The 72,089-nt window shown below is 39.9% G+C and overlaps 1 protein-coding gene and 1 non-coding gene across 2 annotated transcripts; one reads left to right on the top strand and one right to left on the bottom strand.

The window, feature by feature from the left end:
- Nucleotides 1–10,377: 10,377 nt before the first annotated feature.
- LOC127581358 (WSC domain-containing protein 1-like) lies at nt 10,378–55,055 on the top strand. Its single transcript, XM_052035717.1, has 8 exons — nt 10,378–11,060; nt 20,882–20,996; nt 21,439–21,623; nt 35,657–35,778; nt 46,602–46,776; nt 50,704–50,868; nt 52,429–52,629; nt 54,010–55,055. The coding sequence occupies exons 1-8, from the start codon at nt 10,631–10,633 to the stop codon at nt 54,360–54,362; spliced, it is 1,746 nt and encodes a 581-aa protein (XP_051891677.1). The 5' UTR covers nt 10,378–10,630; the 3' UTR covers nt 54,363–55,055.
- On the bottom strand, nt 22,486–22,558 carry trnak-cuu (transfer RNA lysine (anticodon CUU)). Its single transcript has one exon. It is a non-coding gene; the product is annotated as a tRNA-Lys (tRNA).
- Nucleotides 55,056–72,089: the final 17,034 nt, after the last annotated feature.

The following is a 72,089-nucleotide window of genomic DNA, read 5'->3' on the forward strand; positions in this document are numbered from 1 at the left end:
TTAAGAATAGATACATGGGATTGTGATTATAGCTGTTACAGAAACATGGCTGAGGGAAGGGCAGGACTGGCAGTTCAATGTTCCACGGTACAGATGCTGTAGGCATGAAAGAGGTGGAGGTAAGAGAGGAAGGGGAGACATGTTTCTGATTAGGGAGAACATCATATCAGTACTTGGGGGGGGGGGGGGGCAGAAGCATCCAGTGAGGCTATATGGGTGGAACTCAGAAATAAGAATGTGGTGATCACTTTGTTGGGATTGTACTATAGGCCAATAGTGAGCAGGATTTAAAGGAGCAAATATATAGGAAAATTGTAGATAGCTATAAGAATAATGGGGTTGTAATAATAGGTGACTATACTAAAGTAGGTGATAGTGACCGAGACTGTATAGTGCTAAGGGCTTGGATGGGGTGGAATTTGTTAAATGTATCCAGGAAAGTTTTCAAAAGCAATGTGTATTTGGCCCTACTAGAGAGGGGCAACACTTAACTTCCCATTAGGAATTGAGATGGGGCAAGTGACTGAAATGTCAGCGGGGGAGCAGTTTGTGACTAGTGACCATATAGTTACGGAAAATGATAGGACTGGTCCACAAGCTTAAGTCCTAAATTGGGGCAGGGTTAATTTTGATGGCATGCGATGGGAACTTGCAAGAGTTGATTGGGAGAGGCTGTTTGCAGGTAAAACAACATCTGGCAAGTGGGAGGCTCTTAAAAGTGAGATAGGGAGAGTTAAGGGCCAGCATTTTCCTGTTAGCGTGAAAGGCAAGGCTGGCAGGATTAGGGAATCCTGGTTGACAAGGGATATTGAGGATCTGGTCTGGAGAAAGGGGGCATCTGTCAGGTATAGGCAGCTGGGATCAAGCAAATCCCTTGAGGAGTATAAGGGATGTAGGTGTACACTTAGGAGGGAAATCAGGAAGGCAAAAAGAGGACATGAGATGGCTTTGACAGATAAAGGTCCTAAGAAATATTAAGTATATTAAGAGGTTAACTAGGGAGACAATAGGGCCCCTTAAGGATGTAGCTGGTCATCTATGTGTGGAGCCACGAGGAATGGTTGATGTCTTAAATGAATTTTTCTGGTTTGTATTTACTGTGGAGAAGGTCATGAAAGCTAGAGAACTAAGGCAAGAGAATAGTGATGGCTTGAAACACAACCACACTACAGAAGAGGAGGTGCTGGTGGTCCTAAAGCATATAAAGGTGGATAAATTCTTGGGGCCTAACCAAGTGTATCCTAGGACATTGTGGGAAGTCAGGGAAGCAATTGCTGGCACACTGTCAGAGATATTTGTATCATTGTTAGCCAATGGTAAGGTACAGATTGGAGGGTGGCTAATGTTGTCTTTATTTAAGAAGAGCTGCAAGGACAAGCCAGGGAACTATAGGTTGGTGAGCCTGACATCAGTGGTGGAAAAGTTACTGTAGGGGATTCTGAGAGACAGGATCTACCTACATATGGAAAGGCAAGGACTGATTAGGGATAGTCAGCGTGGTTTTGTGCATGGGAAATCGTGTCTCACGGATTTGATTGCAATTTTTGAAGAGGTGACCAAGAAGATTGAGGGGGGGCAGGATGATAGATGTTGTCTTTGAGGTCCCAGGTGGTAGGCTGATCCTGAAGGTTAGATCACGTGGGATCCAGAATGAGCTAGCCAATTGCAAAAAAAGATTGGCTTGATGGTAGTACTGAAATGGTGGAAGCATAGGGTTGTTTTTCAGGTTGGAGCCTGTGACCAGCGGTGTGTCATGGGGATCAGAGCTGGGTTCACTGTTTATAATCTATATTAACAATTCAGAAGAGAATATAATTGGCATGGTCTATAAATTTGCAGATTAGTGGTATAGTGGACAGTGAAGAAGGATATTTTGGATTACAGCAGGATCTCAAACAATTGAGAAAGTGGGCCAAGGAATGGCGGATGGAATTTAACTCTGACGTGCGGTGTTGCATTTTGGCAAGTTAAACCAGGAAGGACCTGCACATGAAATGGCAAGGCTTTGGAGAGTGTTACAGAACAGAGACCTAAGGGTACAAGTACATAAGTTCCCTGAAAGTAATGACACAGATGGACAGGGTGGTGAAAAAAGGTATTTGGTACAGCCCTGTCCATCACTGGCACAGCACTGCTCACCATTGCCAGCATCTACAGGAGGTGCTCCCTCAAGAAGGCAGCATCTATCATCATGGATCCCCACCATCTGGGTCATGCCCTCTTCTCACTGCTACTGTCAGGCAGGAGGTAGAGAATCCTGAAGTCCCACACCACCAGGTTCAGGAAATACTACTTTCCTACAATCAGCAGGTTCCTGAACTGACCTGCACAACCCTAATCCTACCTCCGTAATGGAACACTATGAATCTCTCTCTCTCTCTCTCTCTCTCTCTCTCTCTCTCTCTCTCTCTCTCTCTCTCTCTTTTCACTGTCTTGTACAAGTTATGTATAATTTATATTCTGTATGTTGTCTGTAACTATGTGCCAGTGATGCTGCTGCAAGCAAGTTTTTCATTGTACCTGTACCTCACTGTACTTGTGCATGTGATAAACTCGACTTGACTTTACTTGATTTCTTCAGGGCATTTACTACAAGAGCTGGGATGTCATGTTCCAACTGTACAAGGCACTGGTGAGACCACACCTGGAGTATTGTGTGCATTTCTGGTCACTGAGCTATAAAAAGGATGTCATTAAGCTGGGAATGATGCAGAAAAGATTCGCAAGGATGTTACCAGTCTGGAGAGACTGGATAGGCTGGGGCTTTTCCCCCTGCAGCATAGGAGGCTGAGGGGTGATCTTGTGGACGTATATAAAATCATGAGGGGCAGAGATAGGGTAAATGGTCACAGTCTTTTTCCCAAGGTAGGGGAGTCTAAAACTAGAGGGCATAGGTTAAATACGAGAGGGGAGAAATTTAAAGGGAATATGAGGGGCAACTTTTTCATAGAGGATGGTGGGTATATGGAATGAGCTGCCAGAGGAAGTGGTAGAGGCCAGTACAATTACAACATTTGAAAGGCATTTAGACAGGTACATGAATACGAAAGCTTTAGAGGGATTATAGGCAAGATGCAAGCAAAGGGGACTAGCTCAGATAGGCAACTTGGTTGGGATGGACAAGATGGGCTGAAGGGCCAGTTTCCGTGCTGCATAACTCTGATTCTACAAGCTCCAATAACGGGGAGCACTACATATACAGTGAACTGTTGGAATCTGGACGGCATTGCCTGGAAGTGTGGTGGAAGCAGATTTGACAGTAGTATTCACATGAGAAGTGGATAAGTAGTGGAAAGGAAACAGCAATGCATGGTTCTGGCGAGAGAGCAAGAGAAGGTGTTTAAGTGGATTGAGAGCTCCGACAAAGAGCTGTTACGTGTAAAATGGGCTGAAAGGCCTCTGTCTATCTCTGTTTTAGAAATATTTAGTTATTGCAAACTCTTGTAATTTTAGCCCTTTATATTTGTGATTAATTATATAAATTCACTGCTGAGGATGATGGAAAGGCTTTTTTTATTGCCACTCATGAGATACTGGGCATGCTCAGAACTGTATAACGTCCTTAAAAAGAAAATTAAGAAGTGTTCTTTAAATGGGAAATTCAATAGTGTAGCAGAACAAAACCTAACAACAGCATAATTAATTAAGTGTAACTGGAGACTATTCAATTCACATATAAGAAAACAAAAATCATGAAAAATGTGAGGACAAACCAATCTGGAGCTGATGGAGGATATTCCAGGGGGAAAAAGTTGATATCTGGGGAAGTGGTGCTTTGCTTTGGTCTTTTTGATAAGGTTTCAGAAGGATAATTTGTAACCACTACTCCCATCCAAGCCCTTAAATTCCAGCCCCACTTGTACCATTGGGCACTCTGCTGTCTGTCAGTGATGATGCACTTATTATGTCATGTACACCTTCAGAGATTTCAGCTTCAAAGTTGTTGTCTTCCTGGATGCAGAGGGAGCACTGGCATCCACCCACAAATTAAATGGATAGAATTAATTTCCTTACCTGTGGGGAAATCTGGTGAAGGGTCATAACTCCATCTGGACAGCTGCCAGACTTAATTTTAGCAACACAGTCAATGTTGAATGGGAGTTTGAGAAGAATCTCTGTGGCACTGGAAATTCAGTTCAATTTGAGAGGCAGCTGTGGACTTTTTTTAGTTATTGACCTTGTATTTGATCTCTTCTTGTGATTATGGTGCACAATCCTCATGCCTAAATAGGAAACAGATAATACTTTATAGGTTTTGTTTGCAGAGAGACCTAGGGTTTGCGTGCTAAAGCCACAAAGACTCAGGACAAACCAATAAGGCCATTTGCTTTGAATAAACATCCAAGATTCTTGGCTTCATAGATTAGGGCATAGAGTATAAAAGGTGGGTTGTTTATCCTCTGCACCATTGTGCCTCCCTGTTCAGCCTTCAGCTTGGCCACAGTGACCACTTCTCAAAGGACATCAAAGTCTTGGAGCAATTGTAAGGGAGAGTTGCTAGAATGGGACCATGGAAGAGGGACTTCAGCAATAGGGAGAGACCAGGAAGGTTGGGAGAGAAGCTGTGGATGTGATCAGAAGTGTGAAGCAGTTTTGATAGCGTTGTAAAAGAAAATCTGTTGCTCTGCTGCCTGCTCTTTTCTCTCCAAAACTTTCATAATAACGGAGGTTGGGTTCATGGTTGGAGCTTGTTAGAGGCGATTGGGCTAGACGTACTTGGAATTGCCGTCCTCCTGACCCTGCACTTATCTGGTCCAGAGGTGAAGAGCCAACCTCACTGGCCCTTTGCACCCTGGAGTCAGACAGCAACTGGACCTCAGGTGGTATAGTGGTGAGGCCCTGCCCCAGAAACCATCTCTGACTGGTATTGGCAGGAGGCTTAACTGGGGTGGGCTTTGTTTTCTCTCATTGAAGCTATCAATTTTTCCGATGACTCTGACATTCAATAACATTTAAAAACTTTTGAAATAATGCAAATAATTGAAGTAATTCAATAAGAATATAATAGGAACAAGAAAAAGCCATTGCTAATCAAATTTTTGGTTTCAGCTCCACTTTCCTACCTGTGTACCATAATCCTTGATTCAGTAGATCAAAAATTTGCTATTTGTCTGTCTATTCAATAATTCTACTCTACAACTCTCTGGGTGGAGAATTCCAAAGATTACCACCCTCAGAGAGAAGGAATTCTCCCTCATCTCCGTCTTACTGAAAACGCCTAAACCACCCAAGAAACAACCTAAACATTAAAATGAAATCATTCAGAAGGAAGCTTGGTTTCCTCTTTCGTTCCTAATCTGCGGGCCAAGAATTCTCAGTGAAATCATTTGGACTTCAGATCCCCACACCAGCCCCTGATACTGGATCCAAGTGTTGGGAGATTTTACTGTGGGAGTCCATGGGGAGCTTAGTAACAGGATGTTGCCGCCCCCCCCCCCCCCCCTCCCCCCCCCCCCCCCCCCCCCCCCCCCCCCCCCCCCCCCTCCAAACCTACCAGCAAGTCTGGACTTGTAGAGCATGCATAACTCCAGGACTTGCCTCCGTCTGAATGGCTGCACGCAAGCACTTTCCAAACAGCATGATTCAAACCTGATTTTCTATAGAAAACACAGTCATAAGTCAGAGCTTATTGACCTGAAACACACTTTCCCTTGTCAAGATTGTAGCCTGACCTGCTAAGTATTTTCAGCAGTCTCTGTTATCTTGGTGTCTCTGCATCTGTAGTTATTACTGGAAACCATGTATGGATTATTGTTGGAGTAACCAGAGGTGAAGTGAAGACCTCTCAGCAATGTCAGAATATATAAGTGTTTCCACAAATGCTGTCCAGTCCCAATATGTAGCCCTTTATGGTGTTCAAGGAAAAATTAAACAAAGTTGAATGAATGACTTTATTTCTGTTCTGAATGCTAACCTTTAGGTCAACACTTTTATGGAGGCCAAATTCTTTTCAAATAGAAACATTATTTTATACACTGGTAATGTTGGAGCCACTTGTTTTAATGACAGGTAATGACTCGTGGCTTTGCGGCTGGTGTGTCTGGCTGGTTGTGGCTGGCTGGCTGTGTGACCAGCTGTGCATTTTGGAATTCCAGCTTGCACACTGTTGGCATAGGTCAGATAGGCACTCTTTCCCCCAGATCCCCCCATTGGGTCCAGGAGTGTTTCATCAGTTGCTGAGCTGGGGGGAGGTGAATACGCTTCATATCTGGCCCCTCAGCTTCACAGGCCAATTAAGTCGGTCACGTGCATCTAGCGTGACCCCATTCATTTGAATGGAGTCACTGACCTTTTGAAGATTAGGAGGGTCAAAGAGTCAAACAACCTGGAAACAGGCCCTTCGATTCAACTTGTCCATGCTAGCCAAGGTGTCCATCTAAGCTAGTTCTATTTGCCTGCTTTTGACCCATATCCCTCTAAACCTTCCCTATCTATGTTCCTGTCTAAATGTCTTTTAGATGTTGTTATTGTACCTGCCTCAACCACTTCTTTTGGCAGCTCGTTCCATACAATTACCATCCTGTGTGTGTGGAAAAAAATTGCCCCTCAGGTTCCTATTAAATCTCTCCCCCCTCACCTTAAAACTAAGCCCTCTAGTTCTTGATTCCCCAACCCTGAAGAAAAAGACTGTGTATGCATTCACCTTTTCTATGCCCCTCATGATTTTTATACACAACTTTAAGATTCACCCTCAGTCTCCTACACTCCAAAGAATAAAGTCCTAGCCAGCCCAACCTCTCCCTATAAACCAGTCTTTCATGTCCTGGCAATATCGTCAGATCTTTTTCTGTACTCTTTCTAGCTTAATGCCATCTTTCCTACAGCAGGGTGACTGAAACTGTACACAATATTCTGTGTGGCCTCACCAGCATCTGGAATATAACATCCCAACTTCTATACTCAGTGTCCTAACCGATGAAGGCTGACATGCCTAAAGCTGCCTTCACCACCTTTCTCTATCTAGCAAGGTTTTTCTTTTGCTCTCTGTGTTTTTAAATTAACTATCAATATTTTTTATGTATAAATAATATTTAATTAATCTTTTAAATTGTTTCAAATACTTGCAAATTGCTCTGACCATCAGAAGCCTTTGGAAAGCAGTGAAAAGACCCCCTTCCAATACTATTCTATCCTTTCCTTGGGGAGTAAGGGAACCAAATCTGTGTACAGTACTCCAGCTGTGGCCTTGATTAAGTTAACAATATAACAGAAAAAGAATTGAGGGAGGAGGTCAAAAGAACTAAAACAAAAATTGTTCCACATATCTACAAAGAAACGAGCATAACTTGAACCTCACAACAACACCTTTGACTTTTGAGAAAGTGAATGGAGTTGAAGGAGAAGTTATTCAGTGTAGAAGTGGAGGGGGGATTGGTTGATCCTCTGTTCAAGGAAGAAGTGAAGGAGTTCTCAAACACCCTGGTGTGGGGTGGAAGCAGAGAGGGACTGGATGTCCACAGTGAAGTTGGAATCTGGATCTTGGAAAACGTCAACATGCCAGAGGCTATCAGATCTTACAGATGTAAGTGGGAAGGGACTGAACTGGGAGAAAGAATGGAGTCCAGGTAGGAAGAAATAAGTTTGGTGAGGTAAGAGCTAATTGAAACAATGGGACTGATTAGACTATTCTGCTTGTGGATCTTGGAGAGGAAATAGAAGCAGGCTTTGCAGGTTGGTAGATTGAGTCTGGAGGTTATGGAGGGAAGATCTCCTGAGGAAATAAGGTCTGAGACCATCTGTGAGACAGTGGCCTGATGTTCAGTGGTGGTATCGTGGTTCAGCGGGAGGTATGAAGAGATGTCTAAGCAATGATGTTCAGCTTCCGCAAATTAGAGATTCATATCCCAAACCACCACAGTTCTGCCCTTATCAGCAGGTCTGATAATGACGTCAGTGTTGGTCATTTGTGAGTGGAGCCATGCCGTTTCTCGGGGTAGGTTAGAGTGAGCAATGGCAGTAGAACAATTGAGATGGTCAATATCGCATTGGCAGTTAGTGATAAGTAGATCTAGAGAGGGTAAGAGACTGGAAGGAAAGGTCTGATTGGATTGGGAATCCCAGAGAAGGGGTCCACACAGAAATAAAATCCAAGAGCCCAGAAAAGCAACTTGCTTCATTGGTTTCCACTTTATATTCGAGCACACAAGGAAACCCAACTGAAACCTTCAAATAATTCTTCACACACTGATGAATTAATGCAAGAACAAAAACAAAATACTGTGGGTGGCAAAAAATCTACATGAAAAGTATTAAATGCTGGAAGAAAGCAGTAGGCCAGGCAGCATCTGTGGAGTAAGAAACAGACTTAACATTTGTGTTCAATGGCCTTTCATCAGAGCAGTTCTCATACATTATTAATGTGGAAGTATTGCATTTCCCTTGGCAGAGTTTTGTCTCCCCAGTGTATTGTCCTAATGGCTCACCATTCAGACAGAATAAATTTATCCATTCCACTTTCTGCCAATGCAGCACATATTAACCTTTCAGCTGGTAGTTCAGCCTTTTTTGCTTAACTATTTCTGGAACAAAGGCATTTTGAAGACTGATAAGGGAGGACATCTTCCTTTTCATCATTCATCACGTTTTTTTTCAAGACAGGTATGTTTCAATGTATTATAGGCATGTTGAAGATCCCTTATGAAATAAGACGGATAAGAAATAGGATAATAGATCTGTTAAATTATTCAATTATTCACTAGTCAAGCAAAAGGCGATTGGAGCAGTTAGATTTTGAAACAAAACATATTTGATGATGGGAGAAATGACCAAAATCTCAGATGTTCTCAAAACGTTCTCAACTGGACCAGATTGTTCTGGGATCAAGCTTTGATCTAGGGTACAAAATTCTAAGCCTGATTATTCTTAATGTGGGATTGTGGGGGTTCTACCTTTCACATGAACTATGAAAACAAGACCCTGTGTGCTTTCTTGCGCGAATCAGAAAGGTCTCAGTTCCCATGGATAACACTTGTCCTTCAAAGTTTATTTTGTAAAACTCATCTGGTCATTATTAGTGTGGGAGCTTGCTGTGCACAGATTGGGTGCTGGGCTTCTAGCATCACAACAGTGACTAAAGATGCCCCATTGGGATTCTGAAAGGGGTGGGAAAGATGCTGTACAAGTATGTTTCTATTAAAATTGGACAAAAGTCTTTTGAAGAAAATGTGATAAGTACAAAGAATATAAATATCAAAACAATGAACTTCCAAAAGTAACAGCATTTAAAAATAGTGTCCCCTAAACTTTAACTTTCCAAGTATTGTTGGATCCTTTTCCTGGGATCTCCAACCATTCTACCATTGACTTCTTTGGAAGCCAATGGACAGAACTGAGATCCCTTGTTCACTGACACACTTCTGGGATTAAGATCCAGGAATGATGGGTGGTGCTGTAAATATTTATCATTTTTAAGGTTGGTATACAAAATTGAAATTCAGATGATGGTAATATTGATACATTGCCACATATTGACAGACGTTTTGAACGTCACTAATTCCTTTCAGCAGGAAATCCAGTGTGCATCTAATGGGACATCAACCAGTCTGATTACCAAACCCAGTTCCAAAACAATAGAGGTATAGAAATGAAGGAATTGAAACAGAAAATGCTGAAAAGAGAAACAATGGATTCTGAAATACTAAAAAAGTTGAATTTATTGTAGGCTAAATATCTGTTATGAAATCTAAACCTATAAAATATGTGCAGGTACAAGTTCTTCAAACCATTCGTCCATTCAGCTGATATTCTATAAACTGAAATTTACATTCCTATTTCAAGGGGAAATCGGGGACCAGAAATCAAAGATATTTTGTTTCTTTGCTCTTAAGGTCTGCTCTTCCACCCAACACCACTTGGTAGATTTTCTCTGAGCATTAAATGCAACAAACCATAAGCACATTTAGAAAGCCATAAAGCTATCAATAGAACCCACAAGTGTTCATTAGGGGGTCTTTTGGTCAGGCATTTCTTTTCCTGACTCTAGCTCTTTGGAAAGCACTCAATAGATTCTTGATATTATTCCCAAGGAGATGATGAGGAAAGGAGCTCACAATGGGTATTATTTTATTAAGTAGACCACAGAACTAATAAATGTCATTAGAAAAGAAATGATGTGTTTCATTTTATTCCAGCCATGTTTTGTGGGTTATTAACAGGGAATGCTTAACTTTAGTTGTGACACTGTGTATGTTACATATTGGTGAAGTCACATTGTTCATGTTATTCAAATGAGTTGGCACTGTTTGAATTGTTTACCATATTGCAAATTATTTGAGAAGTATAGCAAACCAAACAGAAATAAAGACAAGTTCAACTGTTTTTCTTTTTGGGTTTCCAAACTGCTTTTGAACTAATTATCTTGTCATCTTATTTCTTCAGAGAGGCTTCACAATGCATTGGCTAAATACCTGTCTCAAGGGAGAGGATTCTAATACACAAGCTGCATATTTTCAGTGCTTGGTAACCTCACTCATTCACACATGGTGATGTATGCTGCTTCACTGATGCCTGTCAAAGAGGAGGTGGTCAAGTTTAACAAAATGCAGCTATTGGAGAAACTGCTTCACTGAGATGGAATGATTCCCAGCCGCGAAGTCTAACTGCACTTGGGTTGAAGTTAGGGAGAAAGGGCATGGCCAAACCCTTTGTCAGACTACAGAGATTTCTCCGACGGACACCCATACTCTTTGTTTTCCTCATTGTGGCCTACCTTATGGCTGGCAGTCTGCTGCTACTGCAACGGTCGGGGTTTTCCATCCCACTGGGCCAACGTGGTGCCTCTGACGGACAGGCAGTGCCAGCTTCTGCCTCAACTGCCATAGAGAACGTCGCTTCTGATCCGGAAGCGATGTATAACATGAAGTACAAGTCCAGAATTCCTGTAAGCATGCAGGTGTGGGATGAGCCAGTTCCTAATAGGAAATTTGGACCACGTTGGCTGATTTCAGGGCACCCAGAAATCGGACATTTGAGAAGGAGGTGGTTTAACAGCTTTGTGAAGGAACAAGAACCAAGGCTACAACTGGAGATCGGAACAGTCAAAAAGACTGTTGGGAGCAAAGGTACTGTTTATAATCACTCATCCATTTTCTCCTTTTTGACTGCTTTCTTTAAATAGATCATTGATTTTTCTGTATTAAATTTTCAACACTTGGCAGAGAGTGAAATATTCCTCCCATGAGGAATATCGAAACTGAGCTAAGATGAGCTTTGAGATAGTATTGGTTACGTGGTGCTCCATAGGGTGCAGGGTAGTGTTGTTCACCCAAGAATCCAAATATGGCTAATAGTATTATTGAGAAGCAAAAAGAAAGTAATAGATACTGGTGCTAGGCAAATGATGTTAACGCTTATTTGTATGCAGAGTGGATATTCTTTTGACCTCTTTTGGTAATTACGTGAGATGAATTTTTGAGTGTTTTTAGTGCTGTCTGCCTTACTTCATAACCACTGCTTGGCAAAGGATGGTCACTCCCATCTTTAATTATAAACTGGGAAATATTTCACACATGGATGTTAGCCCTGTTGACCCTATTTGTTGGGGAACGAAATGCTGGTAAGGGTGGTTAGAGTGAAGATTCTGGACTCTTGAATGGTGAGGGGTCACTTTCACCTTCTCTGACTGGCTGGTAATCTGGTTTAGCAGATTGCACACTATATCATTTGATACAATTGATATAAAATGGAAGGGAAATATGGGCAGTAGTTCTAAAAAGAGCAAATGAACAAACTACCCTGTCATGTTACTACCTAAGTGGTGAAAGTGAGAATTGCTGTCTGGGAGACAATGACTATGTGGGTACTTCGGAATTTGTATTTTGTTGATTCTGCTTTTAATAAAAGAAGAGGTAGGGGTTTTTTTTTGCTTGTTGTGGATGATTGCACAATTTTTACTTCCAGGATGCATTGGCCTGCTGTGCATGAGTTCTGCTTGCACTTCTGCCACACAGTGAATGAATTTGTGGCAGAGTCGGAGAGTAGCTCCACTTGCATGTCTCCACAGCGGTCCCTGACTCTGCTTCATTGTTGCCTGACCGCAAACCGCATTACTGTGGGCTTGTGACAAATGATGGTGGTTTCTCTCTCACCTAATTTGGAGTGCCCTATTACCATAGGACTTCCAAGTAAGTGGCACTTGCAAGTGCCCCAGGCAGAGACTCCAACAGTCAAGATCATGACTGATGGGTTTCTTTAAGATCACTCAGTACAAAGCTGAGCTCTCTCGTACCTCTGTGTCACTGGGTGTGTTTGAAGTGTTATGTACATTTTGACAAGTGTTTGCTTAATTGTAGTGAACTCTTTCTGGTGACTTTAAAATCTTTTATTATTGCTTAAACTAGTAAAGTTTTTATACTAGTTCAAACTACCTGTTCTATGACAAGAAGCAAATCTGTTTGGAAATTATTAAATTCTAGCCATGTAAACAATTGTAGTCCTATATTAACAGTACTGAACACACTTCAAAGATGCTGCATGGATATCAGAGGAGTGATAACTGGAGATTTTCACTGGGTTTACTTGATGTCTTTGTAATACTAAAAAAAAGTCTTTAGGCTGACTGCAACTCTTGCAATACCCCTGCTGTAGTCAGTGGGCTGAATCCAAACTCATTTAATTTAATGCCAGCCAGTCTTGGAGTCCATGCTGTTCCCACAGAACAGTTTCTAACTAGGGATATGCACATTTCTGGGGAGAGGGGCCGGAGTGTTGACCCATTCTGTTTGCAGTGAATGGGAGTCTGCTCCAAAGTTGCTGGCAGTCTTCATGAATTACCACCTTCACTGGATCAAATCCAATCAGCATATTGAGTTAATTTCAGATATTCTGTCCCACTCAGTGAGATCACTAATGTAGATCACACACAGATTCTGCTAGGCACGCCTGATCGAGTTAGATTTTAGTCATCTCCTCCATGCAGAGTTTGACAGACTGGTCATTCAGCAAGACATTAAGAAATGCACAAACAATATTACATTGTACACAGAAGCTTATTCTGTGGCTAATATACTGCTTAAGCACCTGGGAAACCACACTTAATGGTATTACAGCACTCAAGAAACCACCTGTTCGGGAGGAGAGAACTAGATGTACTATCAGGTACTTTTCAGTTGCACCAGAAACAGTTTTGACATTGCCTATTGTGAGTATTAATCATTACTGAAATCTGAGTGACAACACAGTTAAATTATTTTATTCAGAAACAAGACTGTTTTGAATGAAACAGTTCACTGTTTCTGAATAAAATATTTTAACTGATTTACTGGTTTAAAAAGCTGCCTTGAGATAAATGGATAGTGTTTTTTGATAGAGCTCAGCATGTGGATACTGTGTGCAATTACTTCAGTTTTGGTTAGATAGCTTTCAGAGCTAAAGTTGTAAAATGGTGGTCTAGAATTTGCAATGAAATGCCATCCTTTCCTTGCATAGAATGCTGAATTTTCCAATGGCAACTGTTACAGCCAAATGTGAACAGTTTTCTTTCTGAACACTCTCCAAAGCTTTACCCCTTGTGGAGTCCATCGAGGAGCGAGGTTATGACAATTTTCACTCTTGCAGTGGGAATCCACAAGAACCTACTGTGCAAGGTTGAATCTGATACAGGCACAGTTTCTTCATTGATTTCAAAGGTGGGGAATGACTGCATGGGACTATGTAATAATTAACTTGGATTTAAAAAGAAATTGTTTGACTTTACTTAAATGTCTTTTGAATGTTTGTGTCTTTAAATATTTTAACTGTATTATGTTTTTAATCTTCAGACTTTTTAATGGTTTGAATTATTTTAATATTTTGTGAATACTGGAAACTTTTTTTTGACAGTTGTTTAACATAGGCTGTGGGAGATCAGTGACTGGTTCTCCTGCCATTTCCCTTCCAGTGCAGTTCCTCAGTGTGTGGGATTGTTGTCTTGACTCCGTGGGGGGAATAAAAATTCTGTACGTGGGTTATTTAGTTGATCCATATCTTGGTTATCTACGTATATATTGCACCCAGCTGCTTTCACTGTTTGGAATATAATTAAACTATCCAAAAGAACTTCTAAGTCATTTATCTGGATACGATTACAGAAGGATCTTTTGAAGTGGTATCTTTTAGAACACATTTTGAAATGAAAGTGGAAAATACAAAGACATTTCAAGAAGTACTCACTTAAAAAAAAATGCACAATTTTCATTACTTGAAACTTTGCAAAGAGCAGGAATGTCCACCTCTGACTTTGAAAGAATTCAAGTTTCTGTACTAGTGGAGCTTGAGAGGCCCATGAGGAGGACATTAGAGGAACTGCTTCTAGGTGACTAAAGCTTCAGGTGAGGTTTTACACTGGGGATAAGGATTGTTGGTGAAGGCTTGGATGCAGATTGCAATGTTACCTCTGTTCTTAGTTGAGGAATTGGATTATTGTACGAGGATGTGGGGAGCCAAGAAATAAGAAAAATAACTGAAATATAGCACTGCTTCTCTGATCCTATTCAAAAACTCATGAATTGCTAATAATGTTTTTAACCTTCTGTTAGGATTAGAATGGCAGCCCATTTAACTGGCAGCCCATTTAATCGCCATTCTCTCCCTCCATTGCTGCTGCACAGTGAGGCTACTCCAACAGCTCCTTCCGAATTGACCTCTACGATCTCAAAGGACAAGGGTAGCAGGCAAGGGAAACACCACCACTTTCGGGTTCCCCTCCAAGTCGTACACTATCCTGATAGGAAATGCTCCTTCATCATTGCTGGGCTCAAATTCTGGAACTCCCTCCACCACCCCTCACCCTGCCTCCCCAACAACACCGTGTGAAAACCTTCACCAGTGGCAGCTTGCCACCATGTTCGAAGGGATAGTAATGGATGAACAATAAATGCTGGCCTTGCCTGCAATGTCCACAATTCAGAAAAAGAAGCTTAAAAACGGAAATTTATCCAGAACTTAAAGCTATTTGTTCCTTTTCATTGCATTTGCAAAGAACCATGACCATAAGTTGATTTGAACCCTCAGGAGCTGATGCAAATTAACAACTTGGATAGGCAATTCATGTTCCTGAAATCTCCTTGCATTATGAAGGCTAAAATACCAGTTTTGGGGGACAGCTAATCACCTACATTCTATAGATTGGCCCACTGGCTAAGGAGACAGTTAGAACCAACAACACAATGTCAATTGTGAAAGAGTTACCTGCAGAAATGATGCTAGCAGTAACAAGTACACAGAGACCCTTGCAATACAGTCATGCAAATCTTGATGGAATCAATTTTGGTGTTTATTCCAAATCAAGGATTTCTAATTAAGCTGCCTTTCTGAAATTGTATCAGAACTAACCAGTTCTGTCCTGCAGAGTACTTCCAGCATTCTCTTAGTATTCTGGATCACCAGCAATGACAATGTTCTGTATCTGACAGTCTTATTATTTTTTTGTTTCTTGCCTCTGATCTCACAGATCATCTGCAATTAACAAGCCTTCACCACCCCCTCACAGCTGGCATCACCAGCCCACTTGTGTTGCAGTCTCTCCTGGTCTGTACCCTAATATAGAAATTCCCTTTGTTCTCTCTAACCCCTGCCTCTTCTCTATAACTTACAACAAGCTTGTTTCTTAACCTTACCCTGCTCTAATGAAAGGATTTTGACCTGATACTTTGATTCTCCTTTACTCTTTCTCCAGATGGTGCCTGACCTGCTGAGTATTTTCAGCATTTTCTACTACTGTTTTAGTATTGGCTCTCTTCTCTTTCAAGAAAGAGACATCCACCCTAAGTTTATAGCCTTTGAAGCTATGTATATATCTCTTATTAAAAATCCATTGTATTTATGTTGTATCAGTCTTATGGGAAGAAATTTGTTTTGAACAGTGAAGCAAAAAGACTTGGAAAATTGGGTCTCCCTGCAGGAGGAAGCAAGAAGGGACTGATTTGCCTTGCCATCAGCTGTTTGTGGTTACTGTCTGAGATGAACTTCACTTTCCTCATCATTATGTATGATCTACCATCTTCACAAGAGTACAAAAATTGCAGGAGTAGGCCACTCGGCCCCTCAAGCCTGCCCTGCCATTCAAAATGATTATGGCTGATCTGCCCTAAGCCTCAGCACCACCTCTGTGGCAATTTCTCAGAGCTCAAAAATGTATCTACTACCATCTTAAATTCCTTCAATAATATACCCTCCACAGCCTTCTGGGATAGAGAATTCCTGTGTTTCATCACCATGTTCATCTTTGGTTTAGTGTCTCATAGCTATAAGCTAATTGCATCATCTTTGTTTATTTTCTGTTTCATCTATTGAGGGCACAGTGTTGATTATTAATATCTGTACCTAGCAGTGACAGAAATAGAATGTTGGCAGCTGCTTGGGTCCTGCTGTTTTCATGCTTTGCTGGTTTCTTCAGGAAAGGCAGTGACAAAGGTTAAGCTGTGACGTACTCCTAAAAATTGTCTTAGCAAGAATGAAAAGCGAACAGGAGAGAGTTAAGAAAATCAAAAAATCTGCAGCTGCTGGAAGTCTGAGATGTACATAAAAACAAGAGTGTGTGTATGGGTCAGGCAGAGAGAAAAACAGAATTAATGTTTCAGGCTGAAGGGCCTTCGTCAAAGAGTTAAGCATTTGGCTCTGGAACATAGAACAGTACAGCACAGGAACAGGCCCTTCAGCCCATGATGTCTGCACCGAACATAATGCCAAATTAAACTAAATCTCTTCTGCTTGTGCTTGATCCGTATCCCTCCGTTCCCTGCACGTGTCTACCTAACAGCCTCTTAAACTTCACTATTGTACCTGCTTCCACCACTGCCCCTGGCAGTGCATTCGAGGCATCTACCACTCTCTGTATATTTTTTGGAACTAGCCCTGCACATTTCCTATTGAACTTTCTCCCTCTCGCCTTAAATGCATGTCCTCTAGTATTTGACATTTCTACCCTGGGGGAGAAAGATTTGGACTGTTTACCCTATCTATACCTCAGGTAATTATATAAACTTGTAACAAGTCTCCCCTTGGTCTCTGATGCTCCAGAGAAAACAACCCAAGTTTGTCCAACTCTCCTTATAGAAACGGGAGTAGAGCTCACAGAGGAATACTCAATGCTTCACATCCTGAGGCACAGGCATTTGGCATTAAGATGATTGACCAGCTTCCAGCAGGAACATTGGAGGTAATGGACTGCCAGGGATGTCCTAAGCCATCTCCACACCCAAGCTGGCAGCCCAAGAGCCAACGTGGTCCACGGTGGATCCGACTCCACATCCAAGTCCTGTTGCAGTGAGAGGCAGACATGCAACACCATTTGGTGTGTCCAATGCTCAAGGACAACTCCTGCACAAGCAGGACCTTGCCCATGCCCAGTTTGTGAGTATTGAAATGGAATATAACTTCTGACATACACAGAAATAAAGATGTGCATCTTCTTTAACATAAGGTTTCTCATGGTGTTTCGCAGGAGGGTAACAACAGGAATAGAATCCACTCTTACACCACACACTGGGATGACACTATCATATCAGAGCCATTAATTCCAAGCTGCAGATATCACTGCTGTGACCATCTGCAACTTTTCTAACTACTTCATAATCCAACTTCTAGTTTAGACTTTTGCCACATTATCCATTGACTCCCTGAACTATTTGTTTTGACCACATTATTTCATTCCTGAAAAATTTGGGTCAGAATTGCTTCCCACTGTTGAAACATCTGTACAAGAATCTTAAACAACTGCATCCAGCAGCTAGAGTGGCAGGCATGTTCATTGGCGATAGATTTACTGGACTAATTGACATCCATTGCAGCAAATTAAAAGCTTCTTGATTGCTTTTTAATTATCCTTAATAAGCCTTTAACTCATACTAATTTGGTAAATGATATAACAGTTTGTCATTTTGCCCTGTTGACATTTTAAAATGCATTGTACAAATTAGGTTCACTTGAACAGTGCACTTCAAGAGAGCAACTACACAGCATTAACCTCTTCTGGAGATGTTACTCTTCTGCCACAAATTAACATTCCTTGTGTCTTCTGTAGTCATAATCTAAGGGAAAATGCAGCAGGAGATAAACCAAGTTTTCCTGTCTTAGTTGTTGTGCATCTTGTAGTAAAGAATAGCTTGTGTTAAACATAATTATGTATTTCATTGTGATTATTTGTATATTTACCAGTGAAGTCATACTTCAGTGTACAATTGCACGTTAATGCTTATGGGAGCAGGCTTGGATTAACCCATTTTGAAAAGAAGCTTTCTTACCTTTCACTCTGTACAGCAACCTACCTCATCAATCTGGACCGATTGTCTACAAATTAACATTTCAAAAGCAAAGTCATCTTTAAGTGAAGTTTGATCATTCCTAGCAGTTTTGTATAGTCCTGCGTACAGGCACTCCCTGTGTTACGGCATTTCAGGTAACAGAATTTCACTGTTATGGAATTCACAAATTGCCACCAAAAAATCTAGGCTATGAAATAAAAGTTCGCTCTTGTGAAATGTGTGAAAATAAATAAAACACACAATTTATTTTTTTTTCAACTCCCGTATCTTGGCACGTGTAGATGATGTGGCTTTGCATTATGCAAAATCGATAATGGATGATTTTTTAGGAACAAACCTCCATCCCCATAATGGGGGGGGGTTCAACTGTATTTGACTAAAGGGTGAATAATCAATTGAAACTAATGGGATTGATGAGATAAATTACTGTGTGGAGTGAAAGGTAAGGAAGCTTCTTTTCAAAGTAGTTATTCCAAGCCTGTTCCTGTCTATGGTCAATAAAGCCAGCAGCTGACATGTATTTACATAGAGAGCAAGGAAGGGGGGGGGGGGGGTGGAGGGTGGTGAGATGAAAAAGTGGTGAGAGAATAGATTCAGAAGAAAACAAGATATTGTTGTTTGCTGCACACAAATTGGCTGTCATTTTTCTTTATTTATTACAATAGTGACCACACTTCATACCTGCTTTAATGGCTGCAAAGTGCTTTGGAATGAACTGAGGTGGTGAAAGGCTCTACAAACAAAAATACAAGCTCCTTTTTCTCTTAAGCTATTTATTTTATGTGCATTAATGCATTTGCTTCTTGTAGCACAAAGCACAACTTCAAGGCATGTGTTCCCTTGCAAATAAATCCTTTTGGGATTCACCAGCATTCTGCACAGAATTTTAAAATCTTAGAGTATGATTTTTCTTTTGAAGCTGTAATAAGGGTGTACTGCTTTGTGCACTTCGTACTCCTTTTTCAAAGAAAAAATGCTTTCAGTATTTTCATCACTTAATCTATTTTACGGGCCACTACATTGCAGGAAGGATGTAATTTTAATCTAGAGGGGGTGCAGATGAGACTCAGAAGGATATTGCCAGGACTGTAAGACATCAGTTACAAGCAGAGACTGGATAGGTTGAGACTGCTTTCCCTGGACCGAAGGAGACTAGGGGTAATTGGAGATATTAAAAAAATGAGGGCATAGATAGGATAGACAGTCTTTTTCCTGAGATAAGGGAATCTAAAACAAGGACATAGGTTTAAGATGGGAGGAGGGAGATTTAAAGGGGATCTGAGGGGTAAGTTTTTCTACACAGAGGGTGGTGGGTCTATGGAATGAACTGTCAGAGGAGGTGGAAGAGGCAGGTACAATTACAACATTAAAAATACATATGGACATGGGTAGGAAAAGTTTTTAGAGGGATAAGGGCCAAATGCAGGCAAATGGGATTAGGTTAGAGAGGTGACTTGGCTGGCATGGATGGTTTGGGCCGAAGGGTCTGTTTCTGTGCAATATAACTCCATGAATCAGTGCTACAGTCTATAATGTAATTGCAGTTTTTGGATAATTGCTTTGCTGCTTTGATATTTTCCCAAGGAAACTGTCAATTTGTGAAAAGAGATGCAAATTATGTCAATCTTCAAATTAAAATTATAATTCAGAAATCTTGCAAAACTTCACCTTGATTCTAGGGCCATTTTTAATACTGCAACTAAATTAAAGAATTAAGTTTCATAAAATACAGAATATGATCACTTTCGCATTAAAGATAGAGAAGTTGGTTAAAATGAAACAATTTAAACTTCCTAAATACAAGTTGTCTCTTGGGGAACCTAGAATAAGGATTCCATAGGCCGGAAACTGATGCAGCAAATATTGGCACTAGAGAGAGATCCTTTTATTAAGTGCCTGATTTTGGCAACTTCCAGTGGTTGTAGGTGCAGTTAAACTGAATGACCTGTCCTGTTCCTCTCAATGATTCCTGAAATAGCATTTTATCAACTGGCTTGTCTTTCAATGAGCTTGAATGCAGTGCAATTGCAACCCATGGATGCAAATTAAGCTTGCCACAGAAGGTTAAAGCGGGTCCATTCTATTGTAAGTGTTCAGTTAATGGTTGGTGGGTCTGAATTACTTTTAAAAAAAACCCTCTCTGCCAAGGAAAATTTAAGCATTACATGTGCACAATTGCATTTCTTCTCATTTTTATCATTAGATATTTGTCTATGAAACAAGTATTTTGATCACAGTAAGTTTCTGTGCAAAATATCATGGAAACTTCAAGAGAAAGTGCAAATGTAAGTAATGCCATGACAGGGAAAAAATTGGCCCATTGATGGTTAAATGTAATGCAGTACATTCATCACCTACTGCATAACATCTTCACCAGCCAGAGGCATTACAGTAAGTCAAGCCAATTGTTATTATCTGCATCACACAACTGACTGAGTTAATGGAAGTCAACTGAAAATTTAATGCTGAAACTAAATTTCATTCATTCAAAGAAAAATTTGAAGAATTTTGCTTTGAATATTTGAATAAAATTTAGTTTCAGCATTAAAATTTTTAGTGTTCTGTTTCAAATAAATGATCCTTAGAATTCCCAAACAGTAAGTGTGATGTGGAACTTAAGGCAACTTTGTTGTGCTTTACAGCAACACACATTGGATGTTTCAGAGATGAATCGAAGGAGAAGGCTCTGAAAGGAGCAGTGTTTTATGACTTTCGTAAAATGACTGTTTCGCAGTGTCAAGACAGTTGTGCAGAAAGGTAAGGGAATGATGGGTTCAACATTTAACTTTATTCTCTGCATTTACCTTTTCCCATTTCTGCCTTGATCCTTTTTGGCTGTGATTATGACTGGGACCCCATTAAGGTTATTCTGGACTTGTTAAAGGACTGATTGGTCTTAAAAGATATTTGGTCCTCTCCTCCCAAAATTCATCCAGTTAATGTCACCGGCTCTTTTATTAACAATCTTTTTATTGGTAATTAAGTCTGTTGAAGCATTTTGCTACATTTTCATTCATTTTATGAAGAATTGGTCACTTAGGGACACCACTTTTTTTAAAAACCAAACATCCATTAATTTGCATGCCTGGCTCTCAAAATCATTGGAGTCGGCTTGCATCGAGAATTGGATAATTTTGGAGTGCTCTGTTTTCTTTAAAAAAACCTTCTTTGTAATCTAATGGTAAATTTGTCTCCACAGAGGTTACCTTTATGCTGGTCTGGAATATGGTGCAGAATGTTACTGTGGAAATCGAGTTACTTCAGCCAGTGCAAGGCAGGAGGATTGCAACATGGAGTGCAAAGGGGAGAAGCACACAACCTGCGGTGGCGTGAATAGGCTGTCAGTGTATAAAGTAGAAGACCTTCGACCGAGCAACAAACGATGTAGGTTTCTTTCTTGGAAATATTTAATGGAACATCATGCAGCAGCAAATTATAGTATGGTATTAATTTATGCAGCAGTACTTTAAGCCCTTTAGTGGGGATTCTTCTACACTCAACAATACTTCAGCCAATTTATCTGCATTTATTTGTGCTATCCAGTGTATTCCAATGCAACATATTTCACAGTATTTTAATTCACGACCTTGTACATGTATGTTTTTTTTGGTAATGTGTATACAGGGAAGCCACTGTGCAACCAGGAAATTAGACAAGAGATTTCTTTAAGAGATTCCTTAGCCAAAACCCAAATGATCTGTCCTCATTGTGTCTCTGAGGGTCCCGTTGATGAATCAGCTTCTGTTCTTTTTCATCTGTTGTTGGTATTAGTTCCAGCATAAGCTATCCATCTTGTGAGAAAACCTTACAACATAAGTATTGTAGCTTTTACTTCGTCCCCACTGTTCTGCATCTGTCCTCTTCCTAAAAGGACAGATGTCGAGTGGAAGAGAGATACAGCGCAGAAACAGGCCTTTCCGTATTAGAGTCTGCACCAACCACTGACCACCCTTTTTACTCTAATCCAACATTATACCAATTTTTTTTTTAATTCTCCCCACATCCTCTTCAACTCCTCCAGATTCTACCACTCACCTACATACTAGGGGCATTTGCAGTGGTCAATTAACCAACCAATCTGCATATCTTTGGGATGTGGGAGGAAACCAGAGCACCCAAAGAGAACTCTCACGGTCAGAGGGAGAACATGCAAACTCCACATTGTTAGAGGTCAGGGTTGAGCCCAGGTCTCCGGCGCTGTGGGGCAGCAGCTCTACTGACTGTGCCAGTGTACTGCCTCATAAGTTGTCCAACGTGAGGCTCGAACCCACAACCCTGAGATTAAGAGTCTCATACTCTACTGACTAAGCTAGTTGGGCTCCATTTTGATTTCACCCTGGACCAAGCACCCAGACTTCTAAATAGGGGAAGAATTCAAACTGGGCACCATAGCCATTAATATGAATTCATATTTGAATTACCTTTGTAGAATAGAAATTATTTACTTACTTAGAAATTCCTACCCAAAATTCACTTCATTGATACTGATGCAATGAATCTCAGAATTAATGACTTGGCTAAGACACACCTACCCTACAGTCTGGGATTGAATTTCCACCTAGTTGTTTATTAATGGTTGTTGAAAGATAATCCACACCATTGTCTTCAAACTAAGCCTTTACAATGTGTCTCTGTGTTTATGATGGACATTCCCTCGGTGACTGGCTTGGCAAGGCATGCTCCCTAGAGGTGCTTCAGGACAGCTTCTCTCTGCTGTAAAACTAGATGATATTACAAATACCATAAAATCTGGTGTATAAGTCACATATGTGTATATGCAGCTCTCCTTTTTGGGGACTTCAGTTTTAGGAAAACACTACCTTCCATGAAAAATCCAGCATCTACTCACAACTTATCCAGTAACTGAACATTGTGGCCACTAACATGAGCTGCATAATGTGGGAAAGCTCATGCAAGGTTATATGCAAATTTCAAATCACCTTTCCCAGCAGACTGCAGATGTTAGTGCAGTTGGGAAGTTCCATAGGCTTCACTATTGAGGTAGCAGGAATGGAGACTTGGTCCAACAGCATGGGAGTGTCCAGTCTGGCACTGGGAGTGGGGAGCTGAGTGTCCAGTCCACCGCTGGACATGGGGAGCGAAGCGTGCAGTCCTCCACTGGGAATTGGGAGGCCTTCCTGGCACCAGGAGTGGGAACAGAGAGGTGATCTGGCAGCATGAATGGGAGGGTAAGGTGAAGGGAAGAACCAACATCAGAGGCAACACGACAGGCCACATGTGATCTCAGTTGATGTCATGACCCCCAGAATGGAAGGTTTACTGATGTAACATGGCTAAAAGTTGTTGCCCAACCCTGCCCTCACACTACAGGATTTATGCTCTCTTCAAAAAAAAAACTGGAGAATTGACAGATTTTCCTGCATTTCTTGATCAGAGCATCATCTTAAATTTCCAGGCACAAATTAAGAAGATGCAGTGCTGAATCTTTGTCACGAGTTAGCCCAGACTGTACGAGAAGGTTCCTACCTTTTTTCCCACAGTCTGGAAAATAAAATTTCTGATGTAGATCTATTATGTGCAATCTGTTTAGTTTAATACCCCACATGAACTTGATTGAAACTAAAGAATTCATCATTAAATTCGTCAACCACCTTCTTTCAGTGGAGACTGTTTATGGCCTTGGAGATGATCATGTGTGAAGTATGTGTGCTCAGTGGGTTCTTAACCTTTAACAAAGTTCACAGCAGAATGTATGGTCTTATACACATGAGACTTGAGGAATTCCAAAGGAAGTATGTGCTGTTTATTCAAGAGCTCTTCACAGTCTGTCTCCCTGGAATTTTCTATAAATATTGTTGCAACCCAGTCAGTCACATGGCACAATCATTTAAAGTAATAATCATTGTCCACAGCCTATTTTGTATACACTTCCCTGGATCTGGAAGAGCCCATTCTGATTTTGGTGCAAAAGCAAAACAATGCAGATGCTCTATATCCGAAATGAAAAGAAAGACTAAATGCTAGAAATATTTAGCAGTTCAGGCGGTATCTGTGGAGATGAAAACAGAGTGAACGCTCAAAATCTTGCAGTTGTATAAAACTTTGGGTCATATTTGGAATATTGTGTGTGGTTCTGGTTGCTATATTACAGGAAGGAAGTAGAGGCTTTGGAGGGGGTGCAGAAGGGGTTGACCAGGATGTTGCCTGGATTAGAGAGTATTAGCTATAAGGAGAGATTGGACAAACTTGGATTGTTTTCTCTGGAGCATCGGAGGCTGAGGGAGATCTGATAGAGAGGCACGGATAGGATAGATGAGTCAGCCTTTTTTTCTAAGGTGGAAATGTCAAATACTAGAGAGCACAACTCTAATGTGAGAGGAGGAAAGTTTAAAGGAGACTTAAGACAGGTTTTTATTTTACACAGAGTGGTAGGTGCCTGGAATGTGCTGCCAGGGGAGGTGGTGGAAGCAGGTACAACAGCAACATTTACAGGTACACAAACCAGCGGGGAATGGAGGGATATAGACCACATGCCGGCAGATGGGATTAGGTTCAATTGGCATTTTGGTTAAGTAGACATTGTAGGCTGAAGGGGCTGTTACCATACTGTTCTATGTTGCACTTCATGATATCTGAATTAATTTAAACAAAACTTGAGAGAAAATAGTATTGCTTAAAATGCATGACAGTTTGTGCTAAGGTGGGTTGAGCACCAGCCCATTAAGTTACAGGTTTGCATTGATCTGGAGTTGGGAGAGTGGATGTAAAATTTACTAGTGAGTTCTGCATGTGACCCTTGATATATTGAGCAGCAGCAAGTTGAAGAGGTGCAGTCTGTCAATTCACTTTCCTCCCAAGTCCAGTCCTTTGCGCTGACCTGCGTTAGACCACACCTTTCGTATTCCAGTCAGAATCTTTAGATACTATTGAATGATGCTCATTTTGGCTGTAGCTCAGATTTTCAGTGTATTTACCAGCCGCAAATTAACATGAGGTAAAAACCTGAGTTTCAGGTTCCACCCTCAACAAGTCCTTTGTTTCACATTGCTTCTGAAATTTAAATGGTCAGCACTAAATAGTAGCAGGCAGATGATTGAGAGGCAAGAGAAACTCTACATAGGTTCACCTCTGCAGTCAGACAAACTAACATTTCCTCATACTTCTAATGACCCTCTCCAAGCCAATACTGGTAGCATCTTTTTTTACAGAATGTTACAGCAACAATGCCAAGATTTTGCTCTGTACCAGAGGTCAGTCAATCTCTTTATAAATAATGTTTGTAGACTGAGTAAAATAGTTTCTTGCATTTACAATGCAGTGAGGATCTGATGTCCATTCCTTGATCTTAACATTTCTCCAAAGAATTTGGTGTAGGATTTTATTCTTCTTATACTACCTATTTAATAAGGAGCTGCTTAAAGATCGTGCTAGGTGGACAGCAGTTCAGGATTTGTTCTATGTTGCATTATCACTGGTGTAAATCTTGGTCTTCACTGAATCAGAAAACTACATGGGCTGTCCATTGACATTCTTTAAAATGAATGGGAAAATTGTGAGCAATGTTCTACTCTATAATACCAGCAAGCATGGTCCCTCCCCAATGATGAATGCACGGGAAAGGCACCCATAGATCATCTATCCTCATAATTGCCTTCCCTCCTGTTTTGTCTTATGCTAGCTTTATCTTTTCCCCTCCTCTATTGTCGGTATTCACTCTCTGTGGTTATAGCTCTTGGTGTAAATTGTCCATGTCCACTGGGTCAATGGCATATATAAACATCAATTTTTGCAGTAATTTGGTGGAGTTTTAAAGGAGTGAAGATCAATTCTTGCATATGACTTTCTTGCATACCCACAACCAACAATAATCACTAAATTGTTGTCAAGTTATGGAACTCATATCAGTTTTATTTTTTCCCTACTCCAAGGTTACTAATGTGAATTGTAGCAGCCAGCAGTATGGAGCTTAGCCCCAGGGGTAAAGCAGTGTAGTCTCAAATGTACACTATTCAGGATCATGTACAAATTGTACAAAACCTGAATGGAAAGGGCCCCAGATTGAGACCTTTCTAATCTGGTCTGTGTGGCTTGGGTCCTCATTAAAGGCTCCTTTGGCAAGTTGTTCTCTTTTTCAACAAGATTTTTTAAACTAGTGTAACATGAATAATTTTACTTTTTGCACTCGCCTGGACGTTTAACCAATATTGTTAAACATCTGAAGTTTCTTGAGTCTTTCTTCATATTTTTGACTTCTGAGCATCTGGCTTCTGCCTTTATACTTAAACCTAATGGTTAATTTGCCTTGTCTATTTTTACTGTAAACATTTTTGGAGGTTAAGTGTAGTAACGTTTTGAATGACAAGAACGGAGAAACTTCTTGATCCCTTTTATGTTGAGCATCCACGTTGACAGGTTGGGTCCATGGGATCACCTTGTACATTTATTTTCCAAATATTTCTCATTTTCTCTAACCTGCAGTATTTGGGGCATACCAGCATTTCATATCCAATAAAGTATCTTGATCTTTCTTATTCTTGGGTTTGAACCTTCTCCCTAGCAGTCCACAATCGTTTTTGGTCTTTGATTTTTGTCCCTCTGAACTTTGGAAAAGACAAGTCACAGCTACTTGATTGAATGCTCTCATAGGATATCAAAACCTGTGATTATCTTATCTCTCCCTGTCTCCCATTTCTCAGAGAATCTTCAGATCTTTGAGACCCAGACAGCTAACTCCACATTCTGGTTCATTTCACCTGTTTTGCTATTTTAATCTCTTACCCCAAGAGTCTTGACCTTTTCATTTTGCTTCCTTCATTTAAAAAAAAACAGCATCCAGTTCTCTTTTAAGGAATAGATCATCTTAGAATAATTGCTTTCAATGAGATTGTTTTGTGCATATATCCAGCACCGTGGGAAGAAGATGCTTGCAATCTGAAATCTCCCTTGAGGCCTGTTAGCTATTTTTACAGGTCTTGTAGTTCTGCAAATGCAGTTTAAGCTTTGTGAACTAAATTCATCTATGTTATCTGTATATTTTATGTGGAAATCAAAATAGTGTATAAGATGCACTATTTCAATGTTAGCTTTATGATGTTAGTGTCTTGTTATCTGGGAGGTGTATGGGATGGTGTGAGGTTACCTCTGACCCTTAGCTTATCGTCTGCCACAATCAGCATTCAGCTTTTGATAGGGTGATAGACATTAATGGCTGTCAAAAACCTCCCTGGCACTGAAAATTATTATTATGTGAGGAGAATCATCAGTAAATCATTGCAAAATTTCAAATTTGTTCTTTTTTATCACTGTCTAATCCAATTTTTCTTTCTCTTGCTTTGGGCTGAATCTTAACTCCTCAGAAACAGTGGGTTGGGTGAGTGAGTTGTAACACATTTTTTTAAAAAAAATTCTTCAGCCCAGCCCTAACCTCAGTTTAAAAGGGGCTGGACAAGAGGCAGTCCGTCAGTTCAGTGTACTATCAGCTCAATAAATTAATGAAGCCAACAACTCTGACCTAATCTGCTTTGTGAGTTTAACAGAACTCAGGAAAGCTGGGAGCTAAAGGCAGGTGAAGACAGCTGCTTCAGGAAAGTAAGTGATTCCCACCTTGTGCTCCCCAGCTTCCACACCCTCAGTCCCTCAAACCATCTTCTTTCAGTGAGGTTAGGTGTCAAACCACCCCTCTATGATCACAGTGTTCTCCCACACTCCCGGAAAAGCAGAACAGGTAACATACCTGTAGGTGTACTCTGGGGTGCTCACCACGAGTAGAAGAAAAACCAACCAATAAGAACAACTTGCAGGGAATCTGAAAGCTTTGCATTTTCCAACAGACACTGGCTTTCTGCTTGTATAGCCTGCTGCTGTTTAAAATTCAGCTCTGAATGTCTTCTTTTGCATCTCCATTGATATTGAATTCACCTACTCAAATGTATACTTGCTTCTCAGTCCCTGCATTATTTTCACAATCCCTCACTCTCATTGGTTATTAAGATACCCAGTGGCGAGTTCTGATCTGTCAGTCCACAGAAAATCTAAAAAGGCAACAGGTAGAAGATGTAAGCTGCTGTGGAACTGCAAATTACTGCCCAATATATCAAAATAAATGTTTCAGTGCATTAACTTGGCAATGCACAGTGGTCAACATATGCTTTATATTAGGACTGATCACAGTAAATTTATATTCTGCATGAGGCCCAAGACCTCACATTGCAATGAACTAGGTAGAGAGAAGGGGAGTGGAGTGAGACTGGGGTGGAGGAACAGTCAGAGTAACATTGGAAGAGTGGCTGACTGGGTGAGGTGGGGGGGGGGGGGTTGTCGTGGTCAATATGTGATAGGAGGAATTGGGGTTTTTTCATAGATGCATTCAGGCCATTGTATGGGGGCTGTGGAGAGCAAGGGAGATCCTTGGCAAAGGATCTATAATTAACAAAAAGAGAACCTATCTGCAAGCAGATCCAACCACTGAACTTGATGGGCCTAGTCTTTAAGGATCGACAAAGCAGGCCTTGCATTCACAGTTAAATTTTCAACAAGGGGCATTCAAATAGCCACTTCCTGCCTTTGGACGCAACTGTGCAGATCCTGGCACCTACGTCCATTAGCAAGTACTGTAGGCAGAGGACCTGAGAGGAAGTTTTCAAACCTTGTAAACATTGCACAGGGCAAATAAATATTGGGCTATATGATAGAATTTCTTGGTCATGTTATCGTCCACTTAAACAAAACCTTGATGGCAGATACGTTAGGGACTTGTAAGAGACTCTTAGATAGACACATGAATGATAGAAAAATAGGGGGCTTTGTGGGAGGGAAGGGTTAGATAAATCTTAGAGCAGGATAAAATGTCGGCACAACATTGTGGGCCGAAAGGCCTGTACTGTGCTGTAGTGTTCTATGTTCTATTTTATCAAAGTAAGAAGTCCATTCAATAATATTTGCAGTCAAAATTTAGTCCCAAGTCACAAAGGACAGACAAATTAAATTTAACAAAAAGGATTAAATTTTAAAGAGAGAGAGCCGTAAGAGGCAGAGAGGTTTAGGGAGGGAAATCCAATGCTTGGGGCCTGGGCAGTTGAAGACAAATTTTCCAATGTTTTGACAAAATTAAATTAGGGAAAAGCAAGAGGCCAGAATTTGGTGGAAAATACAGTGCTTAGGGGAATGCAGGGTTGGAGGAGGTTATGGACATTGGGAGGAATGAAACGATGGGTGATACTTTTCTGAAACTATTAAATCTGAAACTATTAAATCTGAAGCATGCTAGTCCATGAAATATAGTTGATCTGAAAGCAGAGGGAGGATGAGTGAATGGGACATGCCTTAGGATAAGGGTAACTGCTTTCTTTATGTCTTTGGTTAAATGATTTTGCAAAATGATACATCTATTTGACTTAATATGCCAGATTTTGCTTGGAAAAATAATGCAATGTTCCATCATTAATGTGCAAATTGATGAGCAAATTCGGCATGTTACGGCCCATGCCGTGATATGTAAACCTCCGGATCTTCTTTGTCAATTTACATCACTTCACCAGTTGCTTTTCACAGGTGCTTTTCTTTAGCTTGCTCATTATTTTTAAGAACTTGCTGGATATGTACATTAAGCTTTCTGCTGTGAGTTTAATGAGAAATTAGGGCTGGTAATTAAAAGTATAAGTAGGCTTTTAATAGCATAATTTTTAATGCCTTGCTAATCCAGCTCTCTGTCCCCAAAATGAACAATTTGAGCTTCTCTGTTTTGATCCTGGAATCCTAGATATTCACAACATAGGAGGAGGTCATTCAGTCCAACATCTCTATGCAAGTACTTTGAGCTGTTGTGGTTAATGCAATACAATAGATATGTCAGAGTTCTCAAATAATTTCAATTGTTACATTTCTCTTACCTTGTGTTATATTCTCTCCAAATCCAATGCTTCTCTCCATTTTATTTCTCTTTTCTCTACTTTTTTTGGCACAGGATTTACTCACTTTGGTTTAACTTCACTCTAATTTGAACGTGTTTCATTCGCAATCCCTCACTCCAATAAAAAAAGATAATTATTGTTTCTGCTGTACACTCCTCTTGCACATTTCCTCTTGTCTTCCAGCATGAGCTGCACCTTCAGTAGGGGATGGTACAAAATAACAAAGGCCCAGACCAGCAAAAATCATTCAAAAAGGGAGGGAGACAAAGCAGGTTACTACAAGCCAGTTAGCTTTGCATATTTAAAAAGTTAATTGTAAAGACATTTTATCAAAGCACTTTTTAAAAAAAAATCAAGCTAATTGGGCAAAGTCGACATGATTTGGTGAAAGGGAAATCATTGGAGCAATCTATTAGAGCTCTTTGAAGAAGAAACATGTGCTATGGATGAGGGGGAACTAGTGGATGTGCCAAACTTTGACTTCAAGAAGGCATTTGATAAGGTACTGCAACAAAGGTTATTATGGAAAATAAAAGCTCATGGTGTAGGGGATAACATTGTTGCAGATAGAAAATTGGTTGGCTAACAGGAAACTTGAGAGGAGGCATAAACAGATCTTTTCCTAGTTGGTAAGATGTAATGAGTGGTGTGCCATAGGGATCACTACTGAGGCCTTTTTACAATCAATGTAAATGACCTGTGGTATGATTGCTAAATTTGCTGATGACACAAAGCTAAGTAGGATAGTATATTGTGTAGAGCACATAAGGTGACCATAAAGTGATATAGGTAGGCTAAGTGAGTCAGCAAAAACCTGTCAAATGCAGTATAATGTGGTAAAATGTGAAATTGTCCATCTTGGCAGGAGATTGCAGAGATCTGAGGTGTAAAGGAATCTGGGTGTCTGAGTTCATGATCGGAAAAAGGTTGGAATGCTAGTTACAGCAAGTCTTTGGGAAAGCTAACAGAATGTTATGGTTTATTCCCAAGGAATTGAATACATGTTTGGAGGTTACGCTTTATAGGACTTTGGTAAATTCAAATCTGGAGTATTGTGTACAACATTGGTTTCCATATTTAGAGAACATAGAACATAGGATGTTAACGCATTGGCAGTAATTCGGAGAGGGTTTACTACACCTATACATTGAATGGGCACGTTCACTTGTGAGAAGAGGTTGGACAGGCTAAGCTTGCATCTGCTACAGTTTAGATGAGTGAGCGGGGATGATTGACAACACAGGACCCCTCAGGATCTTTTAACAGCGTGGGTATGAAGAGGATGTTTTCTCTTGTGGGAGAACCAAGAAATAAAGGTTACTGTTCTAACGTAAGAGTCACCTATAAGAGGGGAGGTGCTCTTTTTTTCCCCATCAGAGGGCTGCAAATCTTTGGAACTCTTCTTCAAAGGCAGTGACAGTAGATTTTTTTTATTTTTAACACTGAGGTAGAAAGATACTCGATGAGTTAAAGGTTGGCATAGGTAGGCAGGAATACAGAGCTGTTACAATCAGATGAGCTATGATCTTGGTAAGTAATGGAGCAGGCTTGAAAGGCCAATGGCTCACTCCTGCTCCTAACTTATATGCTCCCATGTATCTAACTAATGCGCAGCAATGACCCCTATCTCACCCATGCCCATCCCCAATCCAGTAAAAGGGGGCCCGTGCTCCTGCTCCTTCCATTTAATGCATATTGTAAGACATAAAGACACCAGTGAGATGATGGGAAGACATTAGCGAGTACACATTTGGTGATGATGGAGTTTCAATGAGCAAATAGTGGGGAAATGTTAATGAAAAGTTTTTTGTTGGCAATTACTGATTTGTTTACACTAGCTATGAAATTTCAAGGTTATGAGTACAATCCAATATCTGGCAAGATAGAATCCAGTGCAACTAGTGTTAAGCAGCTCAAAATAATTGATCCTGTTTCTGTGCTGTCCTGCATTTCAGACTTTTGTTTATTAAGTTACTTAGTAATTTTGTTGAAAACATTGAGCACTTGAAAAGTTTCAACTTGAAACTTTTTGGATCAGCTTTCCTCTTTTGTTCAGCCACAAAGGCAGTCTGCAAATTTGTTTTTAAGTGCAAACCCTCCTTTGATATTGCAGCAAACACAGGTGCTTCCACAGTGAAAGAGTTGGCGACGGCATATCTAAGGGAAGAAGATTCAATGGAGTAGTGATTACTTTATCCAGTATTGTAATGACAAATATATCACAACACGAGTCGGATATTAATTATTGCAAGAGTAAAATTTATAGACTGAATTGCAGGGAAGGAGATTTCAGAATATTTAATTAGGCTGTAGGTCTCTAATCTCAGGTACACATTTTATTTTGCTGGAAGACTGCACTGTTGACGTGCATTGATGTTCTTCTCTGAAGATGTAACAACAATTCACTTTGTTTTAAATTAATTGTTTTGTCACATTTTATAATTTTATTTGTTATTATTTTTACAATGCACTGAAGTGAACACTTCAATAACTGCATAGGAGGCACTGCTGTGAGGAAAGGAGCCTGTTCAGCTTTGGATGCTGATCTAACACCTGGCAAAGTGATGAGCTGGGAGCAGAGAGGGAGGGCTGCAGCAGAATTAGTACTGCAAACTCCAGGGTATTAGCTAGAGGCCTTGAAATTGAAAGATTGTGCTTTTCTTTAGTGGGGAGGAAGGATGGTGGTGGTGAAGTTTTGATATTAAGAAGGATGCTGCATATTTATAGATCTTTGGGCAGCTGTTAGTGATTTTTGGCAGTTTCCACACAAACTCTAATAGCAGTTTCTTTAGATGAAGATCTTCAGAAAGTGGGAGGCGGCAACTGCACCCGTCCATTCCCCAACCATCTCACCATCATTGCTCTGCTGGGATATATATCTTCTCTTTGATCAGGCAATGCTACTGGCATTGGGAAATCTCAGAAATCTCAAGGCAGCATAGTTAAGTGGAGATCTCATCACCAGGCATGAGATCTGAGCATTCTCTCGGAAGAGGAAAAATCTCTCACTTACACACACTCACACTCTCTCTCACACACGTGAGCTGTGCTGAAAGTGCTGTGTATTTGATTTTGCCCTTCTGGGCTAAGGATGATAGATTTTCACCAACAGACCAATGCATTCACTTGCTGAAATAAAAAACAAAGATGCTGGAGATACTTAGCAGGTTGGTCAACATCTATGGAGAGAGAAGCAGAAATCAATGATCTTTCATTAGAATAGTTCTGGTGGAAGATCATCAACTTGAAGTGCTAACTATCTCTTGTTGCCTGATCGGCTGAGTATTTCCAGCATTGTCTGTTTCAAGATATCCATCATCTTCGGTCTTTTTATGGTTGTTTTCACTTGTAGCTTGGCCTTGCTCCTGTCCAAAGCATTCAGTTGTCAGATGCAATGCTAAACCAAAATCCTACTGGGCAAACAATAAAGGTCTCATGCACAAGTTGATGAAAAGTGTGGAGTTCTTCTGGCACCCAGCCCAGGTATCCTCTCACTAGTGATTATCATCAAAAGGCTGATTAAGTGGCTGTTCAGCTCATTCCTGCTTTGTGAGACTTTGTTGGCATAGAATACCTGCACTTCAAAGTAATTCATTGTGTGAAGAGCTTTGAGATATGATGACAGGGCAAGGCACCTTGCAAATGCAGTTATTATTGCTGCTGTCACAATGTAACCAGTTTACACTCTAGTTATAGAATACTTAGCGGCAGGAAATGCACACAAGAACATGCTGGTGAATTTTCAGATTTTAACCTTCTGGGATCATCTTGGCCTGTCAAGAAATTAAAAATTGATCTGAAACTTAATGAAGTCTAAGGAAAATAATCATATGCGATTTAAGGGGGAAAAAAAACATGTGGCTTTCATTTAGTCTGTTTACTATTAATAAAAATCCTGGAATAGGACCCAAAATTCTGGGAATGTTCAGCAGGTGAGGCAGCTTCCATGGAAAAGAAATCAGAGTTCATAATCAGCTCAATGATCTTTGAAAAGAACAGTTACGTTGAAATCAAAATCATCAACTTGAAATATTAACTATTTTTGTTTCTACAAATGTCTCCTGAGCGTCTCCAGCATTTTCCATTTCACTTTAGATTTCCAACATCTGCAGTATTTTGTCTTCACATAAAAGTACCAGACAGGGAAGTGCAATGATTTGACTAGAAAAGGCAAATTGAAAAAAAAATGATGAAACCTGCAACCTTATCAGAATGTCCATAGATTGCAATGGAACAAAAGCCAAACCTGCTGCTTAGAAGCTGAATAATGAATAATACTCTAATTGAATTGAAATCAGCGGGATAAACAGAAGTCTGTTTGCGATCAGTTGATGTGATGAACCATGTTATGATTACTAAATACAGCAGGCTTTTGAAACAAATCGCAGCAGATCAGTTTGGAATTCTGGTGTCTGCTCGGATTTGATTTGGAAACTGAACAGAATTAATTTGGTCCATCGCAAGAGCAAGAACTTGCATTCAAAGAGCACCTTTTAATGAATAACATGGTCCAATCTGATTCACGGAGGTGCATGTAAAAATTGGATACCGATTCAAAGAATATGTTAGGAGCTACCTTGATCAAAGAAATGTTTTGAAGGTGGGTCTTGGAGGACGATGGAATGATAGAGGGAAGGGCATACTACCAGTTGGGGCCTTTTGAGCCAATGGAAGCAATAGAGAAGGACAAGTTTGATTTTACAAGATTTATTAGGATCAGATTAACAAAGGGAACAATGATCTCTTCAAATTTAATCCTTTTCCTATTCCTATCTTTTAAAAAAAGATTAAATTTTGGGCATTATTTCAAGATTCTGGATAAAATATTACCACTGGCAGACTTGCTTTTCATTCAAATGAAATATAATCGCTTGGTCGGTCAGTAGCTAATCACCACCACACATTATCTGATGACTTTCATAGACATAACCATGAGTTAAATACTGTTATTTCAGCTCTCAATAATTGTTTAACAACCCCTAATTCTGCTGTTCTATTCTGATTAATTTATAGAACTATGAGGTGTCCTCAATCATATTAAGCATCATTTTATTACCCTCTCAAATTTGTCATAAATTTCAGAAGATGTTAGTACAAATTTAGTTCATAATGCAACTTAATCATATATTGGCACATTAAGGATTTTTTTTCATATCAATTCTGTGACCTTAATCAAGGTTTTAGTCTTCTCTTCCTTTGCCTTGATGTTATCTTTTGTATTGATTGTGTTCTGCAAAGCAACCAAAGATTTTTTTCCCTGTGGTAAAGATGCTATTTGATGCAAGTTGTTGTTGTTGTTATCCAGATGTATTGAGTACCAGTCTTCCCTCAGTGTTTAAGAACGTTTGTGAAGTGTTTCTTCAGTAATCTCCCACAGAATACCTCGCTAGAGCTATTGTCTCTTGGTTGGGTAAACAGCACTTCAAACACTGTTAGCAGAGTTATAGCTTACACTTATTTAATAAAGTAACTTGTCATTTTAGTAAATGTTTCAACAGACCCATTGTTGTTGACTTAAAGTAATAAGCACTTTTTATGTTGCTTCAGATAGGAATGTTCTCTATCGAGGATGTTTCAAGATACCTAAGAATCTAACTGAAACCTTCCCAGTCTATTCGATCCAGCCTAACCTGACTGTTGTTAAATGCACTGAGTTCTGTACTAAAAAGGTAAGTGCAACCTTTTATGAAAGAGAACCAAAGATGTAACTGCAGAAAGGTCTTGGGTCCTTGTTTTGAAATGTGTAAAGATTGGAGGTGGTTGATAGTTTGAATTGTGCTGAAACTTAGTTTGAACATTTAAGTTGTTAGAATTACAGAATTCCCAGGCAAAGTTTCCACTGGAGCTGCAGAGTTAAACCTAATGTTGTGGCCTTGACATTGATGAGCCTCCTCATACAGTGTCCCTGGTATAAGCTGAGGCCCCTGAATTGATTCCAGCTGTTTTGCTCCTTGATCAGCAAGACATTAAACCTTTGAAAAGAAAATTGCTTGCTAAATATTTGTGAAAACAAAAATCTAAAATAATTTAAGTCACTCGTGTTCTCCTTTTCTTGACCTGCTCTATCATACAGTGTTGAGCAGAAAATATAAATTTCTTTACTTGGCGTATTCACATGCTTGCTGCAAGGTGAAGTCTGCTGACTTATGGTTGTTGTTTTAACATTTTCTCCATGGAGAGCCTTATGCCCTCTCATCTATTTCTTCTGTTGTACGGTCTCTGTAGGAGGGCATTTTCCCTCATCCTCACCAGATGCCCTTTTGTTGAAATAGAAGCAGGGGTAGACCATTTGGTCCTTCAAGCCTGCTGGATGATTCAGGGTAATCATGCCTGATCTTTTTTAATTCAAAACATTAACTGGGGTATGTGAAAGAGGAGGAGGGGAGAAGAGCTTACATGGAAACCATCCCTAGTTGGCAGTGTATAAAATAATTTTATACAATAACTATGCACACTCTGCCTTCAAAATTCATTTCTATTGCAATATCATCGTAGGATAAATGTCTATATAATGGTGCTTGATCATTATCATCTGACCATCATTAATGGCATAGTGTTTCCCTGTGTTTTGTTATGTTCATGTGTCTTTCCTTTCTATCCTATGATAAATCAACTTTGTTTAGAATACTTTTCTTTATACTTTTTTCAGATTCTCGTTCATTTTTAATGAGACGATGGCCTGAACATAATATTGAGGAAAATGAACAAAGATTAACTATTACTTGTAATGTGGGATCCAAAATAAATGCAAAGTTACAATATAGGGTATGGTTACACTGTGTGGCTGCAGTTTAGAATAACGGGGATGAGCAGTTTAATTGTAAATATAGGGAAGCCAACAACTGATGCAATGTTTTGTATGATGATAATAATGAAGTACTACTTTGAGCTCATTAGTTAATACTTTGGGGTGTAATTTCAATGAATTACAGCCGAGATGGAAGTGAACAAGACAGCACCAATAACCAGCTGTTCCTTTTTGCAGCAAGAGGGAATAAAAGGGCATAAGCCAGTCAACCACACTACCTCCAATCTTCAGATCTGTTGGAGCCCTTGTGGCCAAGCCTCAACAGGGGGATCTCATCCTGAGTCAGCCATCTGGCCCCATTCAAACCAGTAAGGCACTACACCCTCAAAATCAGGGCAAGTTGCTTTTGTCCTTAACCATCATGTCCTGAGATCTCACCAAACATGTATTGGAGTAAACTACTTTCCTCTGCCTCTCATTAAGATATTTGAGACCAGAGGAAAGAGCAGCTCGATGTTAAAATCATTGATAAGGATCAGCCAACAACGTCCCTCAATTATCCCATTGTCAGCAGTTTTAACCTGCTCTCCTTTGTGGTATATGAAGGGCATTTCCTGTGGTCCAACTGGGGAATTGTGACTGGAAAGGCTCAAGAAAGTAGATCTCCTAACTCCAGCTGATACTTATGGCAAGGCTATGTGTATTAGTATTCACACAATTTTCCCTACCATTTAATTACCTGTGAATCAAGGTCATTCATTTGGTACGTAGGGAGTTGAAAATACTGAGGTTCTGCACTGGTTCACCTCTGACTAATTGATCTGTTACCCTCAAGAGCTGAATTACATTTATGATAGTAACTGTCCAGTGCTGCTGACAATCTGGTAAAAGCAATGAGAGGAATATCCCTTTTATCTGTTGTTAATGGCTGAAGAATGAATTTTGACCACAGCATTAGGCAACCCAGTGTGATCGGTAACATTTACTGGAACTGTACCAGAATAAGATGACAGGAAAATTGGTTTAACCTTTAATCTGGGTTAAGATGAACTGAAAGTGCAGCATCACCACCATTCTGATCCAGACTACCAAGACAATCCTCCAGTTTGGGTTTCAAGTGTACAATCTGCTGACTCAGCATTTGGAAATTGCAACAAACAACCCAATATTTTTAGGCCTGGTGTGAAGGAAAATGTTTACCATCGAGAACATCATTTACAATTTCCAACAGTGTGAAGTTTCCTTTTAATGCCAACAGTAAGTTCTATACAAACTGCTTCGCCGATATTTGCTATTATAGCGCCACAGGTAGACAAGGTGGTGAAGGCGGCCTTTGGCACACTGGCCTTCATCAGTCAGGGCATTGAGTATAGAAGTTGTTGTTTTGTTGCAGTTATACAAGATATTAATGAGGCCACATTTGAAATATTGTGTTCAGTTTTGGTCACCCTGCTAGAGGAAAGATGCCATTAAGCTGGAAAGAGTGCAGAGGAGATTTACGGGGATGTTGCCAGGACGTGAGGGACTGAGTCATGGAGAGAGGTTGAACAGCTTGTGAATTTTTTCACTGGAGTGTAGGAGAATGAGTGGTGATCTTATAGAGGTGTATAAAATCATGAGGGGCATAGATAGGGTCAATGTGCACTGTCTTTTACCTAGGGTTAGGGAATCAGGAACTAGAGGGCATAGCTTTAAGGTGAAAGGGGAGAGATTTAATAGGAATCTGAGGGGCAACTTTTTAACGCAGAGTGTGGTGGCTATATGGAATGAGCTGCCAGAAGAAGTCGTTGAGGCAGGTACATTAACAACATTGAAAAGGACACATACTTAGATAGGGAAGGTTTAGAGGGATATGGGCCAAATGCAGGCTACTAGCTTCAATGGGAATCTTGATTGGCATGGACTAGTTGGGTCAAGGACCTGTTTCTATGCTGTATGACTTTATTATATTTATTATTATTGTCTAATCCTCCTCATCTTTTATTTGTTGCGAGTTGAAACTCTGTGTGTGTGAAGGCTCAAGTAGTCTTTCATTGCTTATTGATGTATATTTTACAATAGTGTTGACAGTTGTACAGAATTGCATTTATTTTGTGGCCTTTACTTAAAAGCAACTTGCTGAAATAATAACAGCCATTGGAACATAAAGCTACTTTAATATAGTCCAGTAGGAAAAATGGGATATTGTTGTCAGAGGTTAAATATGGATCATAACACTGAACAAATTATAAACTGAGCATAATTATGGACCCTGTCCAAGAGTTCTGTATTTATGCTTAAAGCCAAAATGTTTGCAGGCCTTGATGTAAAAAGTAATTTTACTTCGGCAATGTATTAAGAATGTCCCAATTTGAAGTTTGTGAAGCAGGTGTAAAGGTTGCAGTGACATTAAAGTTTTCCTATAACACGAGAACATGTGATGGTAAGGAATAGGAGCAGGAATAGGCCAGTAGACTGTTAGATTCTTTTCTAGCTCTTAACAAGACCCCAGCTGACCTTCTAATTCACCTCCAGTTTTTGCACTACCCCCATATCCCTTATTTCACCCAATCTCTGGAAATCTATCAATCTCCTAATTTCAGTCCTAAGCAGTTTACCCCTGATTCTGATACTGTGAATGCTGGTTCTGGACTCCTCAGCCAGGGCAAACATCCTCACTACATCCATCCTGATAAGCCCTGTATATTATTTTTAAAGCCTCAATTCGATCACCTCTTATTCTTTGAAAATCTGTAGAATATAGACCTAGTCTACTCAATTGCTCCTTGAAGAGCAAACCTGCCATTCCTGGAACCAGTTTGATGAATCTTTGTTGCAGTTCCTCTGTGGCAAGTACAGTGTATCTTTCAGAATGACAAAACACTACGCAGTACTCCAGATGTGATCTCATCAAGATCCTAATATATATAAGACATCTTTATTCCTGATGGAACATGCCAAGCTAGCTGCTTTGAGGCTGTAATTTAGCTACTAAAAGTTGCTACTGTATTATTTGACCCCAGAGAAGAAAGCTGAGGCAGGGCTTGGGCTCCCTGCTGAAAGTTACATGGATTGGTAGTGTGTACCAACCGGTTAGGGCGAGTGCATTGCCTTCTATAGCAGGCAGCTAGCATCCATGTGAATTGTGCAGCTTTGCTATTGGTTCTAGTGCAGATTATTAGCCATTACCTCAATAAGAGAAAGAGAGAAAATATTGGAAGGAAAACCTTGGGCCCTTTCCAGAATGTGCAGCTAACCAAGTGCTTTAGTTTTGCAGCAGTATTGCCTGGTCTTATGCTGACGTTTGCACTTTATCAGAAAATTTCCAGTGGAATACTTCTGACCATTGTAGTGGTTACATCTGCACAGCATTGCAGAGCATAAGGCCATCTCCTTCCATTGTAAACTAATGTTTATTAAAATCATGGTTATTTTGTTTTAAAAGACCACAGCAAATGAGTTGTTAATTGAGATGTTCATAGAGTTAGAATTTACAGCACAGAAATGGGTTCTTGGGTCCACCACATGCATGCTATCCATTGTACCTATCTACACTAATCCCACGTTAGGCCCATAGCCACCTATGCCTTGGTGATACAACTGCTTGTCTAGATAGAACATAGAACAGTACAGCACAATACAGGCCCTTTGGCCCACCATGTTGTGCCGACCTTTAAACCTCGTCTAAGACTATCTAATCCCTTCCTCCCACATAGCCCTCTATTTTAAATTCCTCCATATGCTTATCTAGTACTCTCTTGAATTTGACCAATGTACCTGCCTCCACCACTGCCCCAGGCAGCACATTCCATGCCCCAACCACTCTCCAAGGGTCTCTCCCATTCTCAGTTTCCTGTATCTGCCGTGCTGTTTTCTTTCCATCAGTTCCTTAGCATTTCTTGTCATCTTGTGTTCTCTAATCTTGCTGTCCTTGCCTTTCACTCTCACAGAAACATGTTTGCTCTGAACTCGCACTATCCCCCCTTAAGAAGACTCCCACTTATCTGATGTAATTTTACCTACAAGCAACTGCACTCAGTCCATTTTTCCCAGGTCTTGCCTTATGCTTTTGAAAATAGGCCTTCCCCCAATTTAAGATCCTAACTTGCAGACCATCCTTATCCCTCTCCATGTCTACCTTGAAGCTTACAGAATGATAATCACTGTTCCCAAAATGTCCACTTACTGATACTTCACTTCCACCATTTGCCTGGCTCCATTTCCCAAGATTAAATCCAGTAGAGCCCCTTCTCTAGTACTACCTCATCTATATATTACCTCAAAAAAGTTCTCCTGGAAAAGTTTACAAATTCCTTCCCATCTAAACCCTTCACCCTAAGGCACTTCCAGTCAAATTTTATGAAGCTAAATCTCCCACAATTATAACCCAATTGCTTGTGCACCTTTCTGCAATTTGTCTGTGATCATTCCTGCCTCTGAAGCATTTGCAGAACTTGTCAATACTGATGCAAATCTTGATATTGAAATGTTCTGCATGTTACTATTAATGGGATAGGATGGTTTCCCTCTGAAGATGTTTTATGTGGCAGAAACAAAAGCTAATTTTTTGCTTACAAAGGTTAAATTGCAAGACCTTGGTAAGAAAGTATGCTATAGGTAAGTACAAATATATTTGCATCTCAGCTGTAGGAATTTGCACCTCTGAATTAGTACTAATATCCAATTAAATCTCCTCTTAAAGATGTGCATTTATGCAAAATCAATTGGAATTATAATACAAGAAAGAATCATTTTTAATTCACTGCTCCATTTTCACATCCTTTCTGTTCCATTAACCTCCCTGCCTATTCCCCCACTTTTTCCAAGTGAAAGACAAGGTGAGGTGGAGCCCCAACAAAGTGCAGAAATGAAACATAAATTCTGAAGTTGCATGTGCTGATGATTGAACATTTATCCAAAACCTCAAAAGTACATTCCTTTACGTGGTGATGCACAAAAACATGTTTATCCTTAATCGAATTTATTTTTAGGAACATGTAAATAGTACGTTCATATTGCTTCGAAAAAAAAGAACTAGTATATCTGACGGATAATCTTTCAATTTTATCTGATCGTGCTGAGTGTTTTCAGCGTTTTTTGTTTTTATTTCTGATTTCCAGCATCCATATATCTTGTTTCTTTCTAAACAGTAACTGGACGACTGCCTGATCTAACATGTGGGACATTTAAAGTAAAGCATAGGATCAGAAGTGGGTAAAAAGACTTCTTTGGACCTATGATGTCTGTGGGAATTTGCTGCATTTTGATTCCAGCTGCAATACCTCTGAGTGGTGGCATTAAGAATGAAATTAAAATTCCATTAGCAGTTCCATTGTTGCCAGGTTACTGGTCATTTTTATGTTCCCATTCGGTTAATAGAAATAAGTCATCAGTATTAGAGACTAGTGCAAAATACAAGCAGAGACACAAAGGAACTGAAATCTATTTCTAAGTGTTGTAAACCAGGGTTGAATCTCACATTGCTAGTTTGATTTCTGCCTTTCTGAAGGATACCTTTTGAATAAACGGTTAAATGATTTTTGCTTTTTTTTCAGTTCAAAGCATTGCAAAACCTATTTCTTCTCAAAAATAATTCATAGTGGATAAAGAGCACGCGTAGCCAAGGTAACAGTACACTGAGGTTTTTTTTTGTTGCCAATTAGTTTGGAATTCAACATTGATATCTTGCAGGAGACTCCACTCTATTACTGTGAACTGACATGTTCCTGTCTCAGCAGTTCCTATCTGTTGGTTCTGACGCCAAAGTAGATGTTTGATTGCAAATGTGCCCCGAGGTCAGTTGAATTCCTTGGGGTGAGTGCTTTCAACCTTCAGCTTATTTTTCTTGCAAATGTCGCTGCTGACAATTTTGCAGAAAACCTAGAAAGGGATTAAGTAGTGCACATTGTGAACTCCCTCTGTGAATCAGAGCATAAAAGCAGAGGGTAACTGAAACTTGCAGGCCATAAGATCTGTTCTGTGGCAACTGACTGTGCTATTGTTATGCTACTATTGTGTTCAACTTGTTCACTGAAGTATACAAGAGAATGGGCCTGACACTTAACATCTGCAAAGCAAAGGTCCTCCGCCATTATAGAACACCACCAGAACAATAAAGGTCTTGAAAAATGTGTCTCTCTTTCCAAATCTCGAGAGCTACCTATCAGTGAAGGCAGAAACCCTGATGGAATTTACTATCACCTTCAGTGCACTAGCACAATCTTTGACAGTCTAAGCAAAATAGTATTTAAAGATCAAGACCTCAAACATGGCACAAAGCACATAGTCTGCTGGGTAGCAGAGATCCCTGCCCTCCTGTGTGTTCTGAGACCTGGATTACCCACAGCAAGCAAAACAGTGGAGAGACATCATCAATGCAGCCTGTAAAATCTTCAAAATCCTCCAAATCCACTGGCAGTTTAAATGTACTAATGTCAACATCCTCTGCCAGTCCATATCCCTGGCACAGAGGCCTTAATTATATTCCATCTCTCCAATGGGGAGTTCACATAGTTCTCACACTTGACACCAGGCTCGCAAAACAGACACTCTGTTTAGAAGCTCCATCGTGGCAAGAGGTGACCAGCCAGACTGAGTAAAAAGTTCAAAGCCTCCTTGGAAAAACAAAACGTGACATCCCCACTGACCTAGCTCATCAGCTCTCAAAATGGAGGAGGAGCATCCTGGTTGGCACTGAGAACTTTATGTTCATGTGTCAGGTGCACACAGAAGCCCAGCAAAAATGGCAGAAAAGATGCACCACCTGCCCCACTTGTGGCGGAGTCGGTGGGTCCCACATTAGCCTTAACAAGCACGTTGGAACCGACAGAACTGGAAATGGAAGCGAGATATCCTCGATCCTAAGGGACTGTACAAGACAAAAAAAGTGGCAGCACGCAACCAGAAGTGCTTTCTTTTGATTGAGACATGAAACAAAGGCACTGACAGCTCTCTTAAAGATTGCTCAGCATTGTTTCAAAAGAGGACAGTTGAATTCTTCCCAGCTTCCTAGCGAATATTTCTCCTTCAACTAACATCACTAAAATAAAAAATGCTCATTAATACAAATTTGTCACATTTCCTACACAAGTGACAATACTTAAAAATTACCCAATTGGTTGTCAAGCAATTTGGGATGTTCTAAGATCATGTGTAAATGCAAGTCTTTCTGTCTTTTATTTCAGCTGGGTTGGAAGTGGGATGGATTAAATTTGGTTTCAACATGACTGAGATTGGCCAAGAGAAATCACTCAATGTCTTGAAAAGCCATCTTAAACATTTGTTATCTCATTTTTCCAATTCCAGAAGAGTTTGAGACTGTTTTCAAAAGCCACCTTGGGAAAACCGTAATATCCCCACTGACTTGTTGAAATCATGGTTCTCCTGCACCTTTTCTGGTTTTGACGAAAGGTCTTCAACCTGAAATGTTAACACTGTTTCTTCTTCTGCAGATGCTACCTGGCCTGCTAAGTAACCTTCAGCACATTGTTTTTATTTCACGTAAGCTTTTTTTCTGCTTGTTGCTGTATAGAAGTGTGAATAACATCCACCTTGGCCACCAATATCTTCCAGTGGACTCTCATTCCTGCTGTACAGCTTCCTGGCTCTGGATACATTCAAGTTGTGCTGTATACGCATGTTCACAAATACCTAGACTGAGAATCTAATGAAGTGCCCAGGGTTATGTTGTCCTGTCGGAAATGTATTCCTTCAGCTTAGATGTTAAACTGAGACCTTGTCTATTTGCTCATAAGGATGTAAAATATTCCAGGTGGCACTATTTTTGCAGACGAGCAGGGAATTGTATGCAGTGTCTTGGTTAATATTTATTCAGTATTCATTACTTTAGTACCACATTTCTTATTGAGAGTTTATTGTGTGCATATTGTCTGCCATGCTTCCTACATGTTGACAGTGACTATACTGAAAGTAATTCATTTATTGTAGAGTGCCCTAAAGTCGTGAAAGGTAAAAGCAAGCCTTTTTTGTTCCTTGAATCTTGAGTTGCAAAAATCATAAGTTTACAGCACAGAGGGAGGTATTTCTTTGATGCTTCAGAGATGTTCCTTAACTGGCTTTGATTCGAATTAATTTTAACCAGGAGGATATTATAATGAACTTAGATGCTCTGTGTTTGGGATTATTTCCCCAATTTCTTTATTGCAACATAAGAATTGCATAACAACGAACACAAACTACTGGAGGAACTCAGCAGGTCGGGCAGCATCAATAGAGGGAAATGAACAGTCGATGTTTCGGGCCGAGACCTTTCATCAAGACTCAGGGTCTCAACCCAAAACGTCAACCGTTCATTTTCCTCCATAGATGCTGCCTGACCTGCTGAGTTCCTCCAGCATTTTGTGTTCGTTGCTCCAGATATGCAGCATCTGCAGTCTCTCTTGTGTCTCCATTCGAATTATATAGATATTTTTGTATTAAACATGGGGGCAATTTCTTATGTTATTTTTCATATTTTGATTCTGTGAGAATCATTCAACATTATTTACATGTTAAACTGAGAAGCCACCCCAGAATGCTTGTACCCCACATTACTGTAGTCAGTCTGCATACATTTTAATAGTCGAAGTAATGTTAGTTTCTTAAAGATTAAAAATTCAAAATGCTTAATGTGGCTATGGTAAGTGTTCTGTTGGAGAGAGGACTGTTATGGGCTGGAATGCATCACCTGAAGTGCCAGTGGAAATGGACCCAATACTTGCTTTCAAAGGAGAATTGGATATACACTTAAAAGGAAAATTTGCACAGGAATGGAAAAAAGAAAGGACTAATTGGTACCTTTTTTCAGACAGACAGCTCAGGCTGAATGGCAAACTTGCTTATTTTTATGAATCTATTACTGGCCGCTGCTGGAATTGATAACAAACTAACTTTCTGACAGTCATCATACATTAAGTGAAATCTTTGGCAGCTTGAGATGGGCCCAACTGCAGATTTCACAGGAGTAGCAAATAAGAATGACGGTATTTTGCAGAATAAAAGAGAGATGCAAATAAATCCAGCAAGGATGTGGAAACCCTGATTGGAAGTGTGGCAGTGGAGTCAGGACAGGTTGGCATTGAGGTTATTTTTTTAACAAAATATACTGTGAATTCTATAGAGTGAAAATCATAAAAGAACATTAAGCAATCAATTTTGGAAGCTATCATCTTTAATGGAATCTTAATGCAATGAACCAAGCCATTAAAGTACAAAAGATGATATTGAACTTAACGATAAATGTGTCACAAAATATTATCTTTGCAAAATAAAATTGCCTGAAAATGTACTCCCTGTCAGTAGTGCTAAACATGCTATTTAGTGAATAGATTTAAATTCCAAAGGAATAGTACAACACGTGTTTAGTGTCACTAACAAAAGATGAATTTCCAGACAAAGTTTTCTTCACAAATTTTGGCAAAGTACTTTTGGCTTTTAAATTAATTTAGCATTGTATGTAAACACTTTAACACTCAGCAAAATATGCATGGAATTACTATGTGTGAACAATCTTACCAAGGTGAAAGCCAGGGTCTCTAATAAAAAGACTGAAAAAGAAAGAAAGGTGAAAGCCAGGGTCTCAAATACACAATGTATTTTTTTTATTTTGTGTAGTGCAACATAATTGGCCTTTTTTTAGTGTGCAGTCAGCAAGAAAAAAGAACTCTCTTCCTCACTTGACAGCACAGATACAGCAACATGCAGGGTACCAGCTTAAAAAGAGATTCAGGAGCCCATGTTACAATTTCATGTAATTTTCCTTGACAGGAGTTTCCCCTCGTTGTCATCAGAAGGACAGAATGTTACTGTGGATTTGCCACAACTCACTTCACGCTTCATGACATTGTGAACGACCAGCTCTGTGGGAGGCTGTCAAGTGACACGACAACAGAGTTCTTAGGAGATGAGAATTATTGTGTTATCTACCAGACTCCTGTTCAAGGTAAACTGGAACATCACATTCTGTGGCATAAAAGTGACATGTTGATTTTTGAAACCTGAAAGGCAATAGAAATGACTTCCAATAGGTTCATAACATACAGCTAAATGTACCCTGGACATCATCAGGTTACTCAAATTAATCCAGTGATTCTTTCTTTAATGTTTTATTTGCTTTGGTTTGTTAATTGTGCATGCACATTTTTAAGCATTGTCAATGTTGAAAACTGAAACCCTTTATAGCACAAGCAGTAAGTATTGCAATTAAGCACTAAGGTTAAGTATTTCTGCGTCGATGAAAGGGCCTGCAATAACGGAGTGGGATGTCCACAGTGTGCCCAGTGTACAATCGCTTTCCCATTGAACTGGTTCTTACCTGGTGTGGGTCCCTGGCTGAAGTTTCTACAAAGAAACCTGTCCTGAGCTGATCTGATCTGCAATGTCCTCCACTAGACAGAATTTTGCCAATCAGCAATTTCACTGAAGCCACACCCCTAGGCCTGAACCAACTTTCAAAGTGCTTCATCAGTTACATTCAAAAAATTCAAAGGGCTATTAAAATTTTTAAGCATTTTTAAGCAATACCAATACCAAAATTAAACCCATTTTACAAATAATTGTTAAAAGATAAAGCATTCAGACACAAAACATTACAAATTATTAAACATTAAATTAGTTCACTTAACTAAAAATAAAGCAAATTGCCTTGTACCTGCCCTTCTCCCTTCATGTAAAAACTGGGAAATCTTCAGTGTCAATGTCAAGGTGCAATTGGGGAAAAAAAACACCAGCGATCAGCGGTGAAGAAATTCACTACTTCCATTGTGGAGCTGACAGCTGGCAGTTTCGTGTGGAGCTCCCAGCATTTTAAGGGAAGTTTCAGGCCATTAATGCTTTTCAAAGCCAACCTCAAAGTGGTCACTGACGACACCATCTCCCACAGCAGATTCCCCGAGTAAGACTGACCATGCAGTGCCAAATTAGGGACATATTTACATTGTGCACTTTACTCACTAAATTTAAGATTGGCACTACTCATTTTCTATAGTTGAATACTCTAGTTGGAAAGCTTCCATTCCCTAGCATTAAACGCTTAAGAATTCACATAAACATAATCTCATGGATTAATTTAAATATTCTCATAAGCAAAAGAATGAAGAGCCGTGCACCTAACTAGTCAGAACCATAAGGAAATCTACAAATACTAACCACCCCCCTCGGTAATGGTTTATATGTGTCTAATTATTAAATTAGGTTTAGAATAAATGAAATAAAATATTAAAAGAAAAATCCATAGTGGGTTGTATTAATTTGTTGTAGGTCACAACAGTTTAAAGAAAATCCAGTCAACGCAGGAGCATAAAGCAAACTGCTGGAGGAACTCAGCAGATCAAGCAGCATCTATGGAGGCAAAGGGATGGTTGATGTCTTGGGTTGAGAACCGGCGTCGGCATTTGCAGTCTCGTGTCTCCAACAGTAAAAGCAGAGTTGAAAATGAATTGATAATGCTAGTCATGGACTGAGACTGTCATTCCCCCACTCTGGATTGTTTTAAAAACTTGAATCAATGTTTTTGGTGAGGAAAGGATAAGGTTTTAACTCTGGTCTGTGCTGAGTTAGTAAATCTACTAAATATCAGCCTTGAGGTGAGATCTACTTCTAACACAAGCAAGAATCCCAAGGGCCTTGTCCTGTGGATATGGCAAAGAGGCCTGTTTGCATCACCATTTGTGGATCAAGGAACATGATAGAAATGACTTTTGCTTGATTGCTGTTTGGCAAGTGCTTGTGTGTTAGAGTAGGATCATCATTAGATCTCCTTTGTGACATAAATTAATTTCTGAAATTCTTTGAGGGGTGGTTCTTGAATAGGGTACAGACTTCCCGTGAGTGTTTAACACTATAGCAGTCTTTAAGAAAGTATGAATAATTATTTCACATTTTGTTCCTGTTGTCCATGGTATGTAATTGTTATTCTTCTGTGCTGGCCAAGATCCAGTGTATGCTGGGTAGTATTCACTATCTGTATTTTGGTTGTTGAAAAATAGACAGCTGCCTGCACATGTTGTAACAAGATAAAAACTTTGTCTTAAGAACACATGGAAACCTGCACAATTTGTGAGAAGGACACAGATCAGAATGTGAAATCAGATTAATGTGTCACTAAACCCGACACATTAATCTGCACTGGTCACTATTGGGCTGATTCATGTCAGCACTAACCTGGTAACCTGCTGTACTAGTTGTCTCCAAGGCAACCCACTTTGAGTGTTGATTCTGACCTGGAATATTTTGTTGATGATCCATTCTGTGATTTTTGTTATTTACAGAGCAAGATTTATATGGAGAGGAAAAAAAATCTCTCAAAAAATCTATTTAGCAGGAATTAATTCAGACTTCCTTTTAATCCGATCTATTGAATTTTCCATTCTTGAATGAACATATTGCATGCTCCATCAATCCCTGGCCGAGTGCACAGTTCTGATCATCTGAGCACTGCAGTTTCAAACGTGATAAGAAGATATGTTGGCACAGTTGTGGGTATTCTTGCATGACAAGCGCCTACTGCAGCAGTGAGTGAGTGTATAGTCCCTGATGCCGCTGACAGATGGAAGCAATGATGGAAACTAAGCAGCTGAGAATCCAAAAGGGGAACAAGAATTTCCATCAAAATCTGAAGGCTGATAAGATAACAATAACAGACCATTCGATGTAGTGTAGCAGGAAACGGAGGACCAACATTTTGATTGAAGGCCATGGGCTGACAACCTCATCCTCCTCCATTCACTTAATTAGTATAAATATAATTCCATTAAGTTACGCATTATATATTTGAATGCTTTTTCAACCAAATCTGGTAATGTTAGGTCTGATCAAGATTAAAATGTTTATCTTTCAGTTTACGTGTTTGCCCTCTGAATGCTACACAAGTCCAATGGCTGTAAATATAGGTGTATTACCTTGGAGACAACTAGTGTAGCCGGTCACCAAGTCAATGCTGACTTGTTGGCAGCTAACTGACCGACTGAAATAGTCTCATGAACATTATTTACGTTTTGCTGACACTGCTTAGAGTCAATTGGAATGCTTACAGAATTGCAACCAGTGGACAAAGCTAATTTGCATCACTTATTTTATTAATGAGCTGACTGATTTATCTATTTTTATTGAGGCTACTTTATCTAAAGTTAAAATGCTAGGAAGTTGATTTATTTCTAACTTGGGACCTTACATTGAAAAGTCACAATTATCTAAATCGAAAATCTAAATTTTGAAATGGATTCTGGGGGTGGTGGGCTGCAGGGCGGGAACAAAACAGAAGAATCCAAAATCCATTCCAAGAAGATTCATGAGAGAACCCTTCACCGGATTGGAATGGAAAAGGCTTGCACAGATTGATTCACACTTATTGTTTAACACAGTGGAATAGCGTTTGAGTCCACCAGAGGGACTACTCCAAACATTGGGACAATTCAATGAAAATCTTTAGCCTAATAAAATGCAATAATTTGATCATTTTTCTCCCAAGAAATTAAAAAATGGCATAATATGTACTTGTAGGACAACATACTTTCAGAGGTAAATCAACAAGACTGAACACACCACTGCACACACTAGAAAGCCTATCTTCATTCAAATCATTTTAGATGATTTCAAGAGTGATTTTTTTTTCTCAACATGAACTTGAAGTGTCTAATATAATTGTCATGAAAGGGTATTCGCCTGAAACATTAACTCTCTTTCCCCACAGATGCTGCCCATCATGAAGAGTATTTCTAGCATTTTGTATTTTTATTTTGGATTTCTAGCACGTGCAGTTTTTTCTTTCTTTCCAGTTAATTTATTATCCAATCTGCAATGAAACTATATCAGGCAAAAGAAAAAAAAATCAAGAACTTTGAGATTTTACGGACACCCATTTCTTTTCCAGACACCAGATGTACGGACAGGAAATTTCTGCCAATGAAAACGAAGGTAATGATTGCTCTCTCCAGCTTCCCAGGTGCTGGGAATACATGGGCCCGGCATTTGATAGAGCACAGTACTGGCTTCTACACTGGAAGCTATTATTTTGACGGGACCCTTTATAACAAAGGTATGTGCTATTCTTTACCTTACTATTTCCCAACAACTGAATGGTAAAGTTGTAGCTTTAGAGAGCCATCTGCTTTAGTGACCTAAACCTCATGGGTAAAGTAACCTCGTTATAAATTATGTTTACAGCTTTTAATTGTTCACCAGTTTCAGAAATCTCAATTAGTTACATTTATGAGAAACCTGCTTAGCTTTGTAGAGGCAGTAATAGCTTTTATTTGATTAGCAATCTAGAGAAATAAAACCAAATCCAGCTATTCAATGGCATATGGTTGACGTGAATTTTAATTGTAAATTGATATGAAATCTGCCACTCAATATAAAACTAGTGGAATAAGCAGTTCAGATTTAAACGTGTATTTGTACAGTATAATGTTTTGCATGTATTTTACGCTGCTTAGAAAACATTTTTTTACTTACTTAAAGCCAAATCCAGATTTACCATGTGCAAATAGTTTTTGGGTGCACTTGCATTTGTGCTCTGAGAGACCTTCATGAGTATAAATGACAGAAGCCAAAGCACTACAAATGTAAGAGTTCTCTTCATCATTGCATCCAATTATATAGATTTCAGGCAATCCTAATTGAATGATATGCATTTAGCCTCCTGTCTGGTTAGTAATGTGTAGAAAAAGCCTACAGTCAGGGAACTATATGATTTGAAACTCTGATGCTTTCTCCAATAAAATAAGGCGACTTTATGTAGTGGCAAGTTACTTGAACCTCTTCCAATCTAGTATAGTGCATTTGGTGCTCGCAATATGATTTCCTCTCATTGGAGAAACCAAATGCAAATTGATTGACTGCTTTGTGGAGCACCTACTTTTTGTCCGCAGGGACATCCCTGAGCTTTCATTTGCTTGCTCCTTAATTATCTGTTCTATTCCAACTCTGACCTATCTTGGTGTGGCCTTCTGCACTTGTAGTGAGGCCCAATGTAAGTTTGAGACCCAACACCTCATTTTCCACCTGGGCACGTTGAAGCCTTTCAACGTCAAAATAGAATTCTGCAATTTCTGATAACTCGCTTTCTCTCTGTCAGAACTAACCAGTTCTGCTATGGGTCATCCATATGTAATGCTGTCTCAGTTTTTCTCTCTTCACTAACGTGGCCTGACCCCTGGTCTTTTCCTGCTTTCACAGCTTTGTTTGTGTTCTCTTGATTTACCTTCTTTAACTTATCAAGCAGATGACTTTATCAATAGTATATAGCCATGATAACCCTGCCATCTCTTTGTTGGAGATATTCTATCCATCCTTCCCCTACTGCCTCTGCAACATCATTTGCTTTCTGATTCTGACAAATGATCTTTGACCTGAAATGTTAACGCTGTTTCTCTTTCCAGAAATGCTCAGTGACCTACTGAGTCCCGGCAACATTTTCCATCTTTATTTTGAATTTACCTAACAAACTGTGTGTCCATATTTGTCAGGCTAGGTAGTACCTATGTTCTTTCAAGGTATTGCTTCTAGCTAACTTTGGTATAATTACTTAAGCTCTTCATTTCTTGCAGCCTGTTCAATACTCAGTTGGTAGTGCTGATTATTTTTTTTCTGTTAGGTTTCAAAGGGGAAAAGGACTACTGGAAAAGCGGCCGAACCATTTGTATAAAAACTCATGAGAGTGGGAAAAGAGAAATAGAAACGTTTGATGCTGCCATCTTATTGATCAGAAACCCCTACAAGGCTTTAATGGCAGAGTTCAATAGAAAGCGTGCTGGTCATTTGGGGTATGCATCGGAACGCCACTGGAAAAGCAAAGGTAAATTAGTACATCCTGCAAAGCTCTAACAGTTGAGTTTCTTTAAATAAATCAACCTGCCAGGTAATATGCAACACAGTAAACCTTTGAGGATTGCTACCTTTCATGTCAGTGATTTGATGGGAGTTTTGGGTAGTGTGATAGTGTGTTGGCAGGTTGGGTCTGAAATGGAGTCCAGTTGCTGCTTGTGCCTGGCTACATGATGACCTCCCAAGTGTCAAGTGAAGTCTAAGATCTGTCTGAAATGAGTAAAAGGGGAACCTCAGGGGAGAGCCACTTTGACCCAAACTTGCAGCAGCAGCATCTTGGGATTGTACAGTGCCTTCAGTGCAAAAATGCTCCATAGATATGATGCTCTCCTGCTGGAGCTAAGAGAGCTGACTATGGATTGGTCCGAGAAACTAATTTTCAGGCTTTTTTTTAAGATACAGCGAGAAAACAAGTCCCGGATTGGTATGGGATAAGAGATCAAGAGCTACATCAGCTGGTCTGTACTTTTGAAGACACAAGGGACTGCAGATGCTGGAATCTGGAGAAAACAACAAACTGCTGGAGAAACTCAATGGGTTGAGCAGCATCTGTGGATGCAAAAGGGATAGCTGACGTTTCACATCAATATTCTGTATCACATCCTGATGCAGGGTCTCAACCCGAGACGTCAACCGTTCCTCCACAGATACTGCCTGAGAGTTCCTGCACCAGTTTGTTTTCAGTGCATATTTTTGTATGGGAAAAAGGAATGGAAGATAGGTGGAAGGCCAGGCTTTAAGTGACCAGAGAATCAGAAGGGTATGAACCTGAAGTAGTTTGGGGCGAGCAGGATATAGAGATGTACGGATGGACTGAGAAGAGAGAAAACCGTCATCAGTGTAAAACAGCTGAAATGAATTGAATCAAATGTACAGCAGTGAGTACAAGTGGTTGACGCTGATGAGTTTAGTGCTCTTGAATAGATACTAATTTCTCCCACTGACACACAGAACAGTCAGCTACAGTAGAGGCAAGGTGCAAGTTTAAAACAAGCCGGTAGTTTATGGAAGTTGGAGATCAAGTGATTGGTTAGTTAAAACAGTGACAGTACTCCAGAATTCTGTGGGTCTAGAATGAAACTTTGGCCAAACTGAGTAAGGACAGTATATCCCCTTCTCTAATGGATAACAGTGAGCCAGATGGGATTTTACAACAATCCAATAGCTTTATGGTCACCATTAGTGAGGTGACCTCTTCAGACTTCATGATGGACTTTAAACTCGTGTCTCTATATCATTAGCCTGGACCTCTGAATCACTAAGCCGGTAGTAAAACCACTATATGACCAACTCTGCAGCTTCATTCAGATGTGCATTATTACTGAGCATAGTTCAAACTCTTCCTCTGCAGAATGGCCAGAATTTGTAAACACCTATGCCTCCTGGTGGGCCTCCCATACATTGGATTGGCTGAAGTACTGCAGTCGGGTGCTAGTGGTTCACTACGAAGACTTGAAGAGAAACCTCTTGCCACAGCTGAAGCGCATGGTTGAGTTCCTGAACGTCACGGTGTCAGATGACAGACTGTTGTGTGTTGAAACTCAGAAAGATGGAAACTTCAAAAGATCCGGCCTGCGCCAGAGAGATTTTGATCCGTTCACAATAGAGATGAAAAGTATCATCAACAGTTACATCAGGATGGTGGATGAAGCTCTCAAAAAGAAAAACCTCACAGGACTACCGGAGGAGTATGTTCCTGGATGATGGAGCCAATGAGGTAAAACAATGTATCACCACTTCAAGCCTGTGTTTATAAGATAGTGCAAGAGTGGCAACTGCATTTAAAGATCAGAAAGAAGGGGAAAGAGTGGGGCCTAATCACAAGAACAGATCAATAACCTCATGCTGCAGAGGACTTGTGTCAAGAAAAAATGTCTCAGTTGACAATGACACAAAATACTCTGACCTGAGTCTTGTCATCATGCAACTCTGGAATTTTTACAAGGTTCAGGTAGATTTGATTTAACTCTTTCCTGGATGTTTTCTCATGCAGTTAGACTAAATCAGAAAGAATTTGCAGCCTGTTTACACTACCATACCTGTCACTTTTCTAAGGAACGTGGAAATCTTTTCTGACAACTCATTTAGACATCCCCACAAGATGGTTCTACCAACAGTGAGCCTTGCATAGCAAATATGTTAAATCAAATTTATCAATGAGAAGAGAGCTGTTGTTTTGAGGACTGTTAGCATTAGATGTTTTACTGTGAGAGTTTTGAGGACTGTTAGCATTAGATGTTTTCTTGAAAAATCTTTTACTGTGAGATTGCTCACAGATCTCAATGAACCACAATTCACTGCAGAAGCAGTACATGGAACCCACAAGCCTAGGAATCACCATCACATGTACAATGTTCTTTTAACCATCTGAAAGTTAGCATTAAACTTGTATGTTTCAAAGCAGTACACAGTAATTTCGTTAAGCATATGGACACACAATTTCAAAACTGTAATATCTGAAAAAATTCAAATTTATTTTAGCATTAAGCACACTTTTTCCTTCCACTTTCTCCTTCATTTTCTAAACTGCATCAACAGGCATATCTCCAATGCAACCATTTTGCCTTAAAATGAAAATGTATATCACCTTTCGAAAATGTTCGCCTTCCTAGTAGAAAAAGTAATTTTAGCAGTTCGGTGTAAAACAATTCCCCGCTTAGTTGCGGTGAATAATTTAGACAAGTGACAACTAGTTTTGAAGATCAGCTTGCACTGCAGTTATTGATTAGTGCTATCATCACAGTTGCATCAAGTAGGCATTTCTGACAGTAGTTGACTTAAAGTGGCTACATTTGCAGTGACCCCTGCTCGATACTCCCAATTACTCTACAATTCTAGTTGGTCAGTTAATATAAACTGCAGCAATAGCACCATTCTTCTGTAACTTTTTTCTTTGTAAATGATGCTCTAATTCTGTCTTAAAATTGCAGTTGCAGATTGATCCCAGTTCCAACCTTTACAACTTTCTCAAATGTGCTGCCAATTTAATTTAGCAAATGGCAGTTCTGTGTATGTTCTGTTAAGGTCAACAGAGTCCAGTTAAATTAGAAAGTTAGTTGAATGTTGACTGGATTGTCCAAAATCATTCTTGCTGATCTCTCCTGTTCTATCCTCATTGATTTCAACATTCACCCAGAATTCCATAGAAGATCCAATTCTCCTCTCCTTTTGCAATTCTGTCTTGGCTTCCCATCTTTTGGAGCATTCACCTAGTTTTTGACCTTCTCTTCGAACCCATCTATCTTTGGGCAACTCTATTTCTGTCCTCTATGGTCTTTACTACCAGTGAATGTTCCTCATCAGATCTTCATTGTCATCAGTGGCAGAACCTTCAACGCTCTCTGGCCACACTCTGGAGCTGTGTCTCTTTAACTCTTCCTGCTTTGCTGCACGCCTTCCCTCTACAAACCACCTTAAACCCCTTGCCCACCCCTTATGATCATCCCCCTTTGCCTGCTTGAGTTATGAAACGCTTTTACATATTTTGTTAAGTTGGAAAGATGGATGGGTTGTGTAGTTATTCTAAAGTTAGCTATTACCTAGTTGAAGGATATCAATAAATTTAATTTGGTATAGTTGGGGTTGTCAGCACCCTTCCAGCATAAAAAGAACATGATTGCTTTAAACCTTACAGAGATTAATGTACAGTCTGGGGCCTTCCCCTGGACCAGTATAGTTCAGTTAATAATTCAGTAAGCCATCAGGGAACATACTTCAAAATTCTTACCATCACATAAGGGCAACAGTGCACTCTAATGCTGGGACACTTTGCTCACTAACTTGTCATGTGCTAATTGAATGAGTATGACCAATTTCTTGTCTTGGGCATTGTTTAGATTCTCTTTCTGCTGGATGGCACTATTAATACGATGCAATACATGACATTTTACAATCAGAATCCTAGGAGCAGCACAGTGGTACAGCTAGTAGAGCCACTGCCTGACAACGCCAATGAGCTGGGATCGATCCTGACCTTGGGCGATGTCTGTGTGGAGTAGGGATGTTTTCCCTATGACTGTGTGGGTTTTCTTCAGTGTTCCAGTTTCCTCCCACTCACCAAGGAGTGGTAGGTTAAATGGTCACTGTAAATTGTCCTTGTGTGTAGCTGAGTGGTAGAATCAGGGTGGAAAATGTGTGGAGAATGTAGAATGTCAGAAAATGGGTGGTTGATGGATCGAAGGGCCTTTATTCATTCTCTCTCTCTCTCTGAGTCATGCAGCACAGTCAAGCCCTTCAGCCCATCTTGTACATGTTGACCCATAAAGTACCTATTTATACTAATCCTATTTACTTTCAAGCGCTCATCTGTTTACTTAAATGTTGTGAGTGTACCTGCCTCAACCCACTCCACCGGTTGAGTTCCAGAAATTTTAATGTAGATCACTGCATTTGCAAATTCCAATTTATGCTTGGGTCTCTCTATACTGATGCTCATAGAATTTTAGGATTAGAAACAGCATTTATCCTCACATTTATTTATTCTAGTTAACCCATGGCACTACTCTGGAGGTATGAATTGCAATGCAAGCTTATTTTACTGCAGTTCCATAGGTGATATAGAAAATGTTATCCTAGTAATTTTTGAGGACAAGATGAATTTTGGAGTAAACTTTTAGTTTGTCATCCAAACAGAATCTAGTGATGTAGTATTAAATGTTTTGTTTCTTAAAAGTCAAGTTTATATTGTAATTTTGGTTTTAAGATTATTTAAAACAAATGACTCCAGGAGTGTACAAATGGCAACTCAAATTGGCTGTAAAGCCAAATTACAACCCCAATTTAAAAAGCTTGGAGGCTGACAGTAGTCACCTGGAGACACCAAGTTCAGATACTATTGTGGTTGCGGGAGAATTTAAAATTCATAAATCTATAATAGAAAGCTAGAATTGGCACGTTAAAAAGAAACTAATTGATTATTGTAGAAAACATCTGGGCTGTGGAGAGAAGGAAGTGTGGCATCCTTAAATGGTCTTGCTTCTACATGATGCCAGACCCACAGTAATGGGGTTGCTTACTGCCTTAAAGATCCCTCTAAACCATTCTGTTCAAGGGCCAATAGATCTTAGCTTTGCCAATGGATTATATGAAAGGATTAAATAAGTTTTAAGAGTATTTTCCATTTGGCTCAGAGCTATTTTCAAGATTCTTTCCCTCCAGCTACATACAGTATTTCCAAGGTTTTCCAGACTTTTCTGAAAGTTCATGGTTTTTTTTGTGAGAACAAACAATGGCATTTAGGTCACTGAGTACAATTCACGCATTTGTGTCCGAGATAATGACTATTTTCTGACTACAAAAATTGAGCACTAGCAGTAGTACTTGAATAATTTGTGTTGATGTTGATGGATGGACTAGATGACGTCAAACATTCACACCCCACCCCCCATCAGCTCACTTTGTGCACTTCTTAAATGATTCTCTGCAACAACTCATCGACAGCACCACCCAAACCTACATCCTCTGCAATGGGAACATCACCTTCAGGTTGTCTCAGAGCTCCACATTACTCTGTAGTGCACGTTAATTGCTGTTCTTCCTTCACAATCAGGGAACTCCCTACCTCCAGTACTATGTGAAGTACAGTCCCCACGTAGACTGCATTAGTTTACTGCTACCTTCTCAAGGGCAGCTGACTTTGTTAGTGAAGCCACATCATAAAATTGGATAACAATATATGGAATAGCAATAGAAGGCAGTTTAGATCCCTCTGATGCTCAATGAGATGATTATTATTGATCTTTGATGCACCTTCTTAGTAAAGGATATTGGTTACAGGCAGGTCTATCTTTACATAAAGATCTCACATTTAAAATCAACAATTAATTGAATATCAGTTGCCGTTTGCAGAAGAGATTACTAAACATTGATCCCTTTTGTCTGCAGAAGTGTTTCCAGCTCCTCTCCTGCAAGGCCTGGCTCTGATTTTAAAAATTATGCCTTGTGGTGCTAGTTTCTCTGTATCCAGCCTACTGGTTTCCTTTAATGTCTTGAAAAGGTCAATCAAATCTCCCATTTAATATTTTAAATTTCAAGGGTTACTTGTGCTTTCTATGATCTTAAGTTAACCCTTGAAGTTCATATAAGATTCTGGCAAACCTGCACTGCTTTCCCTCCAGTAATAATTTATCCTCCATGGGTTATGACATCTTTCAAAGATATACAGTACCAAAACAGGCCCTTGGGCCCACTAAGTCTATGCTGAACATCAAACATCCATTTTACCCGAATCCCATTTTTCTTTTCTTCCCACATTCCCATCAACTCCCCCCAGATTCCAGCATTCACCTAACACTCGGGGCAATTAATCCATCAGCTTTTACAATGCAAACTTCCACACAGACTGCAGCACAGGTCAAGATTGAACCTGGGTTGCTGGAGTGTGAGCCAATGGCTGTGCTGTTGTACCATCTAATTTGTGATACTTCAGATGTGATCTAACCAGGACTTTATACAATTGCAAAATAACTCTAACCCCTTGTATTCCAGGTATAAGGTTATTTTCTGGAAACCCACGCACTTCTTCAACCTCCCACTCCAAACCCCATCACTGTTTCTACTATAAACACCTAATTCAATATCAAAGTCTAAAAAGACAATGCGTTCAAGTTCCTAATGAACATCATAAGAAGTAGGAGCAGCAGTAGGCCATCTGGCCCATCGAGCCTGCTCTGCCACTCGATAAGATCATGGCACATCTTTAGTACAGAGTTGACATTACCTGGTTGTTCAAATTATATAGGAGAGGTATGAAATCTGACTGGTGAATCTGCTGTTGACAGACAAACTGTGAAGCAACCTTCAATTTTGCTCCTTACCGTCCACTGCCACTGCTGAGATTGAATTTCACCCTTGACGTACCTGTATCGTGAAACATATTGCACAGTTATATAAATAAATATTGTATTTGATTCCACTTAATTTTCTATCAAATAAATAATGCCAGAAAACTGACAAGGAGAATTTTTAAAAATTGCAAAGTTGCCATGGGCTACCATGGCAACTTTTAATGAAATAATATCTGGACATTAGACTCCCCTGTTAATAATGAAAGAAAAATCACATTTGCATTGAAATATAGGAATTAAACAAGTTGTTATGGAAACATGCCATACTAATGTATGTCATTATCTCCATGAGCTTTATTTCTTTTCACACAAGCAAATATTTTTAGGAAAAACTCCTAAATTAATAATGCACCATATTACTTGAACGAACTGTCCTAAGCCACATTTTGTATAAATATTAAGGGCCATAGAATGAGGTCAATGCAAGGCCACGGACTGCAATAACATCCTGTAGTTTTACCTGCTGAAAAGCCTCACTGTCTTTCCATCCACTGTGGATTAGTTGCACATTATCATTTATAAACGGAACCTTCTTGTTCTGTCACAGCCTTTGCACAAAATTATTTATGTATATCCTTGTGACTGGAATGAAAGTACCACCAATGATTGCAAGTTCTAATTAAGCCTCTTCTGGTCTACTGCTTAACTATTAAATACCAATAATAAAGTGTTTCATCCTTAAATGCTGGCAACCACTGTCCTATTCAGGATTTAGATAAGAACATAGAAGCAAATCTTTGAATTAACAGAATGTCAATACAAGAGTTGAACACATTATCACTTGCTATCCAGTAGATGAAGGATTATCAAGTGTAAAGTTAAGGCCCATTGAGTGGTCAGTGTCTGCAAATTTGCTTGTAATACCAATAATTTTTGATATGATTAAGATCATCAATGTAACATCCGATTATTGCTGTTCACTAAAGTTCAGTTTTCAGCAAAATGAGACCATTTCCAACCAAAGGAGGAAGCTACCGCTAAGTCTTAAATGTGCCAATGTCTCAACAAAATAATGGCTATTCCCTGAACCCTGTATACTTTCCATGGCTTATGAATTCTTGGCTGAGCTACTCATTGTGAGAAGAGAAAACTCTGCTATCGTCCAACTGTGGAGTTGTGTTGCCAAAAAAAAAACAATTGTAAAGCTCTCTGTTCCAGGGAGTCCTATCCTTCTTGTGGAGTAAACACCATGCAGAAGCAACAGATAGCCGGAACTTGAAAGATTATATTTTTGAGATCAGGGTGCATTTTCCACATCAGTGTCCTGAAGTTATATCCTATCATACAGGTTCAAAGACATTTAACACATTCATCTGAAATAATAGAACAGAGATGCCAGGTAAGGCTGCAGAATGAAAGTTTGCTTGAACAGGGTACACCTTCCTACAAGGAACTACAATATTATAATGTATTTTACATTAATTACTTGACATTAGTAGGTGGGAATAAGATAAGATCTTTATTAGTCACATGTACATCGTAACACACAGTGAAGTACATCTTTTGCATAGTGATTTTGGGGGGCAGCCCACAAGTGTCGCCACGCTTCCGGCGCCAACATAGCATACCCATAACGTCCTAACCCGTACGTCTTTGGAATGTGGGAGGAAACTGGAGCACCCAGAGGAAACCCATGCAGACACATGGGGAGAACGTATGAACTCCTTACAGACAGTGGCCGGATTTGAACCCGGGTCTCTGGCGCTGTAAAGCATTATGCTAACCACTATGCTACCGTGCCTGCAACAATATGATGATTAATAGCATCCTCCCATTGTGAATTCCCCTCATTGTTACACGTGCCTCCTCCTAATATAAATCCCACCCTCTTCATTTGCAGCCCTTGACAATTTTGCCCCATTATTTGGATTCCCCTTTTCTGATTAAGCCATACTATCCCACTACCAGCTTTGTTAATCTATTAGCTCTTGAGTAGCACCTTCCTTTGGAATGCCCAGCTGCTGTGGGTTGATTTCCTCCTGCCACGGTCCATTCCCCAGCCAGAGGTCACACTTCCCCCTTCTTGAATTTCCCTCCATTTTTGATTTCCCCACAGCCACAACCCCACCACATCAGCCTACCTTGCCTCATGTCACCCTGAAAACAAGGTAACTAGATGGAGTTTGATTGCAGCTTAGCCATAATCTAATTGAAGAGGCTGAAGTGACAGAAGGGCTTTTGACCTTCCTGTTCCTTTAAGGTAAACGTTACATAATAATGCAACACGTTCCGTGTCTTGGTATCCTTTCTGAGCAGTGCCACGGAAGATCAGCTGGAGTGTGTATGACACAACAGCACATATAGCTGAACCTTGAAATTTCCAATTCCAGGTAACCCCTTCCTCCTGTGTTCCCCTCTCTCTCCTCCTGATCTATCTCTGGTCCTCCCATCTTTGTTCCCCTTTCCCTCCAGCAACCCCCCCCCCCCGCCCCCTGCATGATGCATTTGCATCTCCCTCCATCCACTTACTACCCACACACTTTGCCCACTGGAGCCCCTCCCCATCTGGTTCCATCTGCCCTGATGGTTCCCATTATCACCTGTCTTACAACAGATTCCAGCACTGGTAGCCTTTGTGTTCCTATGTATCACCCTCCAGCAGCTGTCTCCACCTTGTATACTCCATCTGCCCTCTTCCTGTCTCCTATCACCCACCTGCCTCTGTCTCCCAATTTCACCCAAGCCACCCTTCCCCCTCCCCAACCTGGCTCCTTCTGCCCACCATCTTTCAGCCCTCCTTGGTCCACCAATCACCTATGGGCTCCTGTCTCACCCCTCCTCTTTTTACTGGCTATCTTCCCTCTCAGTCCTTATCACAGGGTCTTCACCCGAAACATCAACAATCCCTTTCCTCCCAATGAGTCCCTCGAGCAATTTGGTTTTTTTTATCCAGATTCCAGTATCTGCAGTCTCTTGTGTCTCCATTAGTAAATACGTTTCTTTTCCCTCTATGTCAAAATAAAATTCCTTTAGGCAGGAGGAAAGACCTACTTCCACATTAGACTGGCTGCTTCAAAAAGAGAGTGATAGAGCCAGCTGGACTGGGTTGATTTTTGGTTTCAGAGTGCACCAGGCATTAGCCAAAAGGTGAAGGAGAGGCAGAGACCTATGCTAATGTAGTTCTGCTCTCCCTCTTAACACAGCCTTGGCCAAGTGTCTGGAAACGTATTGACCACAGCCTTGGCTGTAGGTGGTTCAGAGGAACAAACTAAGACTAGGTTGTCCTGTAAGAAATTGGAGAATTCAAAATAAGGGAAAAGTTCAATTCTTGATGTCCTGCTCATCTATAACATGTTCTGGTGTTTTTGTCATCTTATGTTTATACCCGACAAATGTTTAATTCTTGCTAGATTAATAATGAAATCACTGCATATTAAAATACAAACTGGCACATAAACATCACTTGAGGTCATAGAGTATCATGGCAAATCAGCAGATTTAAAAACCTGTCCATCAAAATTAAGATTTTCACTTTGGTTTCCCATTGGAGGCTCATCACTCTGATGGTGATTACTGGAACACAAAAAAAACAATCCCCGAAGTAAAATAAGGTGGTTACCTAAACTCAGCTTAGATGTGAAAATCACAAACACTTAGCATCACTTTAAGGTAAGAAATCCTTGGGGGATAAAAGTTATAATTTTCTTTAAGCAAAACAGTGAAATTAGGCTTGTAGATTTGGAATCTTGTTATTTTCTTACTCTTCCTTACAATAGCAATGTTTAAGAGGCATTTAGAAAGGCACATGAATAAGCAGGGAATGGAGTGATACAGACCATGAGCAGATGGGTGGAATTATTCTCGATTGGCATTATGGTCAGCAGAGACACTGTGGGCTTATTCCTGTGTAGTACTCTATGTTCCTGTAATAGATAGTTGTGGTGTTGAAGAGACAAGTGTCTGCCTCTGTTTCTTGGGTCAGATGGTGCTGAATCAAAAAGGCCACTCACAGTCCCTATCCACCTCTAGTTACAGGACCGGGGCACGAGGAACCAAATTAATAGAGAAATATAATGAAGCCTTGGTGGCAAATTGGCCATAAGTGGCATACTGTGAGGGACCCCAGAACACACTACCTCTCTACCCCCCCCCAGCCAACAACCCCCGCAGAATCTCAGGACCAACCAAATCAGTCACCTGCTGCTTCCTCTTATTTTTCACTATGTTTAATGGATTTAAGCACACAGTAATTTGTTAATTTCAGTAACACATGGAATAGTTGCTTTCAAATACAGAATCAAATCTTGGGAAAATCTCCGTGCTGAATCCTAGGCCACCAAAACTATGGTTTATATGAGGTGTGGGATATATGGCAAAGGCCTTTGTGGGGGAGGAAGGAGGTCCCAAATTGCTTCAATACTGCTGACATCTAGCTTAATAGGGATGGAGACCAAGCAACTAATCTGCTCACAGGAAATATGGGGGTTGAAAAGGGCAGGCTGGTCATTTTCTGACATAATAAGGCTAAGAGCCTGAAATATAAGCAGACTCAAACAGTTGAACCCATTAGGTAAGGGACTTTATTGCACTGCTTGTGGGACAAGAGGAGCATGAAGCTTAGTGGTAACTCCCTCATGCAATCAGTATGCACAACTCCACTCATACCTCCTCACAGACATACCTCCCTCTGACCACCGTCTGCCTTTACTAACCACCACTACCCACACACAACACAAATGCCTGATGATCATCCTCTCCATTCCCCTGTACCCAGAACTCTGTCCTCTCACGCTCATCAGGACTCGCCCAGCAATGCAGACCCTGGCTTTGGTTCCAGACCTCCCAACCTTGCAGTCTGGATGGCAATCCTCCCTAGTGGTTTCCCTCATTTCCATGCACTCAAATGCCTCAGCTTCAGAGTGGTTTCTCTACAGCAAGGCCCTCATCCTGTCAATGCCGAATCCCCACTTAGAGAGGCCCCATTGTGAGAGTTTACAGAAGACTGAAAGACCTATTGTAGTTGGTTTCCTAACCCCACAGCAGTCCTGCTGCACCAATTTCATCAGCAAGCTAAATGCAGGCATTGATTTTCAGACTCCAGCCATTCTCTGGCTATCAGTTCCATCTCTTTTCTTGGGTTAAAGAGTGACTGCACCAGACCCTTCTCAGCCTCTGTCATAATTTCATCCCAACCTTATCTGCCTACCACATACCTAAACTATTTCTGAGGCCACCTGTTTCCACCTCCCTTACAGCACTGACCCTGCTCTGCCTCTCCCCACCTGCTGCTAAACCCTCAATCCAAGCTTTTGTAACATCTCAACTTCATCATTTCAACACTCATCTCAAATTCTCCTCTTTGTAAACTTGAGGTCATCCAAAACACTGCAGGCTTGTCTCATCTCACATTGAGTACCTAACACCCATGTGACTATGGGCCTGGGTTTCCCAGCTTTGACACCAAGACTTTGTTTTATCCTGCCTCTAATTTAAAAAAAAAACATTTGCTTATAAATTCATCGATAGTTGGTAGTGCTGAATGTGCTGTGTAGTTATAAAAGCATGTTGTACTTTGCAGTGTAGTAGCAATTCCATTGACTTTGGTATAGTGATGCTACATTCGTATCACAGTTTAGAGTCATACAGCATGGAAACAGGCCCTTTGGCCCAACTGGTCCATGCTGACCAAGTTACCCATTCAAGCTAGTCCCATTTGCCAGCATTTGGCCCATGTCTTTCCAAACCTTTCCTTTCCATGCACCTGTCTAATTGTCTTTTAAAAGTTGTTATTTTACCTGCCTCAACCACTTCCACTGGCAGTTCATTCCACATATATACCACCCTCTGTGTGAAAATAAAATTGCCCCTCAAGTTCCTATTAAACCTTTCCCCTCACACCTTAAACCGATGCCCTCTAGTTCTTTAAGAGTTTAAGAATGATTATTTAAATTATTCCTCTTTGCAATCAATGACTTTCATTCCTAGACATTTCTTCTTTAATGCCTACTTGATGCAATAATTTATATGGCAAGATTACATGGTCTACATCTGCCTAACAAATCCAGTTCATACTATAGCTAACACCATGCATGCTGCAAAATTATATGTGTGTAAAATCTGATGTACTTAGATCTCAGGAGCTATAAAGCAATGCTACTATCTTTAGTTGTAATTGTTGCATTTGTTCAGCTGTTATTATTACAGAATTAACTGGTGAACCATTAGCAGAAAACATTGACAAAACTGCAGAGACTAAACACAGGTGAAAATTAACATTATCTAAAATAAAATGGGTGGCTGTTAAAAGCAATTATCAAAGTGATTTCAACAGGAAAAACAATTATAGGAGCAGGTTAGTTGCCAAGTTAATGGTACGTCTCCCAGCACCTGGTCTGTGAGAATGTTACCCATTGTAGGGGAGTAACAGCAAGACATGAATTTAAAAATAACTACAAAGAGAAAACACCAAAGCTAACTCATCAAAAGAGTCCCCTCACCACAGCTAATAAACAAGGCTGTAGTAATTGAAATTGTATTGATCTAGATATAATAAATACCACAATGATTTCCCCATGCTGAATTAAGTTATGTAACATTTTTAACCCATTTTAGATTACTTGTATATCCATAACTTACTGCAGTCCAAGATATTGCAGGAAGAACCTGATATTTTTTGTCTAGCCTGGTATAAACTTATTTTTCTTAATTTAAGTGCACATACCTTCAAGTGCTTTGAAAAGCTCCAGTCAGCCAGGTCTCAAAGACAGATGCAAGATGCGCACGGGATTGGTAGGTAGCAGTCATTAATCAGAACTGTATCCAACGGGGAAGCAGTCAGTATCTGTCAACTGGTGTCAGTATACAGCAGAGAATCAATGTAATGTTACTATCTCATCTCACCATTGGAAAGGGGGTAATTGTTCCCTTCAACACCTTGCCTATCATTGTGCTTGCGCATCATTGCAGCAGCATGATTTTCATCCCACTGGTTCCATTGATTATTTGCAAATTCATTTCCCTTTCCCTCCCATACGAACTCAGTTAATTAAATAATGTGCGCTGTGAGTTAATGCTCAATAGAACTCCATATAGCCCTAAATATAAAATGTATTAGTACACCTGGACATCTTTTGTCTTCTGAACAACAGGCCTAAAAGAAAAAAAAATTTCATTTGTTATAGATTGAAGTAGTGAACACCCACTGTTTCCTTCATTGCTTATATTACCAAGAAGCTGAAAGATCTTCTGTGTTGCCTGGGTACGATTCTCAGGGAATAAGATCAATTCAGCCTGGAAGGGCAGAACAATCTAATTAATCGTAAACCCTGATATACGCTTGACTGGTATGTGTGTGTGTTATGTATGTACTGATTTCCGTGTCCACTATTTTAACAGGGGCCTTATTGAATCCAAATAAATTAGCTGATGCCTTCTTAAAAATAATAGACAAAGTAATTTCACTGAAACACATTAAGCGTGGACACATTACACAAAGTGAATGCGAGGTTTAAGTGGTTGTTTTCAATGTTATTTTGTGGAGGAACTAGCACAATTTTGTCTTCTCTTCAGGGCATGGGAGCTAACGTATTTTGTAGTTTGTTCCCAGTAACACATTGTTAGTGCCATTGCTTGTCTGGTAGAGATAATTGTATGGTGGCTGTTTGAATCAGGTCATTTTTTCTCTCTTGTTTCATCTATTAAAGGGACAGCATAGTGTTTCATTATTTAGTGACAAAGTATGCACTGTTTTGCTGTCCTGAAGTTTTCTTGATTGCAGTTCCAATTTTTATAAAAAACGTTCAATGACGGAAGCCATCACTTAAATTTAGTATAAATAATTCTGCCCCCCCCCCCCATTTATACTTCAAACCCAAACCTCAGCCACAGAAAAATAATTATGAATTAATCTAGGTTCATAAATTTGCTCTGGCAGAAAAGACCATTCAGCCCATCAAGCCCTACTTTTATACAACAATCTAATCAAACCCATTTCCCAACCAGCCCTGCAAATTATTTTCCCTCAGTGCATGCCCAGTTCCCTCTGGAAAGCCCTGATGTATGTAATCCCATATTGCTTGAACCACCTGCTAATGGGAAGAGTTTCCATCCATTTTGCCCACCATAATCTTGTACACCTGTCAAATTTCTTCTCAACCATGCTTGCTCCAATGAGAAATCCAACTTCTCCAATCTAACCTTGTTGCTGGAACTGTGATGGTAAATCTTTACTGCACTCCATTGGGGTGCATACTGAGACCTAGTTTCTTGTTATTTTTAAGCCTGTTACTCACATTTTAAATTCATAATAGTCTAGAATTATACAATCAAAAATCTTGTAAGCACAGAATGTCTGATGTTCAGTAACTACATATGCCGTTTGAAAGAGCTGACCAGTTGAATTTCTTGTATCCCTGCAAATTTGCCAAGTTTCCTTGAAATCTGATTCCACTTGTTGAGACCACTTGCTCTACACCTGTTGTGCAGAAGAAAATCCAGTTGTATCGCACATGGACAAATGGCAGCTGGCTACATTGAGCATGGGGGCATGTTCTGAGCTCCCACACCTGCACACATCCAGATCATAATGAGGTGAGGGGCTGGGCACAGTGTGCATCTGGCCCCTCCACTTTACCCTAATCCACAGCTGTTGCATCTAGCATAGCCACATTCATTGGAATAGGATCACTGAGATTCACTTAATAGAAGAGTGCTTTTTAATTTATTTAAATTAATATTTTAATATGCACAAGTTGAATATAATCTTAAAATAATTCATTTTAAACTTAGTTATTTAAGTATTTTTTTAAAACTGTATTTGTCAGTAATCATTGGAGACATTTGGGGACAGTGGAGCAGGCCTTTGATAACATGTGCACTTATAAGCAAACAGGGTGGTTGGTGGATAAAGCCATAGCTTCTGCTGCCTAATCACTGCTCATTGACTGTTCTGCTTTGTGAAAAGACCACAGCAACTAGGCCGACAGGACATTGGGAGTCCCCCAGTCACTATAGGAAAGTACAACCATGGGCATTTCAGGAGAAGCAAATGCAAGTACAGAGCAGGCCCAGCACAATTTAGCCCATATCACCAGATAGGTTATTTTAAATCTATTATTTCTAGTTGCCAACCCACTAGACAAAGGAAGCATTTCTTCCTACTTTTTACCTCTCATCATTTTGACCATGGTTCTATTTTCTTTTGACCTTCTTTGCCCCAAAGAGAATAATGCCATCTTCACCCATCACTCCACAGAACCAGTCACTCAGCTCTAGATTTTTTTTGTAGGCAACCTCCTCTGTTCATGTTCTGTGGTCTTGACATGCATCCTGATGTGTTGGGCTCAACACTGTACATGATCCTCCAGAGAAGACCTAAATTAGGCATTGGTAAAAAGGTTTCATAATCAACGATCCTTATTTGTCACACTTTTATCAATACTATGCTTCACATTCTCAATCAAAATCCATCTGTTAAAACATTCCTTAAAACCATTGGTTTACATCTATCAGGCAACTCTTAATTCCTTAATCTGGCATTTCATCCTTTATTAGGTCTAGCGATCCTGATTAATATTTTGAAGATAACTTTCCCAGAGCTCTGGCTATAGCGTGTCCATGTTCATTGGCAGCTGACTCACCATTTCTGCAGTCTAATACTTAGGAAAATGTATGTATTGTTTGAAAAGTTGGCATGCTGTTCTCATTGATCCAGGAAAATCGAACTATTTCACTTGACTGTACAATTAATTCTAAACTCTTGGAATACGTAGAGGAGATTAAAGATAGTGAACACAGTTTCTTGTCTTTAGCATTTCAGTGGTAGAATGCCAGTGGAGAAACCCAATGTAGAAACATTTTCCATGAGAATTACAAGTGAAGACTGGCCGATTCAGCCAAAGTAGCAGAGGTCCAGTGGATCCTGTAGGTGTATCCAGCATAGGTCTCTCTTATGAGTTTCGTAAGGAAGGAAAATGGTGGAAGGAGAGAGAAATTCCCTTAAATTTTTTTTTTAATCAATTAAGTTTTTCTTTCACTATGGTAAACTCAAACTTGGATTTACTTAAGAACAAAATAAACATGCTTAAATTTTTTAAGGGCTTTTAGTTGAAAATGTATGACAAACTATTTGAAATCCATAAATCATACATTATGACTGTGTAAATTTATTCAATGTTAATTATTACTAATTCCTTAAATCTTGATGGTAATAAAATGCTGCACAAGAAGGGCGAGTTACCAACACCTTGCTGTTCCGTTTTCCTTTTAATAAATGTTTACAGGGTCAGTTATTTACGTTTAAACCCAAGCATCCTTGTGCTTAGTAAATCAAAACACTGGCCATCAGATGAATAGACAGAATCCCATTCATAACCCATAAGCAACAAATCACTTTAAGGGGAAAATACTGTGAAATGCTGGAAATTTGAAATAAAAACTAGAAAATGCTGGAAATATTCAACATTCCAGGCAGCATCTGTGCAATGACAAAGAGAGCTAATATTTCAGTTCAATTGATTCATTAATACCAGAGGTTCTTAAAACTGTGCATCTCCAATTATTATTAGTTCTGATGACCTGAAATGTTAACATTTATCTCTCTGGAGAATTTCCTGCATTTCTTGCTCTTAACTCAGCAATGAGAGCATTATTATAATTAGGCATAGTACTCCACTGATCTGTGGCATAGACAATTTCCAACACAATTTATTCTTTATAGTAAAATTGATTAATTGAAAGAGATGTTTCATAGATTCACCAATGCACCCCAATGGAATATTCCTAGCACATCTAGGAACAGTTTGGCTTGACGTTGCAATATGAACTCAGCGCAAGATTCACAGGAGAGGAAGCTTCTCTCCACTTCAGGCTTCAGCATCTAACCTATAGTTCAGTTGTAAAATGGTTTTACTTTGTACCAACACTAAACTCACTGCCTCCACCCACTGGAAGCAAGATAGCAGCAAGTTGTAAACACAACTACTTCACTTACCAATTAGATCCATTTCCTCCTGGGCTAGCCATCACCAATTAGGTCAGATACAATCAATGCTGAGATCTATCAGGAATTGTCATCCTCATCCGTTAGTGTTGATGCGAATATACCCAGCAATAATACAACATGCTTGCATTAGCTTTGCAATAGTCATACTAGGGGCTTAAAATAATATGTTGCATTAGAGTCATACAACACAGAAACAGGACCTCTGGCCCAGCATGTTCGTGGCGACCATCAAGTACTTATCTATACTAATCCCATTTACCAGCACTTGTTCCATAGCCATCTATGCCTTGGTGGTTCAAGTGCTCTTCCAGATACTTTTTAAATGTAAGTAAAGTGAAAAATTGAAGATCCAGATGCAAAACAGAGCCGTTTGGGCTCTCTCTTTCAGAAAGTATACATAGTCTGTTCAGTTAACACTGTTAGAAAATTTCAAATTTACTTTGACATAGCATTACACTTTAATCTAACCAAATGTGATGTCCTGCCATATTACAAATGATTGAACTCTGAGTATGATCATAAGGGCATGATCAAAGTTTCCACAATCACTAACAATCCACCTCTGTCAGTAAAATGGAAGGATGTAGAGGAAGTTATCATGTGATCTTGATCATACCAGATCTTCATCTATATTGTTGCCTTGACCTGTCACTGAAAACAATGATTGGTACAATGGTGAAAGATCAAACCTACGAGGAACTAGCACAGTGGTATTGCTGCAGCTGCAGTGACCCAGGTTCGATTCTGACCTCTGGTGCTGTGTGGAGTTTGCATGTTCTTCCAATAACCGTGTGGTTTCAAACAGTTCAAAGACATGCTGGTTGTCAAATGAATCGGCTACTGCAAATTGTCCCTGGTGTAGATGGTTGTTAAGGGAATCAGGGAAGTGAGGGCATGTGACAGAATAGGTTACAGGGAAATGAGTGGACAAGTGGGATTGATGACATTGCTCTGAGAACCAATATAGCTCGATGGACTGAGGGGCATCCCTCTATGTCACATGTAAATTGGCAACATCATGCTTTTTGATTCACAATATGTTGTGATTCATTGTCCAATCCAGTTAGTATTTTAGTGCAGGTATGTCATCTTTGTCCACTGTTTCAGGGATGAACAACTCACCTTAAATTATAATGTATCTGACGTACTGCCATCCCTATTTTAAACATATAAACAAAATATTGGTTTGGAAAAAAGGATAGAAGCATTTAAATTGAAGCAAAAACATTGGAACTCTCAAGCAAAATTTGTAAAGAGGTTTCAATCATAAACTTAAAACATTAAATCTGTTCTCCCTGTACAGATGGAGTCTGATTCACTGAGATTCTGCAGCATTTTCAGTCTATATTTCAGATTACCATACTATTTTGCCCTCATTGTTTGTATGATCATAGATCCTGTCTGACCTTGTGTGTTCAGTGTTTCCTGATTTTATGTCAGTACGCAATATTTTTCCTTTGTTTTACAGAAATCCTATCAGTGTCACGGACTGACTTATATCATTCATTGAAGTTTTAAAAAATTCACACAAGCTAACATTTAGCCTTGTGATGCTAAGTCAACAGTCTGTATTACATCACTCCCAATTTGTCAATGAAAATACAGGTTTACATAATTGCACAAAGTCATGATTTATCCCAATGC

Source organism: Pristis pectinata, chromosome 21 (assembly GCF_009764475.1).
Source record: "Pristis pectinata isolate sPriPec2 chromosome 21, sPriPec2.1.pri, whole genome shotgun sequence".
NCBI classification, from domain to species: Eukaryota; Metazoa; Chordata; class Chondrichthyes; order Rhinopristiformes; family Pristidae; genus Pristis; species Pristis pectinata.

Excerpts from the sequence above, each read along its gene's own strand:
- LOC127581358 (XM_052035717.1), top strand. The coding sequence starts at position 10,631 with ATGGCCAAACCCTTTGTCAGACTACAGAGATTTCTCCGACGGACACCC. Across the intron at positions 11,061-20,881 it reads AAAGACTGTTGGGAGCAAAG|CAACACACATTGGATGTTTC; the intron begins GTACTGTTTATA and ends TGTGCTTTACAG. Across the intron at positions 50,869-52,428 it reads CGGGACCCTTTATAACAAAG|GTTTCAAAGGGGAAAAGGAC; the intron begins GTATGTGCTATT and ends TTTTTCTGTTAG.